Source organism: Alosa alosa, chromosome 11, assembly GCF_017589495.1.
Source record: "Alosa alosa isolate M-15738 ecotype Scorff River chromosome 11, AALO_Geno_1.1, whole genome shotgun sequence".
NCBI lineage: Eukaryota > Metazoa > Chordata > Actinopteri > Clupeiformes > Clupeidae > Alosa > Alosa alosa.
Window position 1 is genome coordinate 1,475,768 of NC_063199.1, and position 72,089 is coordinate 1,547,856.

Consider the following 72,089-nt stretch of genomic DNA (forward strand, 5'->3'; position numbering starts at 1 on the left):
TTATCACCACACCCCAGCCAAACCACTTCACCTGGACCTCTAGTCCCAGGTTAAGAGCCCATGGACCTCCTTGCCGCCTCCTCCCCATGGTGAACTGCCAAAACAGAAAGGTAAACATTTTATTAGTCATACCTACTTACAAGATAATACAATAATGCAAACCAACCCCACTTGTTGTAATCAACAAAAGTACAGTTGTTGTACAATGCTGTAGTACTATTGTGCAATTTGAAATGGGTCTTCAGTGACAAAGTACACTAATATTGGCATTGTTATGCCAAACACCGGACACTGTAACTGGATTTAACGTTTTGATAATAGCCTGACAAGGGGAAATAAGGCAAGCTAACCGTACATGAACGCTGGATCGTGAAATGGCCATGAGAAATTTCAATGTCATCTTAGACCAAACTACCACTGACAACTTTAGAGCAATATAGCGATTTCAAAACGTGATATTAAGAGTTAATCAAAAATAATTAATGATGAATGTACAAGTTAACTAATACCCTACGATTTTGTTTTCAATTCACACCATACGTTGACAGAATACAGCGAGCTGGCTGATGTTATCGTAAATGAATTAACGTTACAATGATGGCTGCCACTGAGGATATGAGATATAACGTTAATTACAAAACAATAAAGGCAAAGATACATTTTTGTCAGTATGAGTTGCTGAACCTGTAAACTGCTAAGTTACTCTACATGAGTTGGTGAACCTGTAACGCTAAATTACTCTACGTTATTTGACCGTAACTTCAGCAAGGGAGGGATAACGTTAGTTTATTTTACCTAGAAGCTAGAATCTGCAAACAACTCTTCATTCTCAACTTTTCAACCGTTCACCCGAATATAACCCATACCTGTCAACATTTAGCTTTCTAAAAACGGGAGATTTTTTTTCGGGGGTGGGGGGGCAGTTATACTGGTGTTGCACCAAATTCTGTGACCTGTCGAATTTTGTGACTCTAGAGGGTGCTGTTTTATTAGAGTCTATGAATGTACTGAGCTGTACTGACACACTGACAATTCTGGCACATAACTGGCAATTCTGTTATGTGTATAATTCTTCTAATAAACTTTGTACATTTTTTAAACATGGAACATTGACTGGGTGTGGGTGTATTATTCTAGAGTAGAGCTAAAGCCTACCCCTCACCACTCCTGTGAACAGATGGACTTCAGCAGGACAGGAACAGGAAAACAGTCACATGTAAACCAACAATAGTAAACTATTACTATAATCACAAACCCTATGCTACTATACAATAAAGTAGCCTGGTCAAATCAGTTCCATATCGCGGGTGACTTTGAAGTTCTTTAGAGCCCTATTTTTACAACCCCTGCTGTCTATACCACGTCCATTACGGACACTATCATCACTACTGTCACTGGCACCTCCAGCTATGTTGGGCAAAGGGTCGAAATAAGCATGGTATGCTTAGTGGACACTGTCGAAAAAGACGCACCTCCATGTTGGGCAAAGGGTCGAAATAAGCATGGTATGCTTAGTGGACACTGTCGAAAAAGACGCACCTCCATTCACAGACGCTCCGTGACTATCAGTCAATAGACGATCGATCATATTCTCCAAAAGGCAGATATTCTCCTTCAGAATCAGAGTAGGTGAATATAAGACCCAAGACTTCATCACACGTGAATTTTTTTTTTCAACATTTGGTGTATTTCTGCTTCAATTTGTGCAAAACTAAGGCCCGCATCGCTTCCGCGTTATAGAGGAAATGCACGTGTTCTTCGTGTGTTTCTCGCGTGTTTTCGCGAGCTTCCTGAAAACTTTGGAAAAAAAAGGTTGAGCTTGAATCGAAGCTCTGGGTGTCTGCCAACTAGTGGTCAAGAGTACAAATGAGATTTTACACTGTACTCGCGTCTATCGTCTGTTTTATTCAGTAATGACGCTTGTCGCAATATTGCGACATGGGCGGTTAAAAGGTTAAAATGCTACCAAGTTTAAATTTCTAAATAAGTCATCCATTTGGATTGTTTGTCTTTGAGTTATAGTCACTGATTAATAGTGGGCAATCTATTACACCAACTGGCTGGGAAGTGCAACAGTTGTGGAGTCGGTACATATCCAAACTCAAAAACAGTAGACTAACAGTCAATAAAAGTGGACTGTCAGAGCAGCACAAAATACTTAAAGCTAAAAGAGTGTCCTGTTCGCTCTTAAACTTTCCATCACATTTGGTGCCTATGCCTAGCCACTTTGTAAATGTGACCGAATTAGTTCTGAATTTTATTCCTAGCCTACGTTCATTGTTGCAATATTATCAGGCCCTATGCGCAATTTGCAGAGGTGGAAAGTAACGAAATACATTTACTCACGTTACTGTATTGAGTAGTTTTTCTGTGTATTTTGTATTTTTTAAGTAGTTTATAAAATCGGTATTTTAAATTTTACTTGATTACATTTTGAGTGAAGTATTGTACTTCGCTACATCAAAAATCCCATCCGTTACTTGAGTAAAAAAAAAAAGTTAAGACTAACGAAAACGGAAAGGGAGAGAAAAAAATCGCGCCCTAAACCACTAGTGATAATGATCAGCATGTAGCCTACAACAGGACATGAATCAAGCTGGCGCCATGCAGTTTTTCTGAAAGTGATGGAGATATGCATCAGATTAGCCTAACCTATGAAAGTGTATTTTCCGCTATTCCAATCGGTTGTCTCAGTTCGTTTTAGCACTAATGATTGCGGAGATATTTAAGCAAACACCATGGGATTCCGTGTTTTGACGTTTGTGCTCACCTTTCTTTGGAAATAAGTTTATTAGCAGTTGTTTTCCCTCATTTTGATGTCTCTCTTTTTCCTGTTTTGGCCTTTGTTTTTAGTAACCTGACTTGGCTTTCTTGGAGAAAGACATTGCACCAGCAGCGAAACAATTAGCGCTCCACTACTAGCGATGCTCAACTAAATAAACAAAAGATAGGCCTAGACTACCTTATGAATCGTGCAGGCGGACTAAACCATTAGCTCTTTAGCAAGAGAGAGTGAGAGTGACCTTACACAGTTTTCACTATGATTTGTATACAAAATTCAGTCAGTCAAACTTTACATTTCGTCTGACATTCATTTTGACATTTAATTTGGAAGTTAAAATATTCAGGTAAAATAAATATATGGTGGAAATAAGTATTGAACGCTTTTTTCCCCCCAGTAATTAGCCTAAACTTCCAGTGAGTCTATTCGAAATTTTCACCACACATTATATTAACACACATATAAAAAATCCAAACATAAGAGTTTTGTGTATTAAAGTGGAATGACACAGGAAAAAAGTATTGAACGTGCCTACTGAAATTTCTTCAATACTTTGTGGAAAAGCCTTTGTAAAGACAGCTTCAAGACATTTCCTGTATGACAAAACTTATTGGTTGCAGTATCAGGTCTGATTTTGGCCCATTGTTCTAAACAGATTCCAGGGGTCCCTCTTGTAAATCCTGATCTTTAGTTACTTACAGAACTATTTATTTGAATTGGCTGCCTTCAAGTCTTTCTGGAGCTTTCTCCGAGTGGTCCTTGGCTCTTGGAATTGACTATCCTTCTGACTCCCTGGTCAGAAATATTACGAGGAGATCCTGTGCATGGCTGGTTGATGATGCAGTGATGTTTCTTCCACTTGCAGATAATGGCTCCCATGCTGCTTACTGGAAGATTCTGATTTTTTGAAATGCATCTGTAACCAGTTTCATTGATATGTTTTGCAACAATTAGGTTGCAAAGGTCTTGTGAGAGCTTTTTGCTTTTATCCATCATGAAATGTTTCTTGTGTCACACCTTGGTAATGAAAAAACTTTTTTATAGCCTATCAATATGTAGGCTACTAACCAAGCTTATATTAATTTGCACAGATAGAAAGGATAACTACTCTCTATACAGATTCCAGCTCGTTCCTTCCCTTTCCTTGCCTTAGTGCTTTTTCTTAGCGTGTTCAATACTTTTCCCCTGTGTTATTCCACTTCATTACATGACTCTACTTATGGAGTTGTTTGGATTTTTTATGTGTGGATTACCTGAGTTATTACTAATGCCTGGTGAAAATGTTGTGCCCCCTGTATTCCACTTTTCATGGGCCCTCTCCTCCATTGGGACCCTATACTTCCCACTTTCCCCCCCAGTACGATGCCCTTTAATCTGCTGAACCTTCAGCTCGTTTCCAAATATAAAAAAAACTCTCTGCAACTCAATATTGGCCTGCCTGCCTCAGCTGCCTATTTTCAGTTGTGCTGGATTACTGTTCACTGCAAAGCGACCCAAGGATGAGTGCAACTAACTTTGAAAATCAACTCCGGTGATTTTTCACATAGATCTCCATTTCTCAACGTCCTTTTCAGGCAAGTACCTCCACTCGGCGGCCATATTGCAACAATTTTTGGGGACTTATCTTGCATCTATTTCAGCAGAAATGCGTGTGCGTAAGGCTTCACGACATCAATCTTGCTCCAGCAGCGAGATCACAACAGATGATTGGCACGATGTCTTCACAGCACACGACATGATTGGCTCAATGTATTTTACAACACACCACATGATTGGCTCAATGTATTCACATGTCGACGTTTTGCCGCTGAAGGGTTGTGATATGTGTAGACATATGATGTGTAGACAACTGTTACAAACTAACCCCATGCATTACTATGGAGGATTTTTTGAGTGCTGTATTAGAAGGTCTTTGGTAAAACTGGTTCTTCTGGTACCCGCCCCCCAAAAAAAACTACTTTTTACTTTTACTTGAGTACATTTTCAGATCGGTATTTTAACTTGTACTTGAGTAATATTTCATCAAGGTATTGGTATTTTTACTTGAGTACAATATTTTCGTACTTTTTCCACCTCTGGCAATTTGCTTTTGAGCAGGATCTTACAAGAACATTTCAAAATGAAATGAAGATGAATGCCAGATGCATTAATCAGGTGACGCTCTTGCCTTATCCTACTCGTACCAGTCACATATATATGTTTAAGCAATTTAAATAGGCACCATATGAAAATACCATCAGCAAATCTCAAATCATAGCTCCAAAGCAATGTTGCTGAACAATGAAACAAGTATTTGGCTGTATCCTAGCTATCCTCGTAAGAAAACACAGGCTATCTAGTGAGTTAGTGTTATGTCGCTTTTGTGCATCTAACTTTAGCCTAGCCCCGAGCAAACCTTGAAGGCTAATAGCTAAGGTATTCGGCCAAATAGGTTAAACTCACCAGAGGATATGTTTCCTGTCGTCTCCGAGTCCTCAATGTCGTCAAAACCAATATCCAAACCATTCTCTTCGGTGTTGGCTGGTGGTCGTTCTCTCAAAATATTGTTAATCTTGAAAAGAAGGGAAAATTTGTTTGATCAAGTCGCTCATACACATCTCTAACTTTAGTTCACACAGATAGATGTTTATTCCTCCAAACTCGTTTGATTAGACGACCAAAAGTAGAGGCTGCTTTTCCTAAACGAGTGGATATTTCCAGGTCTAGTGCGGTGTTGCATGTCATGGTGGATTCCAGATAGGTGAACTTTTCCACATCTTTGAGGGTGGGATCTTTTATTGAGAATGTGTGAGTCAGCAGCCTGTGACATGGTGACAGTTTTCTTCAGGCTGATGGTAAGCCCGAACTGGTCACAGGATTTAGCAAAGCTGTCAAGTAGGGTCTGGAGCTGTTCCGGAGATGAAGTACAGAGAGCAGCTTCGTCAGCATAGAGTAGTTGTCGGATAGCAAACTGCTGTGTTTTGGTTTTCATCTTAAGGTGAGACACTACAGGTGAATAGGGTAAAATTTTTAACAAGCAGATAGCAAGCACTATGCAACAAGCAGCAACAAGCAGATAACAAGCACTATGAAACTTCCCCAGTTGATTACTTACATTAATATGAGAAAAAATTGTATTACAAGTTTTCTGTAATTTAGTGTTTACATATGCAAATTAGGCATTATCTAATTAAATATGCGCTAATTTGCATACATTTTAAGGTAAGAAACCTGAGCACTGGATACAGCCAGGTTCAAAATTATGTTTTCATTGTGTTCAGATATTAGATGGGGAAAATTTTACAGAGGGATTTATGAATATCTACTTTTGTTATCCTGTCAATCAGAATATATTGCTGTCAATAGCCCTGAAAAAACGATGTTTTCACCTGCCGTGTCTCGCCTTAAAGCGGGCGAAGTTGAAAAAGTTTCTATCGTCTCAGGATATTAAGGCGAGACACGGCAGGTGAAAACATTGTTTTTTCATGCACTGGTCAATTTCCAGATTTTGAGCTAGTTTGTTACCTTAGCATGTAATCTATCACACTACTACAACAAAAAAGTCCGATTTACACATTTAGGTGTTTATTTCATTATATTGTGTCTACTCGCGCCTGTATATTAATTCCTCCTTCAGCAAAAGTTAGCATTCTAACCTTGCAGGCACTCCCGCAACCGTGATCCAAAACATATCATGTGTAGTACCGTTGGAAAGCTGTTTTTCCTGTATCAAGCTATGTGATCCATATATGGACTAGAGCCCGACCGATAAAGGATTTTGAAGGCCGATACCGATACAAATATTTGTTGATTTAAAATTCCGATATTCCGATATATCGGCCGATATATATATTTTTTTTGTTTCAGAAACGCGCAACAAAACATTAACAGATTTCCCTAACATTAGTTATTTGTAGTTATTTATGAGTATTGACTAAAATAATATGATAATGCCTTTTAAAAACAAACTTGTTTATTTTTAAATAATATTGTCACAGTGGAACAGAGGAACATCGAAATATATTAAAGTTCTGATAAATAAAATGTATAAAAATAGAAACTTAAGATATGAAACTTAGTCTTTTGAACAAAAACACAATAACAACAACAACCAAATCAAAGTTACCAGTAGGCCTATTAAAAGACTTGGTAAGCTTCATAAATATAACTTTGAACTAAGACTTAATAATTACAAAAAATAATGATGACATTATTACTATCATCATCATTTGTATTATCATTAAACACGATAAAGGTCACTCCTAAAAGTTTGAGTGTGCGTGTGTAATAATTAGTCCCTATTGCCTTATAAGCTACCTTATAATTACAATGTCAGCTTGCTTATCCCTTTACCTGCACTTTTAAAATTATTTCCATCAAGCTACATTAAACCATTTTCAATCATCAGTTGCTGCCTGCCTTCTAAAACCTACTATTTAGTGATCTAATTCCATGTAACTCGTTAATGCTGCGGCTGAACGACAGTCTGAAACACACACTTGGCGTCATTGGATTTCACACACGTGTAAAAGGAAAGCTAAATTTTATGCACAAGCTACGTTTTGCACAAGCTACGTTTGATACTTTTTCTCTATGTCTAAATGTTCACTCCTCGCACGTCTAACTTACATTTTACAATGCAGGGACTGTAACTACAGATATACTAGTTATAAATAGTAATCATTACTTTATTTAGGCAGAATAAGTTCGTTGTGGTTTCCAAGCTCATTAATGTTAACGTTAGCGGTCTTCCACTGATATTCACGGCATTAGCTAGCTTTGTGGTTAGCTAGTCTATGATGAGCCATTATTTAGCAATGGATAACGTCATACTGCAAATTGTAAAACATACGCTTTCAAAATAACAGGCCGGGGAGAGATGACATGTCTCACTGCTATAACTGTCACGCTATTAAAGAAATACATCTTCAGTCACATTGTCAAAAGTTAAAAGGACAGACAGTCAACTACACTGTAACAACGTAACATAATTACTAGCTAATTCTGCTTCACTCTCGACTTATTTAACAGCAGCAAAACTGTAGAGCTGCCAACTCTCACACATTGAGAGGGAGATTCATTCATTTGATTGGCTCCACGCGCTCTTACACCAATCGAATGCGTGAGGGTTGGCAGCTCTGACTGTACATTGTTTTCACAAATTTTGTCATGCTTATTTGAGTTAAGAGAATTGATGGGGATGTTCTTTTAATTGTTAATTCAAGCAATGTATGTCTCGTGACCAAATCACCATGAACACATTTCACTGATGATCTCACTCGCGGATAACTGGTTCTCTCTGCCCGACTCGGGCTGGATCAGCAGGTTGCAGGACGTGTGGCGCGTTATACACGAGTGTTGCCAGCAGGGACGGTGTAGAGTGCCCTCTGGTGGACAAACTATACAACGGCAACACTCATGACATGGTTGAAGGGTGTTTCGTCCGTTTTTATTTTATTTTTAAAATATTTATTTATCGGCCATTATAAATGCCGATACTGGAAAATGCCTAATATCGGCCCGCCGATAAATCGGTCGGGCTCTAATATGGACACTTCCTTTGTATCAGCAACCAATCGCGAAAGTTCAAAGGCGAGTCTAGGCTGAGAACGGAATCTCAGTGGCTGTCTTTCAAGGCTGTTTTCTCAAAATGAGGCTATTAATGTGTTGTATACTGTTAAGTACATGCCTAAAATTGTGGTCCATTTGTGGAAAAACACTAAAGACACGTAAATATGAGCTGCAGTGCTAACTGACATTTTAAACTAAACGCCCACACACGACTGAACGAGTGGAGGCCGCGCGACCCCATGCGTATATTGTGTCGTGCTAGTGGATCAGCACCGTTAGCCTCTCTTCCTCCACGAGCTATACCAGAGTTTGATGGTGATCCACTTAACCCTTACAAGCCCGACTGTTCTAATTTCGTTAAAATTTTAACGATGACCAATCATCTAATATCTCAGCTGTCCAATGACTGATTTTATTTCTGAAATCTTCCCCGTAATGCTGCATAAGCTTCAATTTGATATGAGTGGTTAAGGGGTTTATGGCGCGAAATGTTTTGGATACTTACCAGATGCCACCTGCACTTCGTTGGAGTTTACCTCGACTGGAAACCACACAGCTGGATAAACTGAGGTAATATATGTTTTTACATCGTTTCTAGTTATGGTTAATCTTAATTTGTAGTCATAAAATCATGTTATTTGACAGTAATATGCTTTCTCATCAGCGTCAACATTATGGCATAGCAGGGGCTAAGTGCATCGTCATGTAAATTTAGCTAGCTGCATTACTCTGAACTGCAGTATTGATTAGTTTGATTCGTTCTAGCATACCAAAGCTGAATAAATCAATGAGCGCCGCATTTCTAAGTTGCGTTCTCTTACATGAAATAAGTTGAGCGATATTTTTACTCCTCTCAATATGTAGCTGCTAGTTGCAGAAAACAAGATGTGATATCACGGATTCTGTCAGAAATGTAGTGCTAATTAACTTATTGCCTCTCCTCGGGTTGTTACCTTGCTAGGCAGTTTGTAGTGAACTGTTTTACCTTGCTAACTTGACAAACATCAGACGTGCTTGTGTTTTACCTTGCTAACTTAAATGACAAACATCAGACGTGCTTGTCTCAACATTTTCTAAGATGGCATGACTTGATATTCTACTCTTCTCAATATGTAGTTATAGAAAACATGATGTGAAATCACATATTATGTCAGAAATGTCATTATTGCATTTCAGCAGTTAGTTACTAGGTGAAATGTAATCTGTCTTTATCTTAATGCCAGCCAGGCAATCAGATTTAGGGTAGCTAAACCCATGTGTAATAAAATGACTTTTCAGACTTTTATCATATTTTTGAGTTACTCAGAATGCTTCAATAGTTTAGGCTACCTCTTGTGTATGTGTGTGCACAGACGCATGCATCTGTAGTTTTGTGATTTTATTTTTTAAATTAATGAAGGTATTACATTTGTATGATTTTACTGTTGTTTCAGATGGAGGATGACAAGACCTACACAGACCTCCTTGCAGGCCGGAAGAGGTAGCTGATTGCTGACGAGCTTGCGCTCACAATGTTGAAGACCATGAGAGGATGGAGGAAGAAGGTATAGATTTAGGTGGCGTGCGTAGCGTGGTGTAGACTGCCACTAAAACACTGTGAAATAGACTTGTTATGTTGTTTTTTATATGTTGTTGTCCCAGGCATATGTGGTTTTACCAACCGGAACGGGTGGGAGGTTGTGCTTAGTAGGCCGTCGTAGGCAAACACACAGTGCAGGGGCATGGGACGAAGAGACCCCAGAAGAATTTCACAGTTTTCTGGGATTGATCATTGACATGGGACCCTTCCCTCCCTAATATCCATTGCTACTGGGGAACCAAGTCTCTGAAGGGATCAGGGAGCGTTGACCAAATGAGAAATACATATTGTGTACACTTTTTCTCCATTGACATTGCCGTTGTCAGTAATTTCTTATTATTTCAAGTAGGGCTGCACGATATATCTAAAATCTATCATTATCGCGATATCAACATTTGCGATGGACATACCACAAAGATTACTTAATTTTCGATAAATTTCGATACATTTCTTTTTGTGCCGTGCGCATTTCATACAGTCTATGGTGTATTCACATTCTGAATGTCAACATATTTTACCAAACCAATGCTGTCGTGCTGCCCTAGAAGCCCGTCCCCAACCAGTTTAGGTGTGTGGTGTTTTAGGTGTTGAGGCAGGAGCTAATGTTGTGATGGCTGAAGATAGTGAGTCGAGCGAGGTAGGTTACACTTGGGTGAATAGGAATTGGTGACTAAAAGGAAAAGCATGTCTGTTCTATGGAAATATTTTGGTTTTATTAAGGATGACGTGTTACAAACACAGCGCCAAATGCGTCCTTCTCCACTGGTCCTTCACTGGCTAACTTGATGTGATTGGCTGGATGACCGTTCAATCAAATCAACAGACCTATTTGTGTCTCTGTGTGTGTGTGTTATGGTAGATACGGTTCCAACTCTTTACGGGAGCGTTTATTTCCATATTTTACTTTAATTTTAATCTGACAAAAAGTGTGGGGGATAGAATCGTGTTCCAGCAAAAGTGTGTACGTTATAACACCCACATCCCCCACGCTTGCTACGCGCCTGAGTATACATACTTCCTGTATTACTGGTAAGGTACATGTTTTTCTTTTATATATCAATATTATTGACTGTAACATTTGCTTATATACAAATAAATGGTTTATTATTATGGACCAAATAAATCTAAACCATTGTGTCTGACTTCATTATTAGTTTTTATGCATACTTTTATGTTTTTGGTGAGAAAGAGAATGTGAATTCTGTCAACATTCTAAATCCTGTTTCCTGCATTTTTTTACACTGATCACTAAATTTATCATAACTTTTGAAAGGTTAATGATATTCCAATTCAGTCTTTTTTGTTAAATAGCCCACAACTTGCTGAAGTGTCATACACTCTATATTTTTCTCTATCTCGTATAGAAATATGATGAAAATTCATTTTTATATGAAATTCAATTTTAACGAATTTCTGAATATTAAAAGAACACTTTGGAAATGAAATGAAAATTGTTGTAGCTTATATAGAGAAGGCTATGAAGTGGCCAATGATGAGAGTCGATGACATTAATGCTCGGCAGTCTTTCTCAATCTTTTTAAGGGATTGTTGCAATGTGATGGAAGATTTACAGCATATGGAGGAGATGAACGTGCCATCCAATCTTTGCCTCATAATGACGAAGTTGCCATATAAACTGAGGGAAAATGGAGGTCTGTTGCCTGCGAGCTACAGGAGCGCCGTGGTTACAGAGCTATGTTCCCAGACTTTGTGGCCTTCATTGAGCGTCAGGTAAAGATTCTGTGCGACTCTCTCTTTGGTGACCTACAGGGTACGCCGCCAGACCCTTCCTTTAAACCCAAGAGCAGACATACTGGAAGAGGCCAAGCTACCGTTGCTGCCATCAATACTGCCTCAAGACCAACCACATCAGCAGCTTGGCACCAACAGCGCAGAGGCCCAGTTTCACAGAAGAACAACGAAGAGTCATGTTGTGTGTGTAAGGGCCAACATACAATGGAGAAATGTTCACAGCTTGACGAAATGACGCACAGGGAGAAATTGGATGCTCTGAAAGTAGGGAGAGTGTGTTTCAGCTGTCTGAGGAGAGGTCATATTAGTAGGCAATGTGACAAGCCTTTGACATGTGATATATATATATATATATAGCTATACTTTAAAGCTAAAATACAGGAAGTGTCAGTCAACAATGCACTTGTGTCAAAACTTCCTGGACTTACCTGAAGTCTATACTCAGAGGACCATGCCTGTGAGCAGAAATAACATTCTCACTCAACAGGACTTAGAGGGATGGAAATACCTCGAATGCATTAAAGTTCCCAGTCTTGAAGCAGAGGTGGAATTACTGATAGGCACCAATGTGCCGAAGCTCATGGAACTATGGGAAATAATAAATAGCCAAGGCGAAGGACCATAGGCTGTAAGGACTCTCCTGGGGTGGGTCGTGAATGGTCCATTGAGAAGTGGTGAGTTGCGCAAAGGCAAGTTTGGCCGTCCTGCTGTCATTGCCAATAGGATCTCAGTCGCCAAGCCACAGAACTTATTGGTTGCCCAATGCAATCAGGTTTTTAATGAAACATCAGATGTGTGCCTATCCAGAGAGGATCAAAGGTTCATGCAAATAATGGAGTCTTCAATTCAGCTTGAATAGTTGACACTATTGCTTTGACTCGCCTTTTAAGGCTGAAGATGTCATCCTGCCAAACAGCCACCTTCATGCTGAGACGCAACAGGAAAAGTTGGCAATTTTTGGACAGTCACTGACAACAGGTGACCTAGAGAGGGCAGAACGTGCCATTATCAGCTTTTCCCAGCAAGAGAGGTTTCCTGATGAGATTGCTATTTTGAAAGACGGAGGATCTGTCAAACGAAACAGCAAGCTCTACAAGCTGGACCCAGTGTTAGAGGACGGATTGCTGCAGGTGGGAGGAAGGCTCAGTAGGCCTGCCATGCCTGACGTAGAAAAACATCCTATCATTCTTTCCAAAGAGCAACATGTGTCCAAACTCCTCTTGAAGCGAAGCATATCCATCAACAGCTGGGTCACACAGGTAGAAATCACATGCTTTCTTCTCTCAGGAAGCGATACAGGATTACTCATGCCAATTCTGCCTGCAGGAAGGTCATCTCTGAGTGTGTAGTGTGTCGCCGCCTCCAAGGAAAGACAGGGGAACAGAAAATGGCCAACCTACCAGTAGAGAGGATTGTGCCAGACTTACCTGCTTTCACAAATGTGGGCGTTGACTACATCGGGCCGAGGTGAAGAAAGGCCGGGGCAGAGTGAAGCGCTACGGTGTCCTCTTTACCTGCATGGCAAGTAGGGCAGTTCATCTCGAAGTTGCTTATGCTTTAGACACTGACTCATGCATAAATGCCATTCGCCGTTTCATGTGTCGCAGAGGTCAGGTGACACACCTGACATCAAACAATGGCACCAACTTCATAGGAGCTGAAAGGGAGTTAAGGGAAACCATTGCTGAGTTAAACCACTAGAAGATTCAGCATGTCTTACTGCAGAGTGGTCTAACATGGTCCTTTAACCTTCCAGCTGGGTCTCACCATGGGGGGGTTTGGGAAAGGCTTATTCGTCTTGTGAAAAGGGTCCTCTCCTCCACGCTCAGACTCCAAACATTGGATGATGAGGGTTTTCATACTATTCTTTGCGAAGTCGAAGCCATTCTCAATACTCGTACCATCACAAAGGCCTCTGATGATGCAAATGACCTTGAAGCACTTACACCCAATCACATCCTGCTCCTTAAGTCCAAGCCACACTTCTATCTCTCCTGGGCTCTTTTGTAAGGATGACCTGTACACGAAGAGAAGATGGAGGCAGGTGCAGTTCCTATCTGTCCTCTTTAGGAAGCGCTGGGTGAGGGAATACTTAACGCTACTCCAGGAAAGACTGAAGTGGACGAGACCAAAAAGAAGCTTTTCCATTGGAGACATTGTGGTTGTAATGGATCCTGTTGCTCCACGAGGGTCCTGACTGATGGGAAGAATTACTCAGACGTATCCCGACGAGAAAGGGTTTGTCCGCTCAGTTCAGCTGTAGACAAAAACGGGTCAGCTGGAACGGCCTGGAACGAAGATCTGCCTATTGATTTAAGCTGAAGTGTCATAGATGAGGTCCCGAATAGATGACCTGAACACAGATGTCCTAGGCTCAAGAAAAGATTTCACTTAGATTAGCTCTGCACAAATGGCTCCTTTAGTTTAAATGATATTATTTGGGTAATTGTGGTTCAAGTTAATATTCACAATTATGGGGCCGGGGTGTAGGAGCCATTTATATCCACCTTTAGTTAGGTTAATTTAGTTATTACTTATTTTAGCCACTTGAGGGAGTATTGCACTGGGTGTGGCACGTCACTGGAAAACACTGGAATATTTACAGGTGTGGCAATCAATTAGGCAAAGGTGTGGATGGCGGGGAACACACGGTTCTTACCGTAGACGTGAGCACCCATTCCATCGACAGCACGCCACAGCAATTTCTTTAATAGCACAACAGCACTTTATTAATCAGCACTGGGCAAAGTAACATTTTATGTAAGATACCTTTTAATACCTTTATGATAGATGGGAACACCACCAAAAGAGAGCTATTGCCTGGACCTAGGATTCCTTCTGCTACGCGTTGAGAACACCATGCCATCCATGCCGAGGCTTATAGGATAGCCTCCATTAGGCTTTCTGGAATACATACGAAAAGTATATGCCGAAGAGTGTAGGTGCCAGTACGCACCCTTGCTCTCTTGATTGGGAAACTCTCACACATCTGCCATCAAACTGTACTCTACCACGCATTCCATCATGGAATGATTGAATCAGTGATAGCAGAGTAGGGGGACAGCCAGCTTTCTGAAGCACTAGGAATAGCGAGTCTCTGTCGACATAATTGAAAGCCTTTGTGTGTGTCTAAAAAAAGCCATGTAAAGTGGTTGTCGCTGTTCTCGTGAGTTCTCTTGCAGTTGTCGAACAGCAAATTTCATGTCGGTGGTTGAGCGCTGAGGTCTGAATCCACATTGTGACACAGTGTATACTTCCTCTGTGTCACGGTTGGCTGTAGAGAGAGATGGACCGAGGCACAGGGCAAGTCGAGGCAGGGCGAGTTTGAAGAAAACAGGAATCTTTTAATACGACATGACATCACAGCAAACCACGTATAACAACATCAATGGCCGACAGGGGACTGAGGTTAACACAGAGGTTAACAGGGCACAGGTGAACAAGGAACAAGACTCAGGTGGAAACCATAATTAAACTAACAAGGATCAGGTGAGGAGACACAGGCACATGGAACAGAGACACATGGCAAACAAACAAAGGAGCACAAGGCACAGGAAGTAAACAAAGCAAGTAGGAAGACACAAGAGGAGCAGACATGATGGGAAAAACACTAGACCGGGAAAACAAGACAAGACCGGATCCTTACAGTACCCCCCACACCCTTAAGGGCCGGATTCCAGACAGCCCAAAACAAAAAAAGGAAAAGTCCAAACAGGGTGGGCGGAGGGGGCCAAGGCAGGAGGGTCAGGCGGGCGGCCGGGTGGACAACAGAACATAGACGGTAGGTCAGGCGGGCGGTCGGGTGGACGACTGGTCAGGGACGGCTGGTCCGGCGACTGGGCTGCAGGTGCCGGTGTCGGGACTGGAGCTTGAGCCGGTGCAGGAGTCTGACTGGGGCTGGAGTCAGAGCAGGACCAGGAGCCGGAGCTTGAGCCAACACAGGAGCCTGACTCGGGGCTGGAGAGGGAGCTGTAGAGGGACCTGGCCAGTCCTCCTCAGAGGACCAGTCGTCCTCACTGGCCCCTCCATCCTCCCAGAAGGGCATTAGGTGTACGGGCAAATCGCCATAAAAATCAAAGAACTTGCCTGCTAGGTCAACAGTTTGGTCGGTCATTCTGTCACGGTTGGCTGTAGAGAGAGATGGACCGAGTCAAGGCAGGGCGAGTTTGAGGAAAACAGGAATCTTTTAATACAACATGACATGGGGAAGCCGTGGCCTACTGGTTAGCGCTTCGGCCTTGTAACCGGAGGGTTGCCGGTTCGAACCCCGACCAGTAGGCACGGCTGGAGTGCCCTTGAGCAAGGCACCTAACCCCTCACTGCTCCCCGAGCGCTGCTGTTGTTGCAGGCAGCTCACTGTGCCGGAATTAGTGTGTGCTTCACCTCACTGTGTGCTGAGTGTGTTTCACTAATTCACGGATTGGGATAAATGCAGAGACCAAATTTCCAAATTTTCCAAGTCCAAGGGGACTGAGGGGAAACAGAGGGTTTAAATACACGGGTTAACAGGGCAGAGGTGAACAAGGAACAAGACTCAGGTGGAAACCATAATTAAACTAACAAGGTTCAGGTGAGGGGCGGAGACACATGCACATGGAACAGAGACACATGGCAAACAAACAAAGGAGCACATGGCACAAGACACAGGAAGTAAACAAAGCCAACAGGAAGACACAAGAGGAGCAGATATGATGGGGGGGAAAAACACTAGACCGGGAAAACAAGACAAGACAGGATCCTTACACTCGGCAATCTCCTGAAGACGTTTGAGCAGGATTCTGACAAGTACTTTTCCTGTGACACTTAGTAGGGAGATGCCACGGTAGTTATTACAGTCTCCTCGATCGCCCTTGTTCTTGTACACGGTGGTGATTTTAGCATCTTTAAAATCTTGCGGTACCTATTTGGCTGCCCAGCATTTCAAGATTTTCACTATGGTAGGTTCGAGTGTTCAGTACTTCCTTCCTTTGCTCCTGAGGTACAATGACAAAGTCGAGCTGATGCCATGACTTAGAACGAGGGTGACAACAAGTCATTTTCCTGTGTCTATTTGAGGGAAATAAGGTGTTGGTGATACACAGGTTGTTTCTGCAGCAGAGCTCTAACAGTCGTTGGCCATTCTCGTTCATGTTCCCCACACCAAACTTCCCAATACAAACAGGCCAACTTTGGTAGTTGTCACCAACACAAGCATTCATGTCTCCCAGGAGGACCAAACGCTCAGAGTTGGTGGAGGGCTTCATTGCATCTTCATGTTGGTGGTAGAAGAAGTCTTCGTCATCAAATAGAGCAGCGAGTGTTGGTGCATAAGCCGAGATTACTTTTATCGTTCCTTGACGAGTGTTGAGCTTAAGAGTGGATATTCTATCACTAACAGTGGTAGGTGTCTGTATGCTGTTGATGAGGCTGTTGCTCACCGCGAATCCGCTGCTGTAGAGACATGGTTCATCAGCAGACTTGCCAAACCAGAAGAAGGTATAGTTCTGCTCCATGATACTTTCAGCACCAGCGAGTCTTGTTTCCAGGAGACCAGCTATGTGCACTTTGCGCCGGGATAATTCTGTGTCAATAACAGCAGTCTAGTGGTAATTTTGTCACCTATTTTTAATTTAGTCTTAGTATTATGACAAAATGTCCTTTTTAGTCTTTGTCATATTTACTCATTCAAATATCATTTTTGTTAGTCAAGTTTTAGTCGACTAAAAGTCTCATCATTTTAGTCTAGTTTTAGTCAAAAGAAAACTAAAGGTATCTTAGTCTTAGTCAGTTTTAGTCATACATTTTAGTCGTTTTTTTTTTTTATAGCAAATTATTTCTGATTACCATTTCAATGAAATAGTGTTTCACACATCTCAATTTTCTAATATTGTGTGTCCACAGGGCTACTCGTCTGTTAGAACTCATTCAGATTTTTTGTCAGTCAGTTTACATGCACAGGTAAGTCGAGCTACAGTTATGGCTCAGCTGGGATTTGACCATAGACAGTAAAAGATTTGAATGGACCACTGTCATGATCTTCGTAGACCAGTGTTTCTCAAAGTGTGGTCCGCACTGGTGGTTCACAAACTATCCCAAGTGGTCCGCAAGCAGACGTGGTAAAATATAATATAGATGAGTTGTTTGCAATATTGAACCAACTTGTACTGTATGTAAATCCAAACAGTTCTGCAACACTGTCTATGTAAGATATGCCAGTTAAATCATATGAATCCTCTGACACAATAAGCAAAGTGCAAAGACAATAAGCAAGGTGGTACAGTGAGTAGGCCTATTGTGTAGGCTAATATACTGTTGAAGTAGGTCTAATCTTGGTGGTCCGTGCGTTTCTTTTTTATTAGTTAGTTAAGTGGTCCTTCGTCTGAAAAAGTTTGAGAAACACTGTCGTAGACTAGAGGGTGACAATTTTTCGGGACTCCCGCGGGTCACGGTATTGCCGCGGGAGTCCTGCGGTACAGGAGTCAATTTCACTGTTGGTAACATGATAGGGACGGGCAGAAATCAACGGGAGTGGGCGGAAGGAGAACGGAGCTGGAGATTAAATTAAAACATGCGCTGAGTGCACCCAAAGATTGCAGGGCATTTCTAGAAAAGAGAACCACTTACAACTCACAATACATTTGTTGATAGGCTACTCTGCGGCTAGCAGTAGCCAATCAGAGCAATACAAAGCAGCTGTCCTGTTTACAAGCCAATCAATCAGCGTCAGCACAGAAAACTGAAGGTGTTTTCTATTGCCATATCAACGTGAGCTAATCGCTAACGTTATCTGAGATGCTAGTTTTTGTAACGGCAGGAATAAACACACGGTAACAAAATCAATCTAAACATGTGTAGCTTTACTCAACACATTAACACTATGATACAGTGTAATTGTCAAGTTGTATGGCTCACTGTGTTCAAAGTCGATCTTAATAACCCTCGTCACCTCGACTAGCCTATCTATGTGGTGGTTGTTATGGGAAACTAGCCAATAAATGGCAATGCAACTTTACTGTAGGTGAAGTTCGCAAGATTGGAAAGAGGAAATAGCGTTTACATGTCCATTTAAATTATAGCCTTTCTAATGCACTTTTGTGCGTTTTAAATCCGAAATAAGATGGAATGTGAGGTGACTATTAACTTTAAAGAGGCCTATCAATTGACATCATACAATTGACGCAAATAAACCTCATGTCCGTCTGGATGTCTGCTTTAGCCTATTGTTGACAGCAGGGTTTTTTTACGATTTAAAATGATACTTTCTAGATTTTAATGGGCCATGTTGAAGAGCTGATATCCGTTATTGTTCGTGCAAATATAAACTGATTCATGTCCCTTGCATTTTGCAACTGAGGTCCATGGTAGGCGCCCGACAGAAATATTGTTTCATTTTGCGAGTGATATCCACGTTCTGGCGGTGTTCTAAATGTGCACAGAAGGGGTTCCTAAACTATATAAGGTATAAACTAGGCCTATTACACAAATTGTCACTATGCTGGCGACCCAAATAAAATTTCCTACGACCCACCCTTTGGGAACCAATGCTTTAGAAAACATAGGGAACAAAACGGGAGTGGGACGGGATTCGGGAGCCTTTCTCTCGGGATTTTGCAGGACAGGATTTTTTTGGGGGAACAGTCACGTGATTGGGATATGACGGGAGTATTTGTGTGGGCTCGGGATGGGACGGGAGTGAAAATTGATTCCTGTGTCACCCTCTATTGTAGACCCAAGTATTAATGTTTTACTCCGCCACACTAGATGGTGATATGCGCAACACATTCCCCAAACTCTCCATCTTAGCAGAGAATCTTAGCGAACTTGCTAGCGAACTTTTCATATTAGCTTACTTGCTAGCAAACTTTGCATCATCAGTGGAACTAGTTAAATAGTTATTATAGTTAAATAGTAATATTCCTTGCTGAAAATGTTCGTATGGACATTCTGGGGGATGTTAATTTGTATATGTATGAGAGAAGCTTCAACTTCTGGGTATGTAGCATTGTGGCATAATCTTTAGTTAGCTTGCTAACTCTGACAGAAATCTCCGGTGTTATTGTTCCATGTAGTTTCGTGTTGCAGCCACAGGGTTGCAGCAACAGCACAGTCGCACCAGAGCCGTATATATAGAGACGCACAGTAGACTAGCCTACAGGAAAGCTGCTGCGCATGAACTCATTTGGAATATTTTGAAAACGTAACGGCTAGATATTCTGTCTTCTCATTTTGTAGACGAAATGAAGAGAGATTTTATCTTTTTATTTCATGCAAAACATTTCAGTCTCGTCTTTTTTCGTCAACAATAATGAATCTTAAGATAGTCTTAGTCAGTGTTTTAGGACATTAGTGCAGTCTCGTCATCGTCTCGTCTTAGTCATGAAAAAAAAGGTTGTTGACGAACATATTTCCTCTCGTCTCGTCTGACGAAATTAACACTACAGCGGTCTTCCTGGCACCATCTCTCTCAGGGTCCAAATCGTGGACCGTTGACATTCCGGTCATCATAGTCCTAACGTTCCATGTAGAGAAAAGTAGTTTGACCTTCTAAGGTGACTATGTCAAAACATGTCAGACCACCCCATCTGACAGTTTGTTGGTGAGTTGGAGCACCTTACTGGCCAGGGGCTGCCTGGCTTTTAGCGGGCGATAGCTAACAAGAGATTAAGTAATCCCTGGCACCTGGGAGTCCTCACCTACACTCTGGCTTATAACCGGTGGTCCTCTCACTTATCAAGGGCTTCTCTTGTCTGAAGTTCTCAGGATCAGAGGAAAGGCACGACCAGTACGTCTGCAAGAAGATCCAGGTGCTGGGAATGCCAAAAGTATAAGCTATGCTTAGTACAATTGCCTCAATGGGATCCTAGCTCCATTGTCGATGTATGGCCGTTGACTCAAAGAGTTCATCCGCCCTTGGAGGCAAGTTTTGTTTTTAATCTTGCCAGGGTGAACACCCACCCTCCCCATTCCCTATACAGGGATATGAGGGCTCCAGATTAGTCGCCGGAATACTCGACCATGAGACAGGTTGAACTGGGCTACATGGTACCAGTAGCAGGTTTGCCAACCTGACCTGACCGACAAGTAAAGTGTTACTGAAAAGAAAAACATAGTGGTAGTAAAAGGCACATAAAATATCTTGAAAAGGTGGGTTTTAAGAACCGTTTTGTATTGTGAGATGGAGTGGAGAGCACGAATATGTGAAGGGAGTGAGTTCTACAGTTTGGGTGCAGCATAGGAAAAGGCCTTTGCTCCCTTTGTGATGAGCCTGATGTTTGGTATGACAATAATCCAGCTGTAGATGAACGTAGTGAATGAGAGGATGTATAAGTCTGTAGGAGTTCTGTGATATGGAGGGCAGAGGTTATGAAGGGCTTTGAATGTCAACAATAGGATTTTAAAGTTGATCCATTGAGAGACAGTGAGCCCGTGTAGCTCCATCTCTATAATCCGTGCTGCAGTTGAGTTTTGAATGAGTTGGAAGGGTGAGTTTGGGATGCCTGTCAGGATTGCATTACAGTAAGTAGTCAAGGGTGTTGACAAGCACGTCAGCGGAGCATTGTGTGAGCGCAGGGCGCAGTCTGGAGATGTTCCTGAGGTGAAAAAACAGTCCGACAGACATTATTGATGTGTTTGGAAAGTGAAAGGGTACTGTCGAGAATAACGGCAAGGCTCTTCACCTGTTTGAAGACAGGTATGGTGGTCTCACCAAAGGAGACTGAGGAGATACTGTTTTTTGCAAGCGTAGATGTGGTGCCAAGGAATAACTGTTCAGTTTTCTTACTATTGATTTTCAGGTAATTGCTTGTCATCCATGTCTGTATGTCATGGAGAGTGGTAGTGGGTTTGGTGGACACATAGAGCTGTAGAGGAGTGAAAGTGGATGCCATAGTGCCTGAAGATAATAATAATAATAAGAAGAATAATAATAAGCTTTATTTGTATAGCACCTTTCATACACAGAATGCAGCTCAAAGTGCTTTACATTTGAAGCATGTAACACAATAATTGTCAGTCAGTCATTATCAATCACTTTTCTTTGCTGTTTATGATCTACTCAGCAACATATCAAAAATATAGAAAATGACGTCATAAGACTGGCAGCCTTAACCCTCTTACCCCCCACAAGCACGCCATATGGCAACTGTGGCAAGGAAAAACTCCCATATTCCAGGAAGAAACCTTGAGCAGAACCTGACTTAATAGGGGGAGCCCATCTGCTTCTGGCTGGCTGCGCCCTCCAATAGTAACAGATGTAGAATAATCTGAAAATGTAGTCTACAGGATAAGATGAGTTAACTAAAAGCTTTCCTGTACAGGTATGTTTTCAGATCTTTTTAAAAAATATTTACTGAACTCGCCTGCTTGATGTACAGAGGCAGGGTGTTCCATAGTTTGGGGGCATAATGGATAAACGCAGCTTCTCCACTTTGTTTGTGGAGCACTTTGGGTACGATTAAAAGATTAGAATTGGATGATCTAAGTTTCCTTTGTGGTTGATAAGATATTAAAAGCTCAGAGATATATGAAGGTGCTATGCCATTCAGAGCTTTGTAAGTAATTAACATAACCTTAAAATCAATTCTATAGGAAATAGGGAGCCAGTGCAGTTCAGCCAACACAGGGGTGATGTGTTCTCTCTTCTTAGTCTTAGTTAAAAGTCTAGCCGCAGAGTTCTGTATGAGTGCCAATTTCTTTAGATGTTTTTTGGGAAGACCAGTGAAAAGTGCATTGCAGTAGTCTAACCTGCTAGTGATAAAGGCGTGAATTAGTTTTTCTGCATCTTGTTGAGTTAAAAAGGGCCGCACTTTGGCAATGTTTCTCAAGTGGAAATAGGCTGTCTGAGTAACTTTACTGATATGGGGCTTAAAACTTAACTCTGCATCTAAGATGACACCGAGACTTGTTACTTTTGGTTTGACCTGGTGTGCCAAGTTCCCCAGATTACTAAGAATAATATCTCGCTTAAGTTTTGGTCCAACCAGTACCTCTGTTTTGTCATCATTTAGTTTCAAAAAGTTTTTGCTCATCCACTGATTAATGGAGGTTAGGCATGCAGTGAGGGAGCAAAGGCCATCTGGGTTAGTTGGCTCCACAGAAATATACAATTGGGTATCATCTGCGTAGCTGTGGAAGATGTTACTTAGGGGAAGGAGGTGGATGATGAACAGAAGTGGTCCTAGTACTGAACCCTGTGGGACACTGTGGTGGGGGATGGAGCTTTGTGACCGGTGGTCCTGAGTGGTTAGTGGTGTTCTTTGATTATTAAAATCAAATATCTGCGCAATGTATGATTTCCAGCCGTCTTATTTGCTATTGTGGAACTATTTTTTCAGACACCTCACAACTGCGTATAAACTTCTGCTCAATATTTGAACCTGAAGCATAGACGGTGGCGCAGTAATATCAACGTGCAATGAGTCTTCCAACAGAAATCAATGGGATTTTACAAAATGCCAAATAAAACACGACAGAAACTGTATTTCGCTACGCTACTAACCACTCGGTGAGTTGCACAGTTTTAGGACATGTTTGAGTATGCCTGTTGGCAGCCACTCTGAGTAGTCAAAGGCGATTCAAAACGAGTCAAAATAGTCGATACAGGACCAATCGTCAAAATTTCGGTGTCCACCACTCTACAGTAGTTCATCCAAAACAAACCAGAAAAGGGACTCAAAGTGCTAAATACCGGAATTTTCCTTTAACATTTGCAAGCTGCATGTTAACAGTTAGTTAATGTTATTAAAGGATAACAACAGTTAACCAACTGTTAGTAATGATTTGTTAACTGCTTATAATGCACTGTTAATACCTAATAAGCGCATGTTATTTTAAAGCGTTACCCAGTATTTTGAAAATACAAAAATACACAACACTGAAGTACTTTGATACAAAATACAAATGACAAAATAGTATTTTGTATTTGAAATACGTATTTTAAATACATGTATTAGAAATACTGCCCATCCCTGGTAACAGGTGGACAAGGAACAAGAGACAGGTGAAAACCATAATTAAACTACAGACTAACAAGGATCAGGTGAATGGTGGAGACACATGCACAGGGAACAGAAACACATGGCAAAACAAACAAATGAGCACATGGCACAGGGCACAGGAAGTAAACAAAGCAAACAGCAAGACACAAGAGGAGCAGACATGATGGAAAAACACTAGACAGGGAAAACGGAACAGGAACGGACCCTTACACCGAGTCTCTGTCCCACTTGCTTCCTGTAATTCTCCACTATCCTATCACATTAAAGGAACACGCCACCCAATGTCAGTAGTAATATATGTTCTTACCTTAACTTTCACGAGTTGAGTCATACCTCTCCCGTGTCGGTACGTGCCACGTGGCACGAATGTGTTAGCATGTTGTTATGCTAGCGGGCTCAGACGTAGCCATAGAGGGAGGAAGATAGCTGTTTTCCCTACTTAAATACAGTTTTACACGTTTTCCCTACTTAAATACAGTTGCACGAGTAGTTGATAAAAATGTGTATGGTCACACAACATGAAACGTGGTGATTTTCCAAGCGAATAAACAGGAGAACTACAATGTGTGGCGCAATAGCACTTGGGAGTACTTCGACCTAGTGTAGTGGATAATTTTCTTCTCAAAAACACGTTTTGTTAAATATATACTAACTCTTAATTTCAATACAGAACACATCTTTCTCTGCACACACTAACTTTACCACAACACTGGAAATCTGACTCAAAATGAAATTATTCTGTCAAAGAATAACACTTGTTTTCACTTCACAAGGTACATGCAGTCAATCAAAGTACACCAGGTTTCAAAATACTGGCTATTGCTGACATTACAAAAACTGCATAGACTTGTATGTTTCAGTTTTACAGGTATTTGCATGCAAAACATGCTATCCACCGTTTTTACACTAATTCTTTTGGTTGGGAACTGTATGTCCACATGTACTGTTCACATTCAAAAGCATTCCAGTAAAAAGCAGATCAGTTTTTTTCCCTTTACTGTTTACAGGTACAGTAGAAATACTGTTTACAGTATGATAGAACAGAAAAAGTTTTACAGTATTGCTTACAGTGAACAAATATCCATGAAACACATAAGAGCTGAACAAAGAACAACAGCAAATATAGCTGCAAGCAGCAATGAGGGGGCCAAGCAGATAGGCCGGAGTAACCATGGCAACGAAATGCTGTTAGCTCAATGCTGCAATCAGACGTATGGCCATAAGCTGTCAAAGCAAGTTTCACGCCTAGCACGTCAAAGTTACAAGGCAAAATGCATTTTGCTAATTGCAGTGACCCTAGAGGTCAAAGGTCACAAAATTTATTCGGCATTCACCTGATGGGGTCACGAGTCCATGTACCAAGTTTGGTTTTGATACATGCAACGATTGCTGAGATATGAGCTCACTTCCTGTTTGGCGGCTTTTCGATTTCGATTGGATGTGACGGGCGAACGCTTCTATCAATTGTTACAGAAATAAATGAAGTGACAAGGCATGGTCTGAAGATGGTCTGTGCCAATTTAGGTGAAGATCAGATGAAATTTGTGACCTGTGCGAAATTGTTGGTGTTTTTGATCAAATCAAATATGGCGGCCGAATAAATTATATTGATGTGAAAAGTTGCCCTCAGTTGACCTAAGGACCTTTCACAGTATTACCAGACACCACTAGTACAATTTAATTTTAAGCAGCAGCTACAGGCTAAAAGGCATGTTTGTGAATTACAGCACCCCGTAGAGGTCAAAGGTCACCAAATTTCTTGAGGGTCCTCCTGATGGGGTCATGAGTCAATGTACCAAGTTTGGTTTTGATACATGCAAGGGTTGCTGAGATATGAGCTCACTTCCTGTTTGGTGGCTTTCACCAAGAAATTTTGATTGGCTTTTACGGGCGAACGGTAATACTTCCGAAGACAAAAAGTGATAACTTTTGTGAGGCTTGGTCTGAAGATGATCTGTGTCAAATTTGGTGGGAATCAGAGAAAGTATGTGACCCCTGATACATTTTAAGTGTTTTTGATGAAATCCCAAATGGCGGAAAATCCATCATGGCGGAAAATGACGTCATAGTGTGCGTTGAACTCGGCTTGGTCCAAGGATTCCAACAATACCTGACTTTTGAAATTCGGACCAACAGGTCAAAAGTTACGAGCATGAACGCACGTCCAACTTTGGCCTGTTGGTGGCGCTAGAGGGTTCGAGTTGCCGACATGAAACTTGGTGACATGAATCATGGGGCCGTCCCCAATCAGTGTGCCAAATTTCCCAACTTTTTACCATACGGTTCTATGGGCTGCCATAGACTCCCATTGTATATAATAATAATAATAGGAAAACGTAGAAACACAATGAGGTCCTCGCAGCTTCGCTGCTTGGCCCCCAATAATAATAGGAAAACGTAGAAACACAATGAGGTCCATAAAATTACTGTATCTAATCTCTGTGATCTTCAGAGTTAGGCCACACATTTTCATCAACATCGCATCTGATATTATCCAAAGCGATGCACCTGGGATAAAACCATTTGGTAGCAGAAACAGAGGTTTTTATACTGTATCTAAGGTTTGGAATATTGTGTTTGCTATTGTGGGATGTTGTGTGTTAACATTCGTAAATACTACAAAAACAATCGATAGTTTTGTTGGGAGGTATAGCTTGTCTGTTAAGAAAATGTAAGCATTGTGGAAATGTGTTCACTGGCTGCATATTGTGTGGAAACGACATGAAATGTGTGAATGGTATGGCCACAAAAGACCGATGCTGTGCTAATTATAACCGCCGCTGGCGAAGCTAGCGAAACTGCAAAAAAAGCATTTTTTCCTAAATAACTACCTGAACCGTGGCACTGAGGATGAAGAATCTTTTATGGTATGTTGGTCTCAAGGGCCCACATCAACCTGGCCCATAATCACTCATTTGTGATTTGCACCCCCCCGGTAAAAAATGAAAATGCAATATTATTCTGCTTTAATCGCCCCTATCTTCAGTTAAGATGTTCAGAACTGCACCAAATTTTATGTGTATGATTGACCTGGCATTCTCTGGGGGTATGCCAAGTTTCGTAGAATTTCATCCATGGAGGGGGTCTAAAAAAATTAGGTTATGTGTACATTTAGTGACTGTACACTCATTGGCCTGTAGATGGCGGTGCACACATATACACATGCACACACACACAGGCACCCACATACTATCGGTATTAGAACGGCCGATACATAATTACAAATTCAGTAGGATTAAAAGAAAGCCAGAATAAATATTCATCATCATCATCATGGCTGCATTTCCAGTATTGGCGATAAGTAGTCGTTTGTCCACTAGATGGCGCATCGTTGCAGTGAGACGTAATTTTGTTGGAAGTTAAAAGTGGGTTGGAAAAACAATGGACGCTTCCTACAAGGACTGTAATTTACCGCAGAGAACATCTAATAAGGATAGGACGATGTTCAAATGAAATGTAATTCCCATTTCTTCTTGAAGCCGAAATAAATCTGAGGATGTTTATCGGACATGCTTGTTTTTTTTTACTGCAGGTACGTTAATCTTATAATATCAATAAGGACCTAGGTAATGTTACCGTTAGCGTTGGTTGAGTGATGGAGGCCAATTTGATTGATTGCATTTGTAGAAAACTATAAATGCGGTTATACCAAGCAAATTGATAGCAGCACTGTAATTGTATCTTTCGACTGTCATTTATTGCACGTGCTACAAAATAATTCTGTGCAATGGAAAATTTACCAACGTTACACCGGTCTGATACAGTTTTGCCTACATCGTGAGACTGAGACGCCTGTTTATTTTGTTTTAAGTCGTGCAGGGTGTGAGAGGGGAATCGATGTGCTTTGATTCCAGCTTGGTAGTTGTAGTCTGTGAAATTAAAAGCACGCGGTGTGTGAAGTATCCAAACAATGACACCTTCATTTCATTATGGCTGCTTTAGCAACACACCTTAAGCTACTGTGTAGTGGGTCCCATTTAGAAGTGGCTACTTCATTCGCGCTTTCCTTGATTCATGGAGCTGCGTGAATTTTATAACTTTTCGCCACGATATGGCAGTTTAAGTCCGCTTGATACTGTAAGGCATAAGCCATTGGTTTCCAAAGGAGATTTTATTTGTGTCGCCAGCATAGCCTATTGACAATTTATGTTGTAAATACATGTAGGCCTACCTTATAAGCCTACCTGTAGCTTAGGGAAGCTAACAGCTTTCTATTAGGATCTAGTTTGTTAGTTACAGTTTTGTCATAACTCCCTGATGCATTTTTGCATTTAGAATAGCCAGAGCGTGGATATCTCAATCGAAAATTAAACAATATCGGTGCCTATGGACTAGGCTGGGTGAACCCAGCCTGATCTGCCCGCTATTTACTTTTGATTTCTTAAAAGATTGAGCTTGGTCTGATGAAAGCCAGACTAGCCATGGACCTCAGTTACACAATGCAAGGGAACATGAATCAGCCTATATTTGCACGAACAATAACGGACAACAGCTCTTCAACTTTGGCCCGTTAAAATGTGTATGAACAGTCTAGCGACGCATTTCATCAAGGCCCATTTGGACATGTCAGTTATTTGCACCACTGGTTAGATGTAAAACAGCATTTCGTTTCAGACTACTGTTACTTAATTTGTGCATTAACAATAACGTTTCAGACTACTGTTACTTAATTTGTGCATTGACAATAAAGTATTACATGAACTAAAGATGACTAAAATCTTATGTAGAAGAAGAAACATTCACAAAAAATCCATCCATCCTAAAATGACCTTTGTTTTTGATAGCTGTTGAAAACGGCATGGAACTGACAGAGATGTTTTTGTTTATAAATACATAAAAAATAAATAAATAACATTATGCTGATACCTTTTGCTTTTCCCAAATACAATGTAGCCTACAGGTGTAAGTGACCTTTCATCAATCCAGTTGCAATGGATGAACTGTGATGAACTGCCCTACTTGTGATTGTTTAGAGATTTTAAAGGTTTTATAACAATGCTACATCTTCTTTGGCTATTCTACAATCTATTCACCTTTTCAGCACCAGTATGCTACTTTCTGTGCAGCCGCACACACACACTCAGGCATGCCAAACAAGCATACACAAAAGTTTCAAGAGTGGGGGATGGAGTAAAATATGGAGACAAATTGAAGTGTGATTTATTTTCGCGGAACGGATGTACAGGACTGAGCGGCGGTCATATTGTGTACTGCTATGCGGTACATCTAGTTGTGTTTAGAGTTTTGAAAATGTGACAACTGGTTAGACAAACGCTTGTTAGCGACTGAAAAAAACTGTCATATAACTTGCTCACAACAAGACCAAAAGAGCACATGATTGAAATATAGACAGTACACATACATGGTCTTCTCTCATGGGCCCCCTGTATATATTAAGGAATAACATTTATTTATTCAGGATACATGATTCATTCACAAAGAAAATTGGTTTCCTTAATGGTTGGATTTATTTTCATTTTTTAAAATTAAGGAATTAAGATCAATTTCCAAAAGATTATTTTTTTATTCCTCCTTTTTTTAGTCAACTTTAGCATAGATTCTTAACTTATGCACAGCACTGTATATGTCAAATTGACAGCCTAAATGGACACTAGGAGTAAATGTTAGAACTGATAAGTTGTGATAGATATGCCTGAAAGTGAGCAAAAAGTTCAGTCCTTAAAATATCAATATTGCAAAACACAGGTAAGAGAAACTGATATGTAAATCCAGCTGAATAAACACTGTGAGAACTCGCCATATGTCTGCATGGGTATAAAATCCATCACATCTACTCACCACAGAGTTGTGTCTTGTGTGTAGTTAAGATGAAGATGAGAACCTGTCTGATTTTCATTGTGCTTGTTGTAACAGGTCAATGCAACAAGGTCTTCATTGGGTGGGTTTAGTTTACATCTGAAAATGATAAACAACTGCTTACTGTCTTAGAGTAGAAAAACTAAACTAATGTAAAATTTATAGTAGATTGAGTGTAGTCCAGTTGTGCTCTGTAAATGCATGAATTTTCTATTTGCAAACTTTAGAGACCAAGTGCTCAGAATCCATGTGGAATCTGATCAGCACATTGAACTCCTTCAGGCACTGGAGAAGGAACAGGACTGGGAGGTTTGTTAACCAAAAGAATTCTGATATTAAATCCCTGTGAATCAGTATCCATTCTGGCTAAGGATAAACATTTTTGTAAAAAAATAATTGATCACTCTAAAACACATTTAGATGTTAAAGAACTAAACTTTACGTGCCACAGCAGGTTTGACTCAAAATTCCTTTATCTCCCAGCTTGACTTTTGGCTGCATCCTGTCTCTTCTGAGCTGCCAGTCGACATTCATGTACCTTATGCTAGTCTAAATGCTGTAAAAGATTACCTCAAGGACAACAACATCCCATTTTCTGTAATGATCAACAATCTACAAGTAAGTCTGACATTCATGTATATAGATTTAGCATTGAGGGAAATGTATACAACATGATAGACATTATGCTGTGACCTTCTTATCCTATCAGGAAATGCTAGATGAAGAGCAGGCAGAGATGGAAAAGAACAATGGGAGGGAACGCAACTTGAGGAGTTTCAACTTTGGTGCTTATCACAAACTTGAAACAGTGAGTGAAAATCAGCATGTGTACACTCTCAAAATACATACCTACATACTCTGGTGTTCAAATAAGATTTCATCAAACTTCACAGCTTTCATCAGCCTCTATGTTCATTCAAATTTTACATTTGCCACAATCAGATCATTTTGTGTAAAATCAGACAGAAAATGGTTGCAGTATTCACTAGCCACGTTTACATGGACAGTTGTTTAGTCATTCCGATTAAACTATTCCGATTTGAAAATTTTGTGCAGTCTGTTTACATGGGTGTTCTATTCCGTTCAGGTGCTCTCAAGTGCTTTAGAATTTTTGATCGGAATAGCTGTTGTTGCCTACTTTACCTTGAGAAGATACAGCTGGCAATCCAGTTGACCGTATATTTGGTTGTTCAACCAGAATAGGAACAGACTACACCACCTCTTTCATTCTGATTAAAATTCTGATTCGGATCAGGCATTCTGATTCGGATCAGGCATTTTTATTCCGATTGAGGTGTTCATATGAGAATTTTTATTCCGATTGAACTGTTATACCGTTTCTAATTGGATTAAAAGTGCCCATGTAAATGTGGCTACTGTCTCAAATTTTGCTCAAAGTTTGTCTATCTTTAGGTCCCAAACCTAATACCTGTAAAGTATGTTTTGTTCAATGTCAATTATGCCAAAGAATGTTTTGTTGTACCAATATTTTAGATCTGCACAACAAATAAACAGGACTAAAATGGTATGTGAGGTAGCCAGTAGGAACACAACCTGCCCAAATAGAGCTCAACTATGTCGAGGAGAAATAGGTTAGGCAAAGAAGAGATCTTTTTTTTTTGGAGTTTCGCAGTAACTGGATTTTAAATAATGTAACTATGTATTAATAGCCTGGGAATACCCAAACGACCTCTCCGCAAATTTCAGATATGCTCTGCAGGTCTGTCTGACCAAGTGGCCATTGAAGCCCATTTCCAATGTTTCTAAAACACAGGCATGCAAATACAATCTGGCATGAACTTGTATTTCTTTGGAATTGAGTAAACAACTGCATTTAAAACCTTTGTTTACAAGGTTGCGACACTTCTGAAATGATTTGGTTAGAGTTTAATGCCCCAATTAAGTTTAATTTCACTGCTAGTTATGCCCCTGCTGGAAGTCATAAGTCCTTGAGTCCCAAATGAACCTTGAGAAGGGTCTGGTGTCAACGTCCACGAGGCTAATGTAATAACGTAAATCTAAACAACTAAGAAATACTAACTATGCTGTCATTACTGCTGTACCCAGTTGAAGTGTGAGTGTTTTCTGTTGTGATCTATTAAATTTCTCCATGCAGATCTACAGCTGGATGGACACTCTTGTAGCTGATTATCCCAATGTTGTATCTAAAGAACAAATTGGATTGTCCTATGAGAATCGTCCAATGTATGTCCTGAAGGTATGTGAAAGTTTAAAATGTTTTGTGTGCATGTGTACATGTCTACAATTTTAAAAAAAGAAAATAATATTTTACTGTTCCACATGTAGTTCAGCACAGGAGGAACTAAAAGGCCTGCCATTTGGATTGATGCTGGTATCCACTCCAGGGAGTGGGTGTCTCAGGCCAGTGCTGTATGGATTGCCAACAAGGTGAATACAGGGCAACTGATTCTGTTTTTTTCCCTTCTTTTTTCAAATAATGAAAATGTATGACTATATAGCACCCGTCATACTATATTGTGGCTATATTTGCACCCTTGGCAAAGATGAGCAAAAAGTGCTGTACAAAATTCACCTTTTTTGGTAATTAATTTAATCTCTCACTAGAAATGTATGAGAAATTCAGCCTTTAGTTAGATCAAATATCGGTGAGAAGAAATCTTTCATCAAGAAATATTTATTTTCAAGAAAATTAAACGGTAACACTCCATAATAAGGTGCCATAATAAATAGCAAACTAGTAATTATTTGTTAATTGTTACTAAAATATCTATTTGGCACAAGTTAATAGTTTTTTTCATCATTAATTCAATATTAGTTGTTTGCATAAAATCTGTATGTTAATATTTTAACAAATCTATTAACTAATATTGTATTAATATTTGTTAATAGTTAACTAAATGTCTTTTTGGCACTAATTAACAGTATTATTTCTTACATCATTTAAATGTTAACTGTTTATTTACAAACTATATACTAATATAAAAGTTAATGACATATTATTATTTATCTAGCTTTTCTGATTAGCTTTGTGGAGAATTTATGGAATTTATGGTTTATGGTCTTGTGGGGTGTATAAGGCACCCTACTGCCAGTGGTTGGTTGTGTGAGAGTTTGCACACTTCTTCCACTTCATCCTTCTTGGATACCTTTGTGGTTGGCTGTCCTGTAATTGGTGACTCTGTCTAGTGTTTGAAAGTAGTGTACTCTTTGCCTTTGGAAGTACTATTTGGTTGCTGCTTGAATTTGGTGAAATTCAGGGGAGGGGTGTAACAGAGTTAGAAATATAGTTTAGTGTTTGTATGTGATTTTCGCCGTAATTAAGCAGCTTTTTTGAGATTGGTGTTTTGGAGCCCCCTTTGGAGAAACGGTGTACTGCAGCTCTGCTGCGTTTTGTCTTTGCATTGTTGCCATAGCTGATCAGAAGCGGTATGCTTTGCATTGGGCAGGTTGACTGTATAAAGCACTCTCCACTTTGTTTTAATTTTGTAACTGTAAAATGTTGTTTACGTTGGAAACTTCGATATACCACCTGTATTATATGACTTTACATGTATTGTTAGGATTTGGTAGCAATTCTAGCAACTTAGAGAACGTTTATTAATGTTTTCATTATGACCACGAGTTCATACACACGAGTCTAACGTGACTAGCTGTAAACTCCACTAGCAACTTTCCATGCATTCAGTGTAGTTTAGCTTAGTGCTCATGGAAAGTGCAATTCAGTCTAGCAGCAAATGAATGTACATTTAGTTTAGCATTATGTTTATGCATTACCTCCGTATGGTCTACGTCTGTGAGTGTTTAGTGAGTCTCAGAATATTAATAAACTCGTTTTGTGCACCTGAACATTCCATGTCGCACGTCTCCCTTGCTAGTAGGGCTGACAGTGATGATAGATAGATAGATAGATACTGTAGATAGATACTTTATTGATCCCTAGGGGAAATTCAAGAATAGGTATGGGAATCATGCATGTAATATAGCCCATTCAACTACTTCTTTTTATTTTGCTTGTGCAGATGCTGTTTTATGTATGCCAGTGCCTGAAGGCATGTTTTGTTTTAACTTTTCCTAAAGGAATAAATGCGATAAGCCAGTTTTGGTCTCAGTCCCTTCACTGTCTGACTAATAGTTATATATTACTAATATATTAATTAAGCTTAACCAACTTTATTATAAGGGTCCCCCATACTGATAGTTATATATTACTAATATATTAATTAAGCTCAACCAACTTTATTATAAGGGGCCCCACGCTTATAGCTATATACTACGAATATATTAATTAAGCTTAACCAACTTTATTGCAAGCGTTTCTGGCGCCGACAAGAGTGGCGGCATGTCATGGTAGCTCCGTGTTTTTTTCTTGAATTTCCCCTTCGGGATCAATAAAGTATCTACCTATCTATTGTAAGGGTCCTATGGGGAGTGGTTCATATTGGGATAGGCAGAAGCACAGTTTAATATCAATTAGTTAAATAATAATAAGTCATTAACTTTTCTATTAACATATAGTTTGTAAATAAACATTTAACATTTAAATGATGTAAGAAATAACTGTTAATTAGTGCCAAAAATACATTTAGTTAACTATTAACACATATTAATACAATATTAGTTAATAGATTTGCTAAAACATTAACATACAGATTTTATGCAAACAACAAATATTTAATTGATGATGAAAAAACTATTAACTTGTGGCAAATAGATATGTTAGTAACAATTAACAAATATTAACAAAGGGTTAGGTAATTACTAGTTTGCTATTTATTATGGCACCTTATTTTGGAGTGTTACCAATTAAACAATTGTGCTAGCCTGGGTGCCATTCCAAACTTAGTCCCGCCCACAACATTTGAGGTCGGGAAGTTCGGTCAGGCATTGCTCCATTGTGGAGGAAGTATGCTCGCCCTAGATCGGGCGGACCAATCAAATCGGGCTTTACGACGATGGACAGGTGAGCAACAGCGCCTGGTCTATCACGTCATCTGAGCACGCTTAGATTAGGTTTATATTTGAAACAAAAACGCTGTGGCTAGAAGGATGGCTTTTAAGACCCTATATGGAAAATGCATAATATTTAATGAGGTTTTATCACAGGAAACGATTATTTCTGAAAACTTTGGCCAAAGTTGAGATGTGGGAAAACTCGTGGTTTCACTTTCATCAAGGGAAAACAGCGCTGTTGCATTGCGACATGTTCCCTCGTTCGTTTGAAATCTCTGATTGACCATCTGTTCGAGGGATTTGCGACAGCCTTTCCCGGCTGTTTAACATGTTTGTAGCATATCAGTGTTCAACAGAATTATTTTTAAAAACGGAGGGGATATAGGCTATCAGTTTTTTCCTAATAGCCTACCCTACTAGGCCTACGTATCTCTTAGATTTCGCTAATGAGTGTTGTAGGCTAGTAGTTATTGACGGCACTAACTTTTACAAAAGACCAGAAAACAATGTGAAGGCATTTGTGGAGAAGGATGGTTTGTGTGTTTTCTTCCTACACCTCACGGTAAGCTATTTTGTTGCTCTGATTGATTAGGTCTATCCAATTGAGTGCAGAGGCATCCCCCCCCGTATCGGTTGAAACACGCCCCATAATTAAGTCCCAATGGAGCAGTATCAGACTCATATTCTGGCTAGAATTGAGTGTGACTATGTCAGGCTACAATTGTGCCACAATTACTATCACAAAGCTTAACAACAAAATGTAACTGAAGCATTTTTCCGTAACAATTTCCATGAAGGTCACTTATAATGAGTTATGCATACATTCACCTTATAATGTGATGTATAGTTCACAAACAAGCATAAGACTCTATAGCATTCGTCATAATTCATTATGAACTGTTGCTTTAATGCATTAGAACTAATGGTTATACCAGATTATATCATTATGGACCAAAAATCTCAGGTCATTTTGTATAATGCATTATACACTATCGTTCAAAAGTTTGGGTTCACTTAGAAATTTCCATTCCACTCCATTTTAATCAGGGCAGCAGTTTTCAGATTGCATTATGTGCTTAGGGTTCTCCAATGTTTTCTCAGTTAGCCTTTTGAAATTATCAGATTAGTAAACAGAATGTGCCTTTGGAACATTGGATGAATAGTTGCTGATAATGGGCAATGTAGGTATTGCATTAAAGATCAGCCATTTCTTTCTACAACAGTCGAGAACCTACCTTTTTCTCCAGTTTCGTGCAATCTTCATGCATGGAACAACCTTAATTCTTAGTGTGTGTGTGTGTATGGATACATTTGTTTTGTCTTTAGATTGCCTCAGACTACAATAATGATCCCACAGTGACAAATCTCCTGAATGCAATGGACATCTACCTGATGATCATCACCAATCCTGATGGTTATGTGTACTCTCACACGAATGTAAGTCTTGTATCTGACTAGTTGTACATATTCATAAGTGTATTTTGCATGCCTTTATATTATGTACATTAACTGTCAAAATAACACATTCATTTTGATGAATTAATCATAGGATAAATAATGCATTAAAGAAAATGAACACATTCCGTAATGAACACATTAATCACATTCCGTAGTGACCCTTGACCCAGTAGGCTACAGTTCTAGTCACATTTACTGTAGTGACTGAAGGAGGTAGATGAGAAAACGCTTCAGTTCAGGTTCCCACTTTGGAACTTTACACTTCCATATTGAGAGTGTTCATTTGAAAATAACAAATGGGCGACCTTGCTAATGTTCATAGGGTAGCTAGCCAGAAGGCTAAGTACGACACGGTGGCACGACACGGTGGTCTGTTAAGTAAGGGATAACGGCCGCCGAGGTGTCCTGTTATACGGAATTAATGGACGAGGGCGAGTGGCAAAAAACTCCCCGACGCGCAGCGGTTGCCACTGTAAAGCAAAGGAAACACACGGTTTCGTTTAAAAAGAAGCTCAAGTTCAGCTTGTTGTACACCTTCCATTGGCCAGCGATAGCATGGACAGTTAGCTTGTTTACACTTGATTCCATTGTTGCGAAGCCTGCAACCGTAATAATAATATATAATAATAATATTTATTTATATAGCACTTTTCAAGCATTGAGCACAAAGTGCTTACAGACAAACATGAATGAAGAGCATTTTTTCTATGCACAAAGTGCAACAAAAGTGCTTCACACACAAGACCCAAACAATCAATCAATCCAGTCAATCCAGACTCCAGGCAGCAGAGCTGGCAGCTCGCAGGTCAATCCAGTGTTCGCGGCAGCGGAGAAATCGCTTTCCGAGCGCAGCGCCGTTCACGGCTGGAGTACACCAGAGGCCCAGGACAAAAGCCAACACCAACGTTAGCCATGACTAGGTCCTCAGCCCAATGGACTTTAACGTTAAGTTAACTTAACGTCACAGCATCAACAGACTTGTCAGCAAATAAAGGACTAAGAATAACACAAAAACTACCCAAAAATAACACAAATAAAGAGAGAATACATTTAACTAGACAAAAAATACAAAAAAATAAACAGAACATTACATAAAATTACGAACATTACATAAAAACAAACAAAAACATGATGCTAGACGGAGCGGCGTGTCTCGCCAGCGTCCCCGTAACCTAGCAACTAGCATAGTCCTACTATGGTTGTTATAGTTACCATTCATATTTTGGCATTGATATGGAACGGTGTCCTGTTAATCAGAATTAATAGCCACCCCACCAGCCAATCAGAAAAGAGTATTTCTTCTCTCCGGGTGATAACAGAAATGAATGCACGGTCGTAGCCTAATAAGGCCCGACGTGCAGCGTAAGTGCGTTCATTTCTGTTAACAGACCACCGTGGAGTCCATTATCCCACATATTCCACTGTTGGTACTTGCTTTATGTTCACTTCCTGTTATAATTTAAACATTTTAATCGCTAGAACTGTCTTGTTTGTAGAACTACTTTTTCCCGACACATTTCAACTAATTTCTCAACTTCCAGGACAAACTGCCGTTACTAGTTCTAAATGGATGGTTGCTACGGCCAAAGACCAGTCGTTAGTTCCATCTCTCCCGTTGTCAAGCGGACATATCCCAGGATTCTGATGAACTTTAGCTTTGAAACATCGCTATTACTTTGCCTACTGCCATCCATCTAGCTAAAAGCCACCTCCGTCATATGCTACAATGTTGCTATGTTCTGAACGTCTGTATTATACAGCTCGGATGCAATGTGACAGTTCATTTAAACTTCACAACGAGTTCGGCGAATTAATATACAAGTGTGATACGGCCAAAAAAATGGATCTAGGCCTACTTCATAGTCTAGGTGTTCAAATAACATAATGTTAATGGTCGTTCTAAATTACGTAGGACAACAGGAAATTCAACCAAGCAGTGTGGAATAACGTCATGTAGTTTACTCAAAGGTACTCTGGGAAGTACTGTTCAATATCACAATCACCTGTGCTTATGAGTATAACATTAACAAACAATGAAGTGACTTATTTGTGGATGGAACATTATATCGAGTGACGTCACAGTAGTTCAAGAACGCACCATTGGGCCAGTGAATGGAATATATTTACGTTCAAAAAACCCAGAAGGAACTGTTGACAGGAACATTGTTCTCTGCAATTTCTGCATTAAGGAATTTCCTTAACATGGGAGTTCATCAAGTCAGAAATATCACCTCAACAGGAAGTAACCCGGAGCTACAAGCTAGTACACCCCTTGATGATATAACAGCCAGCCTTGTCAAGCTACTCCCGACCATTCAGAAGCAAACCTATTGTTTATTTTACCAATGACCGACTAGCTAACTAACCCTTACTAAATGCACTGCATTACCTCAGTGTTACTGAACACATTATTGTGCAAGCTTTTTATAATGGATATTTCAGTGTAAAGTCATAGATTTAATGTAGAATCAACACAAACACTATTAATGTAGAATCAACACCAATGCTGTTTAATAGTGTCTTTTTAACAATAAAAATTAAGGGCAATTTGAATTTATTTTTAAAAATATTTATATTGGTAAATATTATAATGCTTCCTACCACATTTGGGTCCAAGTCCCCACAGGACTAGTTTTTGGGGTTCAAACAAACTCTCTTTGGTTTTATAAGCCTTTTAAGATCTCCAAGTCATCCAGTTTGAGCACTAAAATTGTATTGAACTTTTGTTGTAAATAATTATATGGAATGTTCAATAGGATCGCATGTGGCGCAAGACTCGCTCAAGTAATCCTGGATCTTTGTGCCGTGGAACTGATCCTAACAGAAACTGGGACTCGGGTTTTGGAGGTTTGTAATCTACTCTGTCCTTTTGAGTAATATTTAATATACTGTTGTAACTGTGTGATGATCCTGTTCCTCTTGTCTGGATATAAATTAGGCCCTGGAACCAGTAAGAACCCCTGCTCAGACTCTTATCATGGGCCCCATGCTCATTCAGAGGTGGAGGTACAAAATGTAGTAAACTTAATCAAGACTCATGGCAACTTCAAATCCTTCATCTCCATCCATGCCTACTCGCAGCTCCTCATGTATCCTTATGGATATTCATGCAAAAATGCACCTCACCAGGCAGAGTTGGTATGTAATTCAGTAATTCCCACATCCACAGTTAGTTTTAAATTGCTCTTTTAAATTACTGGAGCTATGATACAGCACTGGAAGATTGTAACTGATCTCTATCAACATCATCACATCACTTTTTATTTTACTGTAGGACTCCGTGGGTAGAGCTGCCGTGAATGCCCTCAGCTCCTTGTATGGGACAAGTTATAAAGTGGGAAGCATTTGCAATATTATCTGTAAGTTCCAAATTATTTTTACAATACAGAAAAACAGATATTTGAAAGAAGCACCAATGCACGAGATCATGTTGTAATACTTTGAAAGGGCCCAGAAGAAGCTGGGTACTGATTCTAGGCAGAAAATAGCTAGATTTAATTTTAGTTCTCAGGTACAAGATCATAGTCTGTTAGCTGTTTCATTAAATGTAATCCTTCATATCTTATTTTCCCTTAATAGATCAAGCAAGTGGTGGAAGCATTGATTGGTCTTACGATTTTGGGATCAAGTACTCATTTGCTTTTGAGCTTCGTGACACTGGTCGCTATGGTTTTGTGTTGCCAGCAAGTCAGATCATTCCAACTGCATCTGAAACATGGTTGGCTTTGAAGCACCTAATGATGTATACTCATGAACATCCATACTAAAGTGCAATATGTTGCTTTAAGGCACAACCGTAAAGAAATAATAATAAACACAGTTTGTTAAATGTTTCAATACTCCTGGTCTTACTATTAACTCATACCAATCCAAAACACTTGATCGTTTCTAAAGCTTAAAGCTGTAGTTGGCAAGATTTTGTTGATCATAATTAAACGGGAATAACGCGAAAACGACAAGGACCAGCGACACAAAACTAACACGCGCACTACACCGGTTCGGGCCTGAATTTTTGGAAGAGTCTCTGCTGGGAGGTAGGAAGGTAGAAATACATTGATTAATGAGGTAGTGGGCATTTCAATTAGTGCTGCAACACGTTGTGTCTCTGAAAACGTAGATTTGCTCATTATTACACATAATCTTGAATTTTATCAACCAAAATGATGGGCAAAATCACATAATGATTCAAAATATACATGCCAACATCAAACACCACATATGCCTCAGTAATAATGAGGTTTGGATTATTTTCTGGGCTCTTATGAGTGGTTTAACAAAAAAAAAGGCCTGTACAGCCACAAAGCTACAAGATCCAACTTGCTATCATACCATTTTATACTCCAGAGATATGTAGCTTTCAGAAAAATATAGTGAGAATTTGCCCCCCCCCAAGTGGTAGTGACACACCTCTTTTTGGGCCGGTGGCTCATGGACTACTAGAGACATATGCCAAATGTTTTGTTTTTGTCCATGAGAGCGGAGAGCATGGATATGGTGATTACCCACAGAGCAGCCAACAATTACAACATTATAGTGCAGATGATTTTCAACAAAACAAAGCAGTTTGGCACAAGAACTGCAACAAATCCACCTGTAACAGTGAGCATCCAGATTCACTACCAGAAAGCATGTGAAGTAGGCAGGACTCAGTGTCTTCAGAACACTGTAGACCATTTTATGAACCTGAGCAACACTTGCAACTGCGTCAAGTCCATCTAGTGAGACTTGTTCACTGCGAGTACAGATAAGTGTTTCTTCTGTCAGAAGAGAGGTGTATTTCGATGTGAATTGGGAACATTCAACGTGGTAAAAAGAGATATGACGGGTAAAGAATTTGAAAAGCAAGAACATAATGTTGTCGTAGTTGCATCAGATATTGAGTTCTTCAGCCTAGTTTGCGCTAGCCTGAAAGCGGGAGAAGGCCACAACATCTACTTCAGTATCTTTGAATGTAACAGTGCACAATGTACAGCCAACTACAAAAGCCATCAAGAGCATAATCACGTTCATAATCATAATCAAAGCGTCAAGCGACGTTATGACCCAGATCTAGTATGTTTGTCCAGTGTGTGTGATGCCGCCATAGACAATGATGATGATGACATCCAAAAGTTATTTTAGAGTGCTTCTATTCTGCGAGATGCCATTGCTGCTTAGATGAAAAAAACATGGAAATTTGAATTGAACACTGATGACACTGAACGCCATGTCCACAAAGCGTTGTATGCCTTTATGTGTTGGGTAGCGGAAGGACCAACATCAAGCATTAGACCAGAATTTGTGGAAATGTCAGCCAGGGAAATCTGGAGGGGATTGATGATGAAGAGGATGGTTTGTTTTAAAATAGTGGATAGTGGATAATAGGACTAATAATAGGTTTCATAGGCATCAATCAGGGGCGCCGCTGGGGGGGGGGGCGTCTTTTGTTGCTAACACTATATTATCAGGGGGCCCAGAATTATTGTCTATCATAGGGCCCAAATGATCTAGAAAAAGCGCAAAGGCGGGTGGATCCGGCGACTCAAAACGGGGATTTGAGGTTACGGACCAACAACAACAAAAAACCCTGCGTACAGCTCTGACTAAAAAAACTAAACAACGCGGTGTGTAGGCTACATCAGGGCAATGTTTATTAACCTCAGAACTTGTAACAGACTGTACGGGTGTAAAATGTAAAAAAGCAGCAATTATCCATAATCAAATTATCGAGAAAAAAACCTAGACAAACACTCTAGCATAGGCCGAAATAGATAGATAGATAGATACTTTATTGATCCCCAGGAGAAATTCAAGGTCTCAGCAGCAGCATACATACAATACAACACAAACACATTCTTTAACAGCAGAAAGAGTATATAATATAAAAACACAACTAAGCAGTAAGGACAGTAGAAGATAACGAATATGCTAAATATACTAAAATACAAATTATACTAACACTAATTACAATATATAAAAATATACTAAAATACAAATTACAAAAATACAAATTATACTAACACTTAATCTAAATCAATTCTAAAAACAGTATCCACATAGTGGTGATTAATAAATCAGAGCCGCTTGCAATGACTGAGGCAGGGACTGAGCCTGTGATTCTCTGTGCATAGTAAGGTATGGTAAGGTGCTCTAAGGTGCTCTGTGTGAATGAGTGTCATGGTGGTAGTGCAATGGTGATAGTGCAAATGAGTAAGTCAACAGTGCAACAATGCAGAAATAAAGTAAAATAAAGTCTATATATCTATATATTTAACTATTTAAGAAAATGTATAAGTGTGGCCACAGTTCGGCTGTGGCATGGAGGGGGGGGGGGGTTATGCATATGTGATGTGCTAATATAGCACGCAAACAGTGAGGCATAAAGACAGTGGTACAAGTGGCTAGTGGACAGACAGTACCAAACATGGAGGGGGTGAGGAGGCAGACAGACTATGCAGAGAAGTCTATCTCTCCTCTTCCCTTAAGTGAGGTATTGAACAGTTCAATGGCCCTGGGGACAAATGACTTTCTCAGTCTGTCAGTTGTGCAAGGCAGTGAGCGAAGTCTCCAGCTGATCAGGCTCTTCTGCTTAACAATAGTGCTGTGGAGTGGGTGACACTCATTGTCCAAGATGTTGATCAGTTTGTTCAGGGTCCTTTTGTCAGATAGTGAAGTGATGCACTCCAGTTCAGCTCCAACTACAGAGCCAGCTTTCCTTACCAGCCTGTCAATTCGCCCCACATCCTTCTTCCTTGTGCTTCCTCCCCACAAGGAAGAACATATATACAGTAGTATGCTATATATTGCAATGATGACCACCCAGTAATCTATCTGAACTCTGAACCCCAAAATATTACACCCGATCAAAACACATAGGCTGACACATTATGGCACAGAGAGGGAGGGGGAGACACAAACACTCACGCGCGCACACACACACACACACACACACACACACACGCACCCAGTAATCAATGATCAATACAGCATGGAAGCGCGATTTCTTCCTACCGTAGCAGGCCTACTTGTCCAAAACCCCCCATACAACATCCAGACCCCCGGCCTCCATTACCCTGCTTCTTTCTCTACACCTTGTGTCCTATGTCCTTTGGAAATCCATGACCTCACGTAAGGAAAGGGGTTGAACCGGGTAAGCAGCGGGCCGACAAGGCAAATGAAGAGTGTGGAGGAGATGGTAGAGGGGAGAAGAGACGCTCTGTTTGCTGTACAGATTAGGTTCATCTGTGAAAAGCCCCTCTCACACTCAGCACTTGAGATGGGGACAGTGTCCACCGCAGCCAAGAGGCCATTCAGCTCATCTGGAATGGATGTCCCATTATTGTCACGGTATTCCCTGAAAGCCCTGATGACATTCCGCGGGCTGTCGATGCTAAACTGTTGGCAGAGCGCCTCAACTTCTCTCTCCCCGAACAGCGCCTCACCATCCTGTGGCCAATATTGTGGATAAAGCCCCTTGAAATCCTCAATTAGTTTGTTATATTCTGTTTGGTCCTTCCCCTGTGATAACATTCGTTTCTCCAGATTTCTTGCCAGACTCCCAAAAAACGTCCTCTGGTCCAGTGTTCTGTCAGTGAGCCGTCCTGCATGCAGGGGTACAGCCTGGAAGTTGTTTTCCTCGACCCCGCGCTGGCTCAACAGGCTGTATCGACCGGGCCTCTCAGACATAGCCTCGAACACCCTGATCTGTCGGCAAATGGCTTTATGCGCCATTATGATGTTGCAATCTCGTTTTTGGAGATCGAGAGACAGCTCTGACAGTTCTTGCAGTGCGTCACACATGAGTCCTAAATTGTACACAAAGGCATGGGATGAAAGGCGCTTTGCCAAGCCGTTGTAGCTTTCCCGAGTTGCGCTCTCGTGAGCAGAATCCTCCGCTGCGTGTGTAAAATGTCTATGGAGAGCAGGATAACTTTTCCACACAGCTTCGACTGTCCTGAGACTAGATGCCACCCATCTGTTGTCTAACACTCGACCAATTTTGCACAATTGAATGTTCAAGCCGTCAGCACACTCTTTGAGCTCAACTCGGTTTTTGTTTGATGTGCTGTACAGCGCATAAAGTTTATCCATTAGAATTTTGAAATGATTTACAGCCCCCTCTTTCATCACATCGCACATCTTTCATCACATCGCCGACTGCAAGCTCAAGTCGATTCGCAGAGCAGTGCCACACCATGATGTTTGAGAAGCGGGTTTTAAGACGAGTTGCCACACCACTCTTGCGTCCGAGCATCACTGACGCTCCGTCACATGTGAGACCGACGAGTGTTTTTGAGAGGAAGGCCTCGTCTAAGTTGGCGTGATCCAATGCATTCAACAGTTTGTGGACAATGCCTTCTGCTCCAAAATCATCCAACTCCACGAGATCAAAAAATATGTTCTCGGGTGATTCCATCTCTGGCAACTGCATTCGTAAATAGACTATTAATGCGCTCTTCTTATTTAAGCCTGTGGCTTCATCCAGCATGAGTCAGATTTTTGGAGTACAAGTGACAATCCTCTCAAGCAGTTTTCTTTTCATGTCAAATAAACTGTTATTGAGTGTTGTTGATACACTGAACTGACAGCAAGCAGCTTTGGAGTTTTGGAAGTAGGCTGCAGGCAGGCAGCTGGTGGATACATAACTGGCATGCGTAAGGTAATGGTAAGGTAAAAGCAACGACTGAAATGCAGTGTTGAAACACGTGTATGAAACGTATTAAATATGCAAACACAGATCTGGTATAAACACTGCCCCCACCCCGAAGACAGTTTTCCCGTTTTTGGAAAGCTAAATGTTGACAGGTTTGGCTTTAGTACTCCCATGCTCAAAAACCTTTTTCCTTAAGGCTCTTTGCTTTTTTCTTAAATCTGGCGCAGATGATGTCACTGAGCCCGAGATCCATTCTTTTGCCAGTTTCACACCCGCTGTTTTTTCCGGACCCAGTGATCCCACCTTTTTACAAATGGCACAGCCCAGTCCAAATTTGTCCATTGTAAGCCAAGGATAACTTTTTTTTCCCTCTGTAAACTGAGCGTCTGTCCAGATTTGCCCAGTTAGAGTGTCCCCGACAAAAGTACCTGCTTCGTCGTTATCACAATCTCTCACAGATTGAAAGTCCCCATCAGCCGTCGCGTCCTCTTCTCCTTCTCGTTCCCCTTCCCCGTGTGGGTCTGGGTCATCATTCCCACTAACAACAGGTGCATTAGCAGCATCAAAGTTAGGCATACTTCTGCTACCACCTTGGTCTTCACATTCTTGATCAGCGATAAACAAAACCAAACAATAATAACAAATAAAAGCATAGAAGGGCAATATAGTCAAAGAATAGTTAAAAGGTAAAGATCATAATAAAAAGAAAACATAAAACACAAGGTAAAATCATTTAAAAATAAAGAATAATTAGTAAGCAAAAACAAAGGCAAAAAAAAAAAGTGATAAAATAAAAAGTAGAATAATTATCAAGGTAGATTCAGAATTTGTAACCCGGCACAGTTAGCAGAAAGCATCTGAGAACAGTTTGGTCTTAAGTCTAGATTTAAAACTGGCTACAGTTGGGGCCTTTTTAATGTCATCCGAAAGTTGGTTCCACAGCTGAGCCACATAGCAGCTAAAAGCTGCTTCACCATGTTTAGTTCTAACTGTAGGTTTTACTAGCAGGTTTTTCACCTGGGACCTGAGAGGACGAGAAGGTGTGTACTGCTGAAGCATGTCTGACAAGTATTTAGGTCCTGCTCCATTTACTGATTTATAAACAAGCAATAGTGCTTTAAAGTCAATTCTGTGACTTACTGGAAGCCAGTGCAAGGACTTAAGAATTGGAGTAATGTGGTCAGTTCTTTTAGTTTTTGTTAGAGTCCTAGCTGCTGCATTTTGTATCACCTGAAGCTGTTTAATAGTCTTTTTAGGAAGGCCTGTGAACAGTCCATTGCAGTAATCAACCCTGCTGGAGATAAATGCATGAATGAGTTTTTCTAAGTCATGTTTTGACATCAGCCCTCTGAGTTTGGCAATATTTTTGAGGTGGTAAAAAGCTGATTTAGTTATCGCTTTCATGTGGCTGTTGAAATTTGGATCACTGTCAATTAATACACCAAGATTTTTAACAGTATCCTTTGCCTTCAACCCTTTTGTGTCAAGGAGAGTGGCAATCCTAAGTCTTTCCTCATTTTTACCAAATATAATTACTTCAGTTTTTTCTTTGTTCAGCTGAAGAAAATTGAGACATCCAGGTGTTGATTTGTTCTATACACTGACACATAGATTCAAGAGGACCATAGTCGTTTGGTGATAGAGCTAAGTAAATTTGTGTGTCATCTGCATAGCTATGATATGAAATCAAATTATTTTGAATGATTTGTCCAAGTGGGAGCATATAGAGGTTGAATAATAGTGGCCCCAAGATCGACCCCTGGGGAACTTGAAGAAATTGGTAGGCAGAGTGTCTAAGACACATGTGGAAGAGCTGAGATTCTGTACCGTTTTTTCAAGTGTTTCGTAGTCTATCAAGCTGAACTCTGACATCAAGTTTAGTTTCCCTCTGTTTGTTGCTGGAAGTTCAGGTTGTTGAATTTGTAATTGAGCAGATATGTTGAGTCTGATTTTGTCAATTTTACCTTTAAAAAAAGATGAAAACTCATTGCATTTAATAGTTGAGAGAAGTTCAGGCGCTAATTGTGAGGGGGGATTTGTTAACTTATCAACAGTTTAAAATAGAATACGAGTGTTATTTGGACTTCTATTGATAATGTTAGAAAAGAAAGACTGTCTTGCTTTGCATATTTTAGAGTTATATGTGCGGAGCATCTCTATGGATTTCATAGTGGATCTGAAGTTTGTATTTACGCCATTTTCTTTCAGTCTTCCTACACTCTCTTTTTAGAAGTTTAACTGCTGGATTTTGCCTCCATGGTGCTTTCTGTTTGTCCTTAACTTTCTTGAATTGTAATGGAGCAATGTCATCCATAATGTTTGCCATTTTTGCATTAAAGTGATCAAATAAGTCTTCAGAGTCTGACAGTTGACTTGACTTTAGTGAAAGTGCTTGCTCAAAGAGAGCACTTGTCTGATCATTTATGATTCTCCTTTTTACCATCATAGCTGCGTTTTGAGTGTGTGGGGTCATAGACACATCAAAGAACACGCAGAAATGATCAGATAAGGCCAGGTCTTTAACAGCTGTAGAGACATCGAGACCCTTTGTGATAACAAGGTCGAGGGTATGGCCGAGAGAGTGTGTTGGCCCCTGTACATGCTGTGTTAGGGAGAAAGTATCGATTAGTGCAATGAATTCCTTGGCATAATTGTTTTCAGGATTATCCACATGCTAGTTTAGATCCCCTGATATAATAAGACAGTCAAACTCTATGCAAACAACTGATAGCAGTTCACCTAGCTCTTCAAGAAAAACTTTAGCTGAATGTTTTGGAGGCCTGTAAATTGTCAGTAATAAAATCTGAGGAGAAGACTTAATGCATGCACACAGATATTCAAATGAAGTAAAGTCACCGAATGAAGACTGATTGCACTGAAAAGACGTCTTGAAAATTGTGGCTATCCCCCACCTATTTTATTTGCTCTGGTAGCACTCAAGAAACTGAAGTTTGGGGGAGCTGATTCGATGAGAGTAGCAGCACTGTTTGCTTGATCTAACCATGTCTCAGTTAAAAGTAAAAAATCAAGGTTGTGTGTGCAAATTAGATCATAAATTAAGAATGATTTGTTTGAAAGAGATCTGATATTTAGGAGTGCTAGTTTTGCTGTAAGTGTTGGGGAAATATGATCCATGGGGGAAATCTGAGGTTGATGTGGTACGGGTAGGAGATTGGACTGGTTTACCCTATAAGCTCGATGCATTTGTGTTCTATTTCTTGTCAATACAGGAATAGAGAATGTCATGGGCTTACTGGGTCCCGGCATGTTCTGAAAACTACTGTCAGTACCATTTATATTGCAGGGACCCTGAGAATATCATGCAATACAGTCATCATATAATTGTCCCCTGCTGCTGCCATCTGTATTTTCCACTGCACATTCCATGCTATATGCTGGCTGAGAAAATGAACTAAGAGGTTGCTGCTGCTTAAGAGATCCTTCTAAACGGGGGGGGGGCGAGGGGTGGAGGTGCCTTTCGCTTCTTTGGTGCTAATGATCTTGGGCTAATAAAACTCTGCATGGCTACTGGTAGCAGTCTCTCCATTCTTGCAGGGAACATCATGTGCTTGGGTGGGGATGGTGATGGGTATTCAGGGGATCCTGTGGAGTTTGAGTGGGTGGTGGGATGACGGGTGGGGGATGGTGATGGGAGATTAGGGGGGGCTTGTGTGGCCTGGGGAGTTTGATTGGGTGGGGGCGGATTGGGTGTGGGTGGTGATGGGAAATCAAGGAGGTTGGGGTTGAAAATTGATCCAGAGTCTCCATCTGCCTGCTGAGGTTCTGGGAAGTTTGTTGCAGATGCTCCGCTTTCAGCATGTATTCCAGTAGTGTATTCCACGTTGTTGTGTCTTTGTGGTGAAACCTACAGGCTAACAGCAATCTCAATCAGCACACGCCATGTGTCACTTTAACTGCCCCCCCCTCTCCCCCCTCTGTCTTCTTCTACCCTGAAAATTCACCTCAAAACACATCGAAAATGCAAACACAATATTTCTAAAGACTAATAAGAAAGATATCAACATTGAAGACTACACAAACAGTAATTTGTTTTTTTCGTTTAGGCGATTCATTTTTTATATTGACGTAAGAGTTGCCGGTTGTAAGAGTTGTAACATGTTCCGGCGTGTTCCGGCTCAAATTAAACCCTGATTATACTAACACTTAATCTAAATAAATTCTAAAAAACAGTATCCACATAGTGGTGATTAATCAATCAAGAGGCACTTATAATGACTGAGGCAGGGACTGAGCCTGTGATTCTCTGTGCATAGTAAGGTAAGGTAAGGTGCTCTGTGTGAGTGTCATGGTGATAGTGGTCATGGTGATAGTGCAAATGAGTAAGTCCAACAGTGCAACAATGCAGAAATAAAGTCTATATATCTATATTCTATATATATATATAACTATTTTAAGAAAAGGTATAATTGTGGCCACAGTTCGGCTGTGGCATGGAGGGAGTGGTTATGCATATGTGCTAATGTGCTAATATAGCACGCAAACAGTGAGGCAGAAAGACAGTGGTAAAAGTGGCTAGTGGTAAAAAGTGGCTAGTGGACAGACAGTATCCAAACATGGGGGTGAAGAGGCAGACAGACTATGCAGAGAAGTCTATCTCTCCTCTTCCCTTAAGTGAAGCATTGAACAGTTCAATGGCCCTGGGGACAAATTACTTTCTCAGTCTGTCTGTTGTGCAAGGCAGTGAGCGAAGTCTCCAGCTGATCAGGCTCTTCTGCTTAACAATAGTGCTGTGGAGTGGGTGACACTCATTGTCCAAGATGTTGATCAGTTTGTTCAGGGTCCTTTTGTCAGATAGTGATGCACTCCAGTTCAGCTCCCACTACAGAGCCAGCTTTCCTTACCAGCCTGTCAATTCGCCCCACATCCTTTTTCCTTGTGCTTCCTCCCCAGCATACTACTGCATAGAAGAGGACGCTGGCAACAACAGACTGGTAGAACATCCTGAGGAGCTTGCTGCACACATTGAAGGACCGCTGCCTCCTCAGGAAGTACAGCCTGCTCTGCCCTTTCTTGTAGAGTGCATCAGTGTTGGTTGACCAGTCCAGTTTATTGTCCAGGTGGAGACCCAGGTACTTGTAGGTGCTTACCACCTCCACATTGACCTTATCAATGTGGACTGGTAGCAGAGTGGGCTTAGACCTGCGGAAATCCACCACCATCTCTTTGGTCTTTGAAGTGTTGAGTTGAAGATGATTGAGTTTGCACCATTGCACAAAGTCCTCCACCAGGCTCCTGTACTCCTCCTCCTGCCCGTTCCTGATACACCACACAATTGCAGTATCGTCAGAAAACTTCTGCATGTGGCATGACTCGGTGTTGTATCAGAAGTCAGATGTGTACAGGGTGAACAGGACTGGAGAGAGCACAGTTCCCTGTGGCGCTCCGGTGCTGCTGATCACAGTGTCAGAGAGACATTTCTCTTCAGTCTGACAAACTGTGGTCACTTGGTCAGGTAATCTGTAATCCAGGTTACCAGGTGAGCGTCCACACACCTATCTGCAAGAGCTTGTCTCCCAGTCTGAGGGGTTGGATGGTGTTAAAAGCACTTGAGAAATCAAAGAACATGATTATCACAGCACTTTTCCCCTTGTCTAGGTAAGAATGTGTCCTGTGTAGAAGATAAGTGATGGCATCGTCAACGCCTACTTTTTCCTGGTATGCAAACTGTAACGGGTCTGGTGCATGGCGTACCTGGGGTCTGAGCATACCTGAGACCAGCCGCTCCATTGTTTTATCACATGTGATGTAAGAGCGACAGGTCTGTAGTCATTAAGCTCACTAGGGTGCGGCTTCTTAGGGACAGGGGTGAGACATGATGTCTTCCACAGTGTTGGAACTTGTCCAAGGCGTAGGCTCAAATTGAAGATGTGCTTCAGTGGCTCCCCTAGTTCAGCAGCACAGGCCTTGAGTAGACTTGGACACAGTCTGTCAGGCCCCACTACTTTATTGCTGCGCAGTGTCTTTAGTTGGGCTCTCACTTGATCTGTTGTGATGATGGGGGGTGTGAGGGGAGGGGAAGGGGTGCATCTGGGATCTGTGTGTCTGATGGCTGTTGACTTAGGTCGTTGTCACCTCATTGTTCGTGATCGCCATGTGGGGGAGGGGTGCAATATCCAGTGATGGTGGGGGTACGATAGCCTGTGATGTGGGGGTGGGGGCTGGGGGATGGTGGACAGACCACCGCCATTGGAGCCAGGACACGCGATAAGTGCCATGGGATCTTTAATGACCATAGTGAGTCAGGACCTCGGTTTAACGTCTCATCCGAAGGACGGGACGGGGCACAGTGAAATTTGAGAAAAATAGGGTTGAAACAGGTGAAAAGAATGGAGAAATAATTGTTCTTCATGTTCAATGACCCCAGAGGACAGTTCAACCACTCTCCAAAAATTAACATTTCAAACCCACAGAACCACATAAGCCCCCCAACTACAGCTTAATTCTTTGTTCCTCCCTAATTAAAATATGATTACTTGCTGTAAAGCTGATGATACGCAGGGCAATTTTTTGGGGAATGTTGATGGCAACAGGCAACCAGGTGAGGCACAGGGCAGCTAATGAGGGCAACAGACAACTAAGTTAGCAACGACCCTATAGCAGAACATTTCAGAAGCTCACAGATGGTCATGTGATTCATTGCTAGCACTCTGTTAGGATGATCTCAAAATGTTGCCCATAAGTATCCAAATCGTTCAGATAGAAATTATGTTGCCCAATCTCAATGAGAAAGTGTCGGGGAGTGTGTGTGTGATTGACATAAGATATGAATATCAGACATTAAAGTAATTGCCAGTCCACATTCACTAATTGTGGTATGAATTCACTAATAATGGCGTGATTTTGTGATCAAACACTGATCAAAGAGTTGTTCCTATATTTCTTAATTAGTCATGGGTGTGTTTTGGGCGTAACATCCTTTAAACCAATAAAAATGACATCTATCATTCCCTTTAACAGCAAGCAGCACAACTTCAAACAGCCGATCAGTATTTTAATAGTCAGTGATGAATTTGAAGGAATCTGCATGTAGTTCTACACAGTTATTTACTTGCACTATTGACTGACAAGGGGTTGACATCGAAAACATAGCCTGAAAAAAGCATCACTTACCATAATAATGTTCAAATGACTTAACACAAATCCTAAGGATATTAAAGGTGCTCTAAGCAATGCTGGGTAGTGTCACTTTTGTTGACTTTCAAACAAAACAGAGAGCTAGCTCGCTACTTCCTCCCCTACCTCCCGTGCAATTCAAACTCTCCTAAACACGCATCTCATCTGTGATTTGCTGGAACAGTTTGTTATGTTTTTATGGGTTTGCCCAGGTTGTTTTTGTTGCCGTTTTTGGAGCCTGGGCTGTCCACAGAGATCGTGTTTTTTGGATCGCGGTTGGTTAGGTGATGTTTGCAGTAAGTGACATAAAATGTTTTAGCCTAAAAAACGTGTGGCATCGCTTAGAGCACCTTTAATCCTGCAGAGGAGTTGCTGCTTACATTTCGTGACAGTGCATCTTCAGCTGTGTTTCACAGTGCCTTTCACTATAGACGAGGGGCCGTATTCACAAAGAATTTTAAGGCTAAAAGTAGCTCCTAAGTGGCGAATTTAGGAGCAACTCCTAAAAATAATGGGCGTGTCACTCCTAACTTTAGGACTCCTAATTTTTTTCACTAAAAGTAATTCACGAAGCATTTTAGACCTAAAAGTAGCACCTAAGTCTGGGACAGCTTAAAAGAAGTCGAGAGGACTCCTAACTCACTAAGACCTATTCACAAACAGCTTTTTGTGGCATTTCACGTTGCGATGTTTTGAAATGCGTAGCCTATGCGGCAGTGTTGTGCCAGTTCACAGCTTTTCTGAACTAGTTCAAGTTCAGTTCATACATGCTCAAAGTGAACAGTTCACGTTCAAAGTTCACAATTTTAATTCTGAACTAGTTCAAAGTTCAGTTCCTTTTACTTTTTTCGTGAGATATTCAAATAAATACTTTTTTTCACACTACGAGCTAGAAATCACTATAAGTTCTTTGAAGTCAAGTCAAGTCGGCTTTTATTGTCAATTTCTTTACATGCACTGGTCATACAAAGAATTGAAATTTCGTTTCTTACTTTCCCATGCAGACATAGACATGCTTTAAATACAGACATAGACATACTATAGACATAGCCATAGACAATAAACATTAAATTAAAGTGCAAGACTGAAATATAGAACATGTATGTATCAAAATAGAAATATAGGACATATATATAAAAAAATAGAGGTAGTTGTGTTGTATATTTATATAGTCTTAACAGTTACATGAAGTTTAAACTTGTGCTTGTGTGACCTGTATATTTACATTGATATGCAGTATGCAGTAATTTTAAGTATATCAGGCTTGATGTGAAGCAGCAACACGCTAGGGCTCGCGCAGTCACAGTGCAGTTCCACAGGGCGGTGTTGGGGAGGGGTTAGGGTAGACAGGATCCTAGTTTCCCTAGGTTCCTGGCTGGCTGGTGGGTGGGGGCTGTCAGTGATGGGAGAGTTTGTAGAGTGTTCAGCATCCTGATTGCTTGGTGGATGAAGCTACTTGCCAGTCTGGTGGTGCGGGGAGGCGGAGGCTCCTGTACCGCTTCCAGAGGGCAGGAGGCTGAACAGTTTGTGTGCAGGGTGGGTTGTATCCTTGACAATCATTAGTGCTTTGCGGGTGGGTGAGGCGGGTGGTGTAAATGTCCTGCAGGGAGGGGAGTGGTGCTCCAATGATCCTCTTAGCTGTGTTAACAGTGCGCTGGAGGGTCTTCCTGTTCTGATCTGTGCAGCTTCCGCCCCACACTGTGATGCTGCTGGAGACGATGCTCTCGATGGTCCCTCTGTAGAATGTAGTCATGACAAGAGGCGTGGCACTTGCCTTCTTCAATTTGGCGCAAGAAGTAGAGGCTGCTGGGCTTTCTTCGCCAGTGATGCTGTGTTGGTGGTCCAGGAGAGGTCGCCGCTGATGTGCACCCCCAGAAATTTTGTGCTGCTCACTCTCTCCACAGCATCTCCGTCGATGGACAGTGGTGGCAGTTGTTTGTGGCCTCTCTGAAAGTTGACAACAATCTCCTTGGTCTTGCTGACATTTAGCAGGAGGTTGTTGTCTTTGCACCATTTAGCCAGCAGGTCTACTTCTTCTCTGTAGTGAGCCTCATCAGCCCTTAGTGATGAGGCCCACCAGTGTTGTGTAGATCCATAAACTTCACCAGATGGTTGGAGCTGTGAGTGGTTGTACAGTCATGTGTTAGCAGTGTGAAGAGCAGGGGGCTGAGCACACACCCTGAGGGGCCCCGTGCTCAGGGTCAGAGTGCTTGAAGTGTTGTCCCCGACACGCACTGCTTGTGGTCTCTGCAACAGGAAGTCCAGCAGCCAGTTGCAGAGGGAGGTACTGAATCCTAGCTTGTCCAGTTTGCTGATGAGTTGTTGTGGTATTATGGTATTGAATGCTGAACTGAAGTCTATGAACAGCATTCTCACATATGAGTCTTTATTGTCTAAGTGGGTGAGGGCTGGATGGAGGGCAGAGCAGATTGCATCCTCCGTGGATCGTTTGGCTCGGGATGCAAACTGGAAGGGGTCCAGGGTGGGGGTAGGGTGGCTTTGATGTGTGACATGACTAGCCGTTCCGAAGCACTTCATGATTATGGGCGTGAGTGCTACAGGACGGTAGTCATTGAAGCATGATGGTGATGATTTCTTTGGCACGGGTATGATGGTGGCAGTTTTGAAAAGTGATGGGATGACTGCTTGCTCCAGAGAGGTGTTGAAAATGTCTGTAAAAACATCCTTCAGCTCTTCTGCACAGTCCTTCAACACTCGTCCTGGTATGTTGTCTGGGCCTGCTGCTTTGCGTGGGTTAATGGTGGCTAGTGTCCTCTTCACGCTGGCAGAGGACAGGTACAGGGGTTGGTCGTGGGGAGGTGGGGTTTTCTGTGGGTGAGTGTCATTTTGTGCTTCAAAACGGGCTAAAAAAAACTGTTCAGGTCATTTAGCAGAGAGGTGTTGTTCTCACAGCTCGTGGGCGCAGGCTTGTAGTCAGTGATGGCCTGTATGCCCTGCCATAGGCTCTGTGCATCTCTGCTGTCTTTGAAGTGTGTTGTTATTTTGTCTGTGTAATCCTTTTTTGCCTTCCTGATGCCCTGGGACAGGTTAGCCCTCGCTGTTCTTAGGCCAGCTACATCTCCAGCTCTGAAGGCTTTGTCTCTGGCCCTCAGCAGTCTGTGGACGTCTCCTGTCAGCCATGGCTTCTGGTTGGCCCGAGTGGTGATGTGTTTTATTTCTGTAACATCATCGATGCATTTGGTGATGTAGGTGAAGCTGCTCATTGTAGACATTTGCTCATGACACTGCAATTGTGGGTTTCTTACCAGGTGATGAAACTTGCAGCAGTAGCCTACAGACAAGGTAGACCAGTTCTATACTTAGTGCAATGAAATCCAGCCCTCCACGCTCTCGTCGTTGCCTGCTACGCGGCGTTGCTATGCCTACCCCGCTCTGCTGCAATTCATCACGGGTAACGTTGTGCGGAAGCCAGTATGCTATCAAAGAGTATAGAAGTAGTTACTTCTATACTCTTTGATGCTATTCAACTATTCTCAGCCGGACACTACGTTGCCGCAATGCATTGGCGCACACAATGTCAAAACCATTTCTGTCTGGTGATACATGATTTAAGCGGCACCAGCGAGAATACAGCAGGGAGGAACTTTCTCTCGTTGCGTTTCAAAAGAGAAAACAGATGTCACTCAGTTTTCAATGGAAAACAAATTCCAACGTTCATTTACAGCGATGTCTGCCGTTCATGACACATAATGTGAACTAATTCACGTTCAAGTTCTTTATTAAAACATGTGTTGCGTTCAGTTCAACGTTCACGAAAAAATGAGCGTGTTCAATGAACGCGTTCTTTTGAACTCGTTCACGCACAACACTGCTATGCGGCAACAGGAGCTTCCAATCGCGAGGGAACAATTTTGCATTCATAAAAGGGATGCAATAACGCCACCAACAACAACCAAAACTATTCATTGTTAACATGTAAATTAAATGAAACGTTTCATTGTGAATCAAATTAAAATGTTTTCCTCTTTGCAAACGTAGGCATATGGTGACAGATTAATTTAATAATGTTGCAAAGATACTGCATCAATCCATAGGTCTAGTTTCATTAGGCTACTAGGCTATTTGTTTTGCCTTACTCTTTATTCATTTAGGCTAGGCCTTTTTATTCAGTTATTCATCATCTTCCGTCCTTCGCACTACTTGTGTAGTGCACGCATTCTCAGACCTGTCACCTGTCACTCATCATCGGAAGGGAGGTGTTTGGAATCATTCCCGCGTTACAATCATCAGCCAATCAAGGTGGTCACTTCAGTCAAGCTTGTGCATGAGTAATGACGTCATCCATAGCAACGAAGACTCACTCTTAGTTTAGGAGTTGTCATTTTTCCTTACTAAGAGTAGGTCTGAAAGGCTTTGTGAATAACTTTTAAGAGAAAACTCCTAGCTAAAATATTTTAGTGCGATTTAGGAGTACTCCTAGTGGTAAGATAAAAGGCTTTGATAATGATTATGATTGGTAATGATTTTTAGAGGGTGTAAGACATTTGATGATGGGTGATTTTTGGATCATACGCCAGACCACACCTTATGTTGCTAATTGCCCCACCCCTGGGCGCAAGGTTTAAAGGAGAAGTTCGGTGTGATATTGACCTAAAGTGTGTTGAAACATGATGCAGAGTGTGAACTTTTGTCTCCTAGCTCATCTCGGCTTGTCCCCTGCACTCTGAAATCTGGCGCTAATTAGCTGATGCTACTAACAGGTTTTCAAAGGGGGTGCCTCGGGCATCGGGCTAGCCATGCAAATAAATCACTGTTTTACACCATTTACGAGGCTCAAAGTAGCTCCACACTTCATTGGCTTCCGAGGGCCCTGACATTTAAAACGAGACATTGAGAACTTTGAAAAAGCACTGGTAGTTTATTTATAAGACGATTTATACAGACAGTACCTTCAGGAAGTTTACCGTTCGCCGCCATCTTGAATTTAGTCACGATAAGTCGAGCGACGAGTACGAATAAACAGGTATGATAAGGGATCAGATTCCAAAAATAATTCTGTGGAAATGCATGGATTCCAGTTGTGGAATCCATACATTCCCACACAGCAAAGGAGTCTGTGGCGGACCCGCCCTCAAGCCGCCAGATACGCCGGACAGTCAACCTCCGATTTGGCTATGGGCACAGAACACAATCCCGACTCCGCCAGCGCGCCCTCAAACCGCGGCGGACCCCGTGCGAATGCGCATATCGAACGCGCCCTCTCAAGTCTGCTAACGGCTCTTTCCTCAGTTTTCTCGCTGATGGAGTGGAAGACGGCGGCGTCTGAAGGCTCACTGTAAGTATGCTCCTATATGCTTTCTTTTTTAAGTTACCTAGTCTATCCAGTGAAAATGTACTTCCATAACACAAGTTACTTACTTATCTAGCTTTGCTTGCTGATATAATCCGATTAGAAATTGCTATACCGTAACGTTAATGGCCAGCTTGATGGCTGTAGCTTCTAGTGCTAGCTCATATTAGCTGCCAAGTTACACACCAGCTAGTTTCTAGGTTGCGCACGCTAATTTAGCTCACCTTTCACAGGGCTGAATCCTGTCTAACTTGAGCTTTGTTAACGTTTCATAACTTAACTCAAAATTATGTTTAAAATGAGCTAAGCTAACTTCATGTGTTTGCCTGCGAACAACAAAGTTGGCTTGCGTGAGCTAGCGTTAGCTTGTTGGCTAACGATAATGTTAACAGGAAAAGTTTTTTTTCTTAGTGATTATGGACTCGGGCGCTGTCTTAAAGAAAACCTAGGCTACTTTGGATGTGTTTAAACATCATTTCGTTCTGGTAGGGGGCTGATTTTACATTGGTTAACGTTACCTGTCTTGGATAACTTGAACGTTAGCAGCTGATAAGCTAATTAACGTTATAATGATATTCCCTGTCATAGCCCGATGTGAGTCGTGCATGCTCAGATGCAGGGTAGGAATTTCACGGCGGCCACGACGGCCATGGCCGTCGTAGCCCCTTGCATTGGCCGTGAAGCCCCTTCTTTCAATATTCTGCTTTGTGTCCTACTAATAGCGATTTTTATTTAGCCTGTGGCCTGTCAAAATAATCTTAGCATTCACAGCGCAAATTAATTTAGTCTTTTACGCAGTAGAGAAAGTGACAGCGCAAGAATGGGTGAATTTGGACGCACTTTCTTCTCAGTTGAACTACTCGCGAACTAGCCTATTCATCACACAGACATCACAAGTATCACATGAAAGAGCTTTTTCTCAGCTTTTAAACGATGTTAGCCGATAATTGCTGTGTTGAACGGTTCGCGAGAAAAGTAAATAATATAATTTAATTTAATAATACATTCTACTGAAGGTTTTATCCATGATCTCCCTACCCATTCATCTCGGTAGAATACTTCACGAACCCTTCTTTTAACACATGACAAACCACATATCAGAATAAACAGCAGACCTTACCGAACACAAAAGTGTAAAGCAGTCCCCTGTACAGTTAGACGTTCCAGAGTAATCCAGTTTTGAATTTTCAGTAAATTTCGACATGCATGGATGTCTCCAAATTTGGGCTTTAAGTTTTACAATGTGTTTAAATTGTTCCACATGATTTCATAACGGGCCAAATACAAAATAAATGTTACAAATATCGCCTAGATATTGGTAAATCAGAGGACAACTGACTAAGAGTTTGTGAAAGTAGCCTTAATGATCACAAAATGCTAAGCATGCATCTAGGCTATTTGAGTTTCTTAAAGCTGAGCTGTGCTTAAATTTAAATTGTTCAATACATGATTTCATAGCAGGCCAAATATAAAATAAATTTTATATATAGCCTAGATATTTGTTTTTATTAGATGATCAGATGATTTACAGTTATATGTAATATGTCATGTTTCATGTTTTTGTAATGTTTCATACTGCAGTACTGCTACTGTCTACTGCAGTGAATAGGCTAAATAAAACTTTGATAATTTTTATAGCCTACTACTGTATAGTTAACTTTGGCCTTGGTGCCCTGACATGTGGCCTTTGTGCCCCCCACCAAATATGCCCAACTGAAGGCCAAGTGGCCTTGCCCCCAGAATGGTGAAATTCCAAGCCTGCTCAGATGTGTTTGTTGGTTCCAAAAAGGGACTTTTTGAACTTTGTTGACAATATTTATACTTAAAACAAACTGCTTCGGGATTAGTGCCCTTATATTTTGTAAAAGTTAGCGAGAAGTCGGCTAACTGGCATACTATGGGCTCTGCTATGTGGCTGCACAAAATAAGCAGGAAAAGATTTTCGATCAGCCGATATAAAAAGTCAGTTTTTGCAGACGTTTCCTGGTTCCAAAACCGGGCTTTTGCTAACTTTTATCTAATATAAGGCCACAAATCCCGAAGTTATTTGTTTTATGTAGACATACCGCCGTCAACAAGTTCATTGAATGATGATGAATGTTTCTTGGAGTAAGATTTAATGAGAAGGGGCAGTATTTGACTTTTGCCTCTTATAACTACTTTTTCACATCTTTACATGCTTCATTGTGGAGCGGAGGTCTTTCTACCGGTCAAGTATCATTGCCTTGTCACAGACCAGACGATTTTCAACGGAACTATGAGCTAAAATGATCAGCATCACACTCTCTGGATCCCGATATAAAGCTCATTTTTTAATGGAGTGTAAGATTGGTAATGTTAAATATTTGGCAGTTTCTTTCTGATGATAAAAGTAATGTATATTTATGTTCTACATCTGTGTTACAGGTCATTCACCAGTGGCTCCAGTCTGGTTTGGGGGTCTACCCTTTCTCATCCTGGCCTGCCAGCCAAGTAAAGTAAGCTATACAGTTTTACATTTGATTTATTTGACTTTTGGTCCACACTTAAAAAATAATAATGATAATAAAATAACCACATGCTTTTGTAACTGCCTTTATCAGTTCAGGATGAATTGAATGTAAATCTCAACATACACAAATATGCTTGTCTTCTGTAATAAAATCCACCTACTTCAAAAGCTCTCTAATGAAATGCACATATTTTTATTTTAGAAGAGAAATAACTACAGACCTCTGCTGCTGATACCGGTTCAGGATGAATTGCAGGTAAATCTCAACATATAAAATGCTTTTATCAGCTTTGATAAATACCTCATTTCTAATACCCCCAAATGCTGGACTTTGTAACTAACAAGTAGTTGTATCTGGGAACTGCTTTTCTGATGCCTTTTTTGTATTTTAAGGGAACAGGTCTTTGCCAAAACGTGGTCAATTCCATAACTCCTCATCACACTTACAGGAAGGCTACACTGCGCACATAACTGAAGCATTCAGTTTGCAGAGCATCTGTTGCAACAATTGGCTTCCACTGTAGTCAATGGAACTGGTTACACCAGACATGACGGCGTACAGTATGTTTAAAAACATTGGATTAGTCTTCTAAAATTATTTTTACACTCTGCGAACCGAGTGCTTCACTTGCGGACTCGGTGTAGCCCAGGCCTTACAGGTAGTAGATTTTGTCACAGTTAGACAGAGCCGATAGCAGCCTGCTGGCGGCGGTAGCTTTATATTCATGTAGCAGACATTCCGTTTAAAAGTAGGTAGTTATGTATAACAACTCATTTTGTTATGCTTCTATGATTACAGATGCTGTGAGTCAGTGGTTCAACCAGCCAACAAACAGGAAAAGCTCAAGGCGGAGTCTTAACTGTCAGCAACTACCCAAAAAAACCAGGCTACTTATTTCCCACTAAGAAAAACAGTGGTCTGGTATGAAGGTTATCTGTGTTTTGGAACATGTTCTTAATATTCATTAAATAATCAAGACACTTTATGGTTGCATTTCATTTTACCTCTAATACCTGTTCAATGTATGTAGTGTCTACGATGACCTCTCATTGAGCATTGAGGTGCGGTGAGGAGCATTGAGACAAGTTTCCACAATTGGACAGTTAGCAATTGCATAAAGGATTTACAGTTTGTAACTGATGGTTAACTTGTAGGCTATTGTAGTGTAGCGGAGCTGAATTGATGTAGCCTACTGCTAGTTAAACCCCTATTTTCATACTTGCTGTTTCACAATGAAGGCATTTGGTTGTAAAATCACAACGTGCTTCACATGATAGATTTTGACTTCATGTCTTGAACTGAATGTATTAAGTCATTTGTATTATTTGTCATATTGGTTGGTACAATACTTTACATTAAAACCTAGTGCAGTCTAGGTGTTGGCCAGATAGGTTAAGCTATATATTTCTGTAGTAGTAGCTAGTTTTTGGCCATGAAATATGCCAGGGATATGGGCCAGATGAACTGCTTCATGAACGAATTCTAAACGGATCCGGGACGGATGATTAGCGGGTCCGAAATGATTCCGCGGCGGATGCCTCTCATATGACCGGGTCCAAAGCGGACCCGGAGTGGATCTGTGGCTCATTCGCGGATCCAAAGCGAAACCGGGGCGGATGTATCCATTTATGTACGGATACGCCATGGGACCGCCGCGGTGTCTGATCGGATCCGCGAACCGGCATCGCGGCGGATACGCAGCGGTGTGCAAGTGGACACAGTTTCGGATCCGATTTCTGGATCCGTTCCGGAGTTCACCGTACCTCCGCGGCGGATACGTTTCGTAGTCCGTTTGCAGTCTGGGTTTCCACAGAATTATTTTTAGAATCTGGTGACTTTAGGGCCCTAAAACATTTTTATTTAGAATGCCCTGCTTGTCTTAGGTTGTCATAGAGATGGTTGGAGATTTGTCCATTCAGAACAGTAAAGTAAAATATAGTTAGCTTGCCAACGTTATATAGTTAGCTGATATCATTTCAGATGAGTTTGGGGATTACAATAAAAGGCTTTTAAATGTAGAGTGTTTATTTTTCACTAGCATTCACAAAATCCAAGCATTAAAAAGTCAAATAAATGATGTTTATCTGCAATTACGACCGTCTTGGACCATCTAGTACCAAAGTTTGGGGGCCATTTAACTTCTGGTGAAGTGATGTCTGCCTGAAGCTGGAAGTGGGCTGGTGTGTATGTGCATTTTTGGGGCATTGCAAAAAGATACAGACCAGAGCCAAATAAGGTAGACCCCCAGAATTTACATAAGTTCTGGAGCTGCGTTGAGATTCGCATGTTTTAGAGCAGCAGTTTCAAGTTGTGAGATTTGCAAATGAAGGAGGTGACAATGGGATTTTGAGGCTCTGCATTTCCATTTTACCCACCGAGCTGTTATTCAACTATGCCAAGGTACACTCGGTTTTGCATTCTATGACCCCTTTAACTTTAAGTACCTCTCATTGCTAGGAATGCTCCGGAGTAAAAACAACCTGGGATCTATTTTTGCCTTCAGAAACCCTCGTTATAGCCTCTCTGTTCACTGCAGTAAAATTATGTGTGCCCGCTGCAACACACTATAAACCATTTTTTGTTAATGCAAATAACGGTCTAGCTCAAAATGTAATTTTGCTCCCAAACAAAAGTTTGAACCCGTTATCAACCATAAATAGACCCCAGGTTCTTCTTTCTCCGGAGCACTCCTTTGGTTGAAAACACACTCAGATGCTGTTAGAATCCTGTAAATAGGCTGGGGGGGAAATGGCCCATTTTAGTAGATATCGAGCTCATGGCTATCTGGCACCGACATGAACAATTAAGTGAGCTTTACTCGGATTGGCAGCCAAAGACCATTCACAATGGGCTCCAGTAACCTATTCCTGAATCTCCAACTCAAAGTCATAACGTAACATGTGGAGGAGGGTGGTGATCAGAGGGATGGTTTGAGTCACTGTCTGTATTTGCTTCACAGTGAAAATGACCACTAAAATGTGCAAATCTAAACAAAGTCCAATATTTAAATATAAAGGAGGAAACAACAGTGTTTCCCATTCACAGCAGCTTTGTGGCTATGCACTGTACTCTCCTTACTCAACAAAGCAAAGATAAAAACAGTTTTCCATTCTCAGTCATCTTTAAAGCATTATTAGGATTGTAGCAAAAGAGTTGTTTTGTTTTTTATCCACTCAAGAAGTCTTTGGGATCTGATTTTTTCCATCCACTATTGTTCTTGACCCCTTTGCCCACATCTGTCTCGTCTGGGACTTCACAGTGGTCCCATACACAATACATCCCATACCACTCTGTTAGCTCTGATGAGGGGTGTACACCGTGTTCCAAATTATTATGTAAATTGGATTTAAGTGTCATAAACATTTTTTTTATTTTGTTTTTCAATTAAACTCATGGATGGTATTGTGTGTCAGGGCTCTTTGGATCATTGAAATCAATCTCAGACACCTGTGATAATTAGTTTGCCAGGTGAGCTTAATCAAAGGACAACTACTTAAGAAGGATGTTCCACATTATTAAGTATGCCACAGGTTTCAAGCAATATGGGAAAGAAAAAGGATCTCTGCTGCTGAAAAGCGTGAAATTGTGCACTACCTTGGACAAGGTATGAAAACACTGGATATTTCTCAAAAACTGTGATCATCATACTGTGAAGAAATGTGTTGCTGATTCAGAGCACAGGCGGGTTTGTGCAGACAAAGGCATAATAAGGAAGGTGTCTGCCAGACAAATTCATAGGATTAAGAGAGCAGCTGAAATGCTAAAATGCCATTGCAAAGCAGCAAACAGGTATTTGAAGCCACTGGTGCCTCTGGAGTCCTGCAAACCAGCAAGTGTGCATAAACCTACTATTCGTCCACCCCTAAACATGCTCACAAGCAGAAACGGTTGCAGTGGGCTCAGGAATACATGAAGACTAATTTTGTTTACAGATGAGTGCCGTGCAACCTTAGATGGTCCAGATGGATGGAGTAATGGATGGTTATTGAATGGCCACCATGTCCCAACAAGGCTGATACGTTAGGAAGGAGGTGGCAGAGTCATGTTTTGGGTCGGAATCATGGTGAGAGAGCTGGTTGGCCCCTTTAGGCTCCCTGACGTTGTGAAAATGACCTCAGAAAAGTATGTAGAGTTTCTGACTGACCACTTTCTTCCGTGGTACAAAAAGAAGAACCGTGCATTCCGTAGCAAAATCATCTTTATGCATGACAATGCACCATCTCATGCTGCAAAGAATACCTCTGGGTCATTGGCTGCTATGGGCATAAAAGGAGAAAAACTCATGGTGTGGCCCCCATCTTCCCCTGACCTCAACCCTATTGAAAGAACCTTTGGGGCATCATCAAGCAAAAGATCTATGAGGGTGGGAGGCAGTTCACATCCAAGCAGCAGCTCTGGGAGGCTATTCTGACATCCTGCAAAGACATTAAAGCAGAAACTCTCCAAGAACTCACAAGTTCAATGGATGCAAGAATTGTGAAGGTGATATCAATGAAGGGGTCCTATGTTAACATGTAACCTGGCCTGTTAAGATGTTTTTGATTGAAATAACTTTTGATTTAATTTATACGACCTCCTAATGCTGCAAATTCAACAAAATACCATTTTTAGTTCTTTACAACCTATAAAATGTCTTGAAAGTCTATTGTGCATAATAATTTGGAACAGTGCATGAGTTTTTTATTTTTGAAAAAAATACTGTTATTATTGGGAGGTTTATGCAATAAAATTCGAATTATACAGTTGATGACTTGAAAATTATACTGACTGTCATTTGCATCAACTAATTTAGGAAAATCTGAGAAAAATGTAATTTGCACAATAATTTGGAACGCAGTGTACACATTTAGGATAAGCTATTGAACACCTAGCCGGCACTCTAGCAAGAAGTAAGAAGGAAGGGTGCAGAAGAAGGCCTATCAAATAGCATTTGTAAGACCAGATTTCATTGACATATCAAGTATTGAAATGCTCAATGAGGCCAGTACACCAAAGGATGTGATATTGATTTAACATCAGGCAAAGAATAAACTTTTAACTTCTAACAATATTAAACATAACCAACACAAAACGACACAAATATATATGGAAAATAACACAATGGCAATATGAATACCAACTGTTAATGTGCCGTATACATTTCTACCGTATACAGTCTTACCATAGATATCTACAATGACCAAAAGATTACTCCCAGTTTAGAATACCAAAAGTTCTTCTGTTTTCTACAAAGGTTTATCTCCCTGCAAAACTCTACACAGCCATTGTTTTTCACTGGGATGATTTGTCTGTAGTTTTAGGTTCATCAAAATCTGTAGTGTCTTCGTCCCCAGGGGATTCTGGTGGTGTGCAGTTCGGACTGGGTTCCACATCAGGTGCCAAGGGAATGGACGATGAACCTATAGATTTAATATACACCACGTCATTTAAGAATTTTGAAAATGAACAATTCAAGTTACTAAAGATCATAAATGAAACAATATATTAGCCTTATTTCCATATTTTGACATTAAAATGACATGCACTTCAGTATCTCCGTTATGAGGCGTATCACGGTTTTCATCATATTCAGGATATGGTGTTTACATGAATACAGAAAGTTGGTTATTAACATCTGTAGTATACAGTACAGGGCAAAAGTTTGGACACACCTTCTCATTTCAATGCGTTTTCTTTATTTTCATGACTATTTACATTGTAGATTCTCACTGAAGGCATCAAAACTATGAATGAATGCAAAGTTATTTGGCCCACAGATGAATATTTGTATGGCTTGCTGAATATGGTATTAAATAAAAAATAAAAAATAGCAACTTTGAAGAAACTAGAATATAAGACATGTTTTCAGTTAATTCACACTTTTTTGTTAAGTACATAATTCCACATGTGTTCATTAATAGTTTTGATGTATCTACAATGTAAATAGTCATGTACTGCCGGTTGAGAAAAATGTGGAAAGAAAATTGGTGCTACGTAGCGCGAGTAAGCCGGCTGGCGACTTAAGCAGCCAAAGTGGCTACAAGTTATGCTAACATCCAAATGAGAGCTGCAGCTGGCACAGCAGCATTACTGAATAGAAGATGGAGGACCAAAGATGACTTTAGGATAAATAAATAAATAAATGCAGAAATAAATTCAGAGAGAGTACAATTAAATAAACTGATCCATACAGTTTGGTAAAACTGGTAATTAATTTATGCAACTGCGTAATTGTTACCTAATTTCCATAATACAGTTACGGAAATATAATAATAAAATTAAGCAACGTGGAAATACATACAGGAATGAAACTATGTAGAGATACATAAATAACCTACATAAATGTGGCAATGTGGAAATACAGAAATAAACTAGAAAATGTAATTCCGAGGAATTACCAGTGCATAAAAATGCAAAACATATATTAACATAAAATGCTAAACAAACTTTTATTTGGAAACAGTTATGGGCAGAGGAAACATTTGGCGGGAGTCATAGTTGATGACAACTGATAGTTGGAATGGCTGAACAGTTAAATAGTTGAATAGTTTCAAATAGTTAAATTATTTAATAGTTAATTATTGTAGTGAGGACTTTCATTTTGAAACAGTTGTGGGCAGAGGAAGTTGGCGGGAGACATAGTTGATGACAATGACAGTTGATGACAGTTTGAAGGGCTGACCAGTTAAACAGTTGGATAGTTTAAATTGTTAAATTATTATGACCGCCGCTAGCGAAGCGGTCATATGGGGATTGTCAAAGTTTTTTTCCCTGTCATCTACTTCCTGAATTTTTGGTCAACGATACCCGGGACACCGAACCACCGGGGCACATGAAATTTGGTGGGTATGTAGCCCCACTAGACTTTTACGGAAAAATTTAATTTGGTCCCCGGGGGCCACTCACCCATCCACCTCCCCGCCCGCGCTGGGCCCCCCGAAACCCAAAAAATGCAGTTTTTCCTAAATAACTACCTGAACCGTGGCACCGAGGATGAAGAAATGTTTATAGTATGTTGGTCTCAAGGGCCCACATCAACCTAGCCCATAATCACTCATTTGTGATTTGCACCCCCCCCGGTAAAAAATGAAAATGCAATTTCATTCTGCTTCAATCGCCCCCTCTCTTCAGTTAAGATGTTCAGAACTGCACCAAATTTTATGTGTATGATTAACCTGACATTCTCTGGGGGTATGCCAAGTTTCGTAGAATTTCATCCATGGGGGGGTCTAAAAAAATTAAGTTATGTGTACATTTAGTGACTTTACACTCATTGGCCTGTAGATGGTGGTGCACACATAAACACACGCACACACACACACAGGCACGCACATACCATCAGTATCGGCAATTACAACGGGCGATACATAATTACAAATTCAGTAGGATTAAAGGAAAACCAAATATTCATCATAATAATTTGGCTGCATTTCCAGTACTGGCGTCACGTTGTCGTTTGTCCACCAGATGGCGCATCGTTGCAGTGAGACGTAATTTTGTTGGAAGTTAATCTAAAGTGGGTTGGAAAGACACTACGCTTCCTACAAGGACAAGACTGTAGTTTACCGCAGAGAACGTCTAATAAGGGTAGGATGATTTCTGCATGACATGTAATTGGGGGCCTAGCAGCGAAGAAAACCATAAATGCGGTTATAGGCTACCAAGAAAATTGATAACAGCACTAATTGCATCTTTCGACTGTCATCTCATTTGCTTATGACCATAACCTAGGCTACTAACAGGAGCTAAGTGAGTTAGCCACAACACGCTAAGCTACGTGATGGTTTTCTAATGGAAAATATATAGGCTACCTGAAAGATAACCTGTCTATGATGCATCCTAAACACCGGGCTGGGACATTTAGCTCAAAGTCTCAAAAAGCATCTGAGTCAACGTTCATTCCCAAACTCCCATATAGGCTACTTCAATCCTCTATTTTCAAAAGTGATTCAAGTAAGGAAGAGCATGGCTCAAAGTAAAGTAACTAGGACTGAAACTACATAAATTCGTCAAAGTGAATAATTTGTGTCAACTCGCCGCAATGTACATTTATTAACGCACCCGTGATCTACATCTCCATTTAAACCAAATGTTTTAGAGCGCATGCTGAGAGATGTATCCAGGGCAGGGCTGTACCTACACATATTTGTTGCACGTGCTACAAAAATCATTCTTTGCGATGGATGATTTAGTTCCAACGTTACACCGGTCCAATACAGTTTTGCCTATGGCTATACCGTGAGACTGAGACGTTTTTTGTTTGTTCAAAGTGCGTGTTTAGGGTGTGAGAGGGGAGTCGATGCGCTTTGATTCCAGCTTGGTAGTAGTAGTGTATGCGATTAAAAAACACGTGTGTGTGAAGTATCCAAACAATGATAACGCTTTCATTATGGCTGCTTTAGCCACAGACCTTGAGCTACTGTACAGTGGGTTGGGTTCCATTTAGAAGTGTCGCTTTGGTTCCCAAAGGAGATTTTATTTGGGTCGCCAGCATAGCCTAGTGACAATTTATGTTGTGTAATAGGCCTAGCATAGGGCCTACCTTATATAGCTTATAGTTTGTTAACAGTCACGGTTTTGTCATAACTCCCTCTATGCATTTTTACATTTAGAATAGCTCTGAAACCGGGGGCGAACACGTCGCAGGGGGGGCGCCAGTGCGTGGAAATTTCAATCGCAAAATTAAACAATATTTCTATTGGGTGCCTACCATGGACTAGGCTGGGTGAACTCTGATGCCTGATCTGCCGGCGATTCCTTTTCGATTTCTTAAAAGATTGAGCTTGGTCTGGCGCAAGCCAGACTAACCATGGACCTCATAGTTGCAAAATGCAAGGGAACATGAATCAGCATATTATTTGCACAAACAATAACGGACAGTAGCTCTTCAACTTGGCCCGTTAAAATGTGTATGAACAGTCTGGCAATGCATTTCATGAAGGCCCTTTTGGACATGTCAGTTATTTGCACCACTGGGTAAAACGGCATTTTGTTTTAGACTACTGGTATTTAATTTGTGCATTGACAATAAAGCTAAATATCATATGAACTAGATGACTAAACGTATGCATGTATGTAGAAGAAGATACATTCACAAAAATCCATGACATGACCTCTCTTCTTGATAGCTGTTGAAAACTGCATGGAACTGACAGGGATTGTTTTGTTTAATAATAAATAAATAAATACATTATGCTGCTACCTTCTGCTTTTCCCAAAATACAAATGTAGCCTACAGGTGTACCTTTCATCAGTCCAGTTGCAATGGATGGACTGTGATGAACTGCCCTACTTGTGATTGTTTATATATTTTAAAGGTTTTATAACAATGCTACAAATTTTTTGGCAAGTGCTACAAATCTATTCACCTTTGCAGCGCCAGTAGGCTACTTTGTGTGCGGCCCGCAAACACACATTTCAAACAAGCATACACAAAAGTTTCAAGAGTGGGGGATGGAGTAGAAGATGGAGACAAATTCATTAATATGATTTATTTTTGCGGAATGGATGTACAGCATTGAGCGGCGGTCATATTTTGTACCGCTATGCGGTACATCTAGTTTAATAGGGAATTATTGTAGTGAGGACGTTTATTTTGAAAGAGTTTTAGGCAGAGAAAACAGTTGGCGGGAGTCATAGTTGATGACAAGTGACAGTTGGAATGGCTTAAAGGAAAATTCCGGTATTTAGCACTTTGAGCCCCTTTTCTGGTTTGTTTTGGATGAACTAGAGTGGTGGACACCGAAATGTTGACGATTGGTCCTGTCTCGACCTTTCTGACTCGTTTTGAATCGCCTTTGATTCGTCAGAGTGGCTGCCAGCAGGCATACTGTAGGCTACTCAAACATGTCCTAAAACAACCCTTAACATTCGTTTTCAAAACTGTGCAACTCACCGAGTGGTTAGTGGTGTTCGTTGATGTTCCAAAACAAGTAGCGTAGCGAAATACAGTTTCTGTCGTGTTTTATTTGGCATTTTGTAAAATCCCATTGATTTCTGTTGGAAGACTCATTGCACGTTGATATTACTGCGCCACCGTCTATGCTTCAGGTTCAAATATTAAGCGGTTGTGAATAGTTCCACAATAGCAAATAAGACTGGAAATCATACATTGCACCGATATATTTGCTTTTAATAATCAACGAACACCACTAACCACTCGGTGATTTTGAAAACGAACGTTAAGGGTTGTTTTAGGACATGTTTGAGTAGCCTACAGTATGCCTGTTTGCAGCCACTCTGAGAAGTCAAAGGCGAAAGTCGAGACAGGACCAATCGTCAAAATTTCGGTGTCCACCACTCTAGTTCATCCAAAACAAACCAGAAAAGGGACTCAAAGTGCTAAATACCGGTAAATACAGTTCAAAAGTTGAGTAGTTTAAATAGCTAAATTATTTAATAGTGAATTAATGGATGTGCATAGGTAGATAGTTTAATGAATGAAGTGAAGAAAAAGAAGTGAAAGAAAGTGAGGAAGAGAAAAGTGAGCTATCCAGTTCAATGGAGAGAGACACAGAGAATAGGTTCCATTGAAGTTGCTGTCAGTGAGAGAGCACAGGTGCAGTTGATTGCAAGTCGTTAATGGCCCTTTATAATGTCATTATGCTAATGCAAAGTCTATGGGGAAAAATAAGCTTGTTTTTTGTTAATATCTCAATAAGTGTCCTTTTTAAGACCTACTATACAAAGTTTAAACAAAGTTTCTACGTTAAACAGTCAGGGTTCCCACTCTAAGTCAAATGTAAAATTCCATGACTTTTCCCTGACAAAAAACCTGAATTTCCATGACTTACTACAGGGTCATTCCAGGTCAATTCAACCAGGGCCCACGCACTTAGGTCTCAAAAAACTCTGAAAAAATGACCAGATGTACCGATGTTACCCAGGAGACACACTGTAAAATTACTTTTATGTAAGATCAAAAGTTACAGCCAGTTTTACGGAGGGAGGGGGATGCTGATTTTGCTCAAATTTTGCATGCTGGTACATAATTAAGCAATACGCCCCGAGAGGCCGTAGGTTACGCTAATTCTACAACAGCTAAGCGCTAGCGGAGTGCCTAAAACCCCCCTTAGCTGTTGTAGAGTCAGCGTAACCTACGGACTCGAGTGGCTTATTGCTTTTCTAAAACTGTTACTATAAATACCTGGCAAAGTTTCATAAAGTAAAAGGTACAGCAACTAGAAATATAACAAGTTATTCCTAGATAATCATTCTTCCGCCAAGAAATATATTTCCTCTATCTGGTTGCCAAGCAACATCGAGACGCAGCTACTTTAACTTTTGTATCAAGTTGTGGTAGCGCAGTAATATAGAACGGAATGCGGTCAAGGTGTATGTTTGTGCTGGATTTTACAACGGCATCGAACGTGATTCAGCCAATCACAATCAAGGACCGGAACTATCAGTTTTTAGCCTGGGTGTTCCCATGCTGCCTTGCGCGCGATTTGATTCACATTGCTAAGGCAGCCTGGAGACCATGGAGCAAATTTTCGCCTGAGATAGGGAACCAATCACAGAACAGGGGGGAAAGCAAGACGATGATGAGCTATGCACAGACGCATTTGATAGACATCCGTGGCACCCAATAAACGGATCTGGGCATTTTTTTCAAATACGAGAAAATGAACGTTTGGTTCCCAGACCACGTCTCATTGAGAAGTGGTGGCGCTAGCCAGGCTAATCAGTTTTAGAAATAGGAATAGTATGTAGCAAAATCGTCATGTTTGGTCTGGATGATCCTGCTTGGTCATAGCTGTCCCTCAAAGTTGATCAAAATTTTATTGGAGTTTTTGGCTGGGCTCTGTTTATGCCTTCAGAAGACATATTTGTACTCAACATAGGCTCTTGATTTTTTCCCCTTATTGAGCTAAGTAGAAACACTCTCACAAAAAGCAATGAACAGAAAAGAAATTCCTTCAGGGTCTGAAAACTAAACTTTGGTATGGACTTCAGGCTACAGGAAGCAACTGAGAGAAACAGAAGTATGTGACAGCTACAAACTCTAGGGTGTTCACATAAGGAATGATAGCTATAATACAACCCCAAAACAGAAAAAGTTGGGACGTTGTGTAAAATGTGAATAAAATAGAATGTAATAATCTGCAATTCTCTTAAACTCACATTTAGTTGCAAAAAGGACAGAAAACATATAAAAAGTTGTGTAATGATAAAGAAAACAAAAGAAGGAATATTTCACAACTAATTAGGGTAACTGGCAGGGTTTCTTAGAAGAAAAGATGTAGTGGTATTCATCACTCTGTGTAAACCTGTGTGCGCAAATGATGGAACAATGTTACAATGGGTACTAGTTAAAAATGGACACTTCATTCACGAAAAACGCAGCTGCCTGAAATGTAAGTACAACTGCAGCTGCTAGGGGGCAGCATAAGTCCGCTGTGGCGTTCCGCGGTCAAATTTTTTTAACTACACTAATGAGGTTGAAATATAGCCTTTGCAGCATACAGCATCTCCTTAACAGTAATGTTAACAAAATTCCAGCATTCATATGACAAAGGAAAACAAATTCGGTCACTCAAGGCTGTGCCACAGCAACCAGTGTACAGTCCTACCCAGGCTTGGAATTTCACCATTTTAGGGGCAAGGCCACTTGGCCTTCAGTTGGGCACATTTGGTGGGGGGCACAAAGGCCACATGTCAGGGCACTAAGGCCAAAGTTAACTATATAGTTGTAGG

At 40.8% G+C, this 72,089-nt stretch overlaps 2 protein-coding genes and 1 long non-coding RNA gene across 3 annotated transcripts in view; 2 read left to right on the forward strand and 1 right to left on the reverse strand.

Moving 5' to 3' along the window:
- Positions 1–29,466: 29,466 nt before the first annotated feature.
- On the forward strand, positions 29,467–39,655 carry LOC125303595 (carboxypeptidase A2-like). Its single transcript, XM_048257419.1, has 11 exons — positions 29,467–29,537; positions 29,683–29,764; positions 29,939–30,073; positions 30,165–30,263; positions 31,572–31,673; positions 31,763–31,864; positions 35,714–35,824; positions 38,602–38,692; positions 38,784–38,983; positions 39,120–39,204; positions 39,425–39,655. Exons 1-11 carry the CDS (start codon positions 29,467–29,469, stop codon positions 39,610–39,612), a joined length of 1,266 nt encoding a protein of 421 aa, XP_048113376.1. The 3' UTR covers positions 39,613–39,655.
- Positions 39,656–56,796: 17,141 nt separating this feature from the next.
- Positions 56,797–60,397, forward strand: LOC125303757. Its single transcript, XR_007195098.1, has 4 exons — positions 56,797–56,907; positions 59,329–59,399; positions 59,616–59,669; positions 60,213–60,397. It is a non-coding gene; the product is annotated as an uncharacterized LOC125303757 (long non-coding RNA).
- A 4,011-nt stretch (positions 60,398–64,408) lies between these two features.
- The window catches only part of bbs4 (Bardet-Biedl syndrome 4), a 120,592-nt gene continuing 112,911 nt past the window's right edge, over positions 64,409–72,089 (reverse strand). The window contains exon 17 of the mRNA XM_048257135.1: positions 64,409–64,813. Coding sequence (XP_048113092.1) covers positions 64,686–64,813 — 128 coding nt within the window. The 3' untranslated portion in view covers positions 64,409–64,685. The remainder of the gene's footprint in view (positions 64,814–72,089) is intronic.

Excerpts from the sequence above, each read along its gene's own strand:
- LOC125303595 (XM_048257419.1), top strand. The coding sequence starts at position 29,467 with ATGAAGATGAGAACCTGTCTGATTTTCATTGTGCTTGTTGTAACAGGT. Across the intron at positions 29,538-29,682 it reads TGCAACAAGGTCTTCATTGG|AGACCAAGTGCTCAGAATCC; the intron begins GTGGGTTTAGTT and ends TGCAAACTTTAG. Across the intron at positions 31,674-31,762 it reads GTCCAATGTATGTCCTGAAG|TTCAGCACAGGAGGAACTAA; the intron begins GTATGTGAAAGT and ends TTCCACATGTAG.